Here is a 72089-nt window from a genome sequence, read left to right as displayed (position 1 = left end):
TAGAAAATTAATGTTCTCTCTTTCTACAATAGTGTATTTAATCATTTTTACAAAAGAGACTCAGTTTGACCATATGTCAACCGAACCAAGCTCATATTTGTTAATGGATATCAGATACCAGCGAAAATCCAAGTATTTGTTAATGTATGGACAATTAGCATAGACCCCGAAAATTGGACTGATCCGGAAAGGTTTGTTCCAGAACAGTTCAATTTATTACAATGGGATTCATTTTCATTATGCACCATTTGGTGCTGGAAGGAGAATATGTTAGGGCATGTCGTTCGGGAAAGCTAATATTGAGCTTCCACTTGCAAATTTATTGTATCACTTTGATTGGAAACTTTCTGAGGGAGAGAAACAAGAAGATCTTGCCGTGACTGAGGTTAAGGCTGCAAGTTGGGCAGGTCCAACCCAGCTTGGTCCCAACCCAACCTCAATAGGTAACATTCATCAATTTGTCGAATCTCTACCCCATCACTGCCTAAGAGATTTGGCCATGAAATATGGACCTCTGACGCACCTACGACTCGGACAACTTCCTATTGTTGTGATTACTTCAGCAGAATTTGCCAAAGTGGTGATGAAAACACATGACATCATCTTTGCTAGCAGACCTTTTATTTTTGCTATGAATATCATATCTGGGAATGACATTGCCTTCACGCCTTATGGGGATCACTGGAGATAACTTCGAAAAGTTTGCATACTGGTGCTTTTAAGTGCCAAGCGTGTCCAATCAGTCCGACCCATTAGAGAAGAAGAGGCCTCAAATTTGATCAAATCTATTTCGACCCATAAATATAGCTGGATCTCTCATCAATCTCACTGAAAAGCTTTTCTCTATGACATACAACATTGTTTCTAAGGTGGTCGTTGGTAAGAAATTCCATGGGAAAGAAGAATTCTTATCACTTATCAAGGATACTATGGAGGTAGCAGGAGGTTTCAATGTTGCTGATCTCTTTCCTTCAGTTAAAATACTTGCTTTGATAAGTGGGCTGAGGCCTAGAGCTAAGAAGATTCATCGAAAAATTGATGAGATATTTACTAACATTGTTGATGAACATAAAGCTAGAAATGGTGCAGCTGATTGCAAAGACCAGATAGATGTACTTTTAAATGTTTAGGAAAAGGGTAACCTTAATATCCCCTTAACCATGACAATACTCAAGTCAGTTCTCATGGTTAGTACATTTACTTTCTGCTAATTCTATCAATGAATTAACTTCCAAAAATATTTACTTTTACAGTATTCTCTACTCTTAATTCTAACTCAATTTCAATGCTCTTGAGGGATTGTGACATAATCCTCAATTTCAATTTCAACGCTAGTCTCTTTGAGAATTTTCACTTTCAGGCGATGTGAAGAGAAAGAGAACAAGTATACTCTTCTGTGAGTTCAGTATTGCCTTAATTAAAAGGACTTTAACAGTGAATAATTATAGTAACAATTTGAGAATAGAAAGGAGAGAAAAGATAAATATAGAAAGTGATAGGGAAAAGAGATAGAGAGATATATAGAGAGAGAGATAGAACGAGACTGAAATAAAGAGGAAGAGAGATAGAAATAGCAAGGATGCTACATGGGGAAGGAGCTTGAGAAAGTAACAATAAAAATAAAAGATTTTGAGGGTGCTGGACCTCTAACACAGCATGCCTCTACAATTATTTATAGAATAATACATAGAAACAAACTTCTATATGCAAGTATTTTGGTGAGTAGATATACGTTTACCAATAATAATCGACACTTGCAATAGCATAAATCATTGTAAAATAGGGCTATCGTAAGGGTAAGTTGAACCACAGGGATTGCTGGTTTATGGCAACCAAAGTTGTCAAATCACTTTGTTTTTGATGAAAAGGTGTATAAGGTTTGATTTGTTTGTCACTTAGAACTAGGAATTAAAATTTGCATAAAACAGTAATGGAATGAATTTAAGGTGAATTAAACTTATGTAGAGAGAGCTAGGGAAATGAATCCACCACAAACCATATAAACATGCTTGCTTGCAATTAACTTGGAGAACAACTATATATGTGACCATGATATGTAGAAATACATGATTACTATATTATCTTCAAGAAGTTCATACAACCAAGAGCTAAGTATAAACCATCTATGGTTCGCAAGGTTCATCTACCTAAACTAGGTTGTAGCATGAGCCTTCTTCCCTAGGAATGGCCTATCAAATCTCTTACATTGCATGGTAAATGCATATGTAGTCAAAGATTAAGCATAATCCATCTACGGTTGGTAAGAACCATCTACCTAACTACATTACACTAGGGATGTAGTATAGTTCATCTTTCCTAGGAATGGACTATTAAAACCTTTACAAAATATGCAAAGAAAACCATTTTATAATCTCATCTCCATTCTCACTATGAAGATGTAAGTAGTATAATTATGAGAAAATACAATCAAAGACAAGATAAGAAGTTTAACACAATCATTTATTGAAATGAAGAACCATTACAACTTGTGTAAATATCTAGACTATGAAACTATCATATACATACTTCATTCCCCAAACTAAAATACAACTAGAGCATATTTACGAGGAAGGGCTTCATCATCTCCCTAGGAAGGGAGTTAGTTACCCATAGCAGCAAGGAAGGAAGAGGGTGAAGAACTCAGCCCCTCCATTTCCGAAGCTGGTCCAGTAAAATGCAACCAAAAAGCTCTCCAAAGCTCAATAATTCTCTCTCTAGAATTATCCTCCCACAACTCAATAATGTTTTACAATGATCACCCTTTTCTTAAAATAGTCAAAATGTCTACCAAACCTCCTCAATTTTGAGGTCAATGTCCCCTAAAAGTAACTTACCAATAACCATAATTAAGAAGCGAATCAAATTAAAAGGTTCAAAATGCCAATTGGGTCTACATTATTTGGACGAGTGCTTGTCCAATGAAGGGATGAGCGCTCGTAATTAGCCTTCTACTCACTGGCCCGGATTAGATCTGTGCTGCACAGACGAGCGCTTGGTGCTAATGGTTGCCGAACGAGCGTTAGGATGGCCTTTGGATTAGCGTTTGATTCACGGACAAGCGCTCAATTCTTTGGCAAGCCTCAGTTCTTTGGCGCCCGGCTGATGGACAAACGCTCGGTTCTATACAAGCGCTCGATTCTTTGACAAATGCTCGGTTCTTGATAAGCCTCGGTTCGGTTCTGGATAAGCGTCAGCACAAGCGCTCGGTTCTATATAAGCGCTCGGCTTTGGGCAAGCCTCGACTTCGAACAAGCGCTCGGCTTCGGACAAGCGCCCAGCTTACGCCTTATTTTTCTTAGAAATCATATGATGCTAAGGCCTGGAATAACTTGATCTTCAAAAAGCCTTTAAGACTTCCATTCTATTTCTTTTTGGGAAACAAACCTGAAAATACACAAAAACACGAAACTAAAGATAATCTATATAAAATGATCAAATAATGGACTTAACTAATGCAATCAAGGGCACTTGAATATGTAATATTCGGCGCTTATCATATTTTACTTGCATTACAACACTATAACACTACTAAATGTAATTTCAAAATATACTATTCTTATAGATAAACATAATATTTAACTAAAACCAACTAAAAGATAAATACAAGTACTATGATCCTTATCTATTAGTTAATTCAAAAGCTTCTATCATCTCTACCTTTACATGCAATATTAAACCACGTAACATTACTACCCAGTTTACTTCAAACCAATTGCCACGTCACTACCCAATTTACTTCCATCCAATTGCCACATCATTGCCCAATTTACCAAAAAGGGTGTCAATAATGCTTCCTTATTTTAAATGTCTTATCAGATGTCGGCCGCCCAAGCCGGTAAGATATTTGAAATTTAAAGTACAGTGGAAGGAAATTTTGAACAAAGGTTGAGCTAGTCACTTGGAATAAGATTACAAATCAACGAGCTCCAAAGGTTTATTTCTTCTGAATCACCCTTAATATGATTTTTATTTTATATAAGCCAAAGCTACCAATTCAGGCTTCTTCCTAAATTCTCAGACAGTTAACCGATATCGCCAGCCCAGAAACCCAGGAAGGACTTGCCCCCTTTGCGTATTCTAACTCCGCTAGCAAATCATGATTATAATCGACAGGAATTAAATTATTATAAAGTGTCATTCTAGCCAAACTGCCTATTATCTCTACCAGATGAATAACATTATGCCAGTAAGGAGTTTTCTTAGCTGGTTTCCTTTCAGTCGATTTCATATCAACCGAATGTCTTTTAGTAGATTTTGCCTCAGTCGATTTTGCATTCAGCTCAATCGGTAGGACTGCATCATGGACAAAATTCCATTGATTGGTAAGCATGACCCCACTATAATCGGCAAGCTGAAGTGAAGGGTATGAATCAACTAACTTTTGTTGGGGGTTAACGATCGCATGCCCCCTAGCAGCCGCTAGTAGTGCTGGTGGACATTGCTGAGCTACTTCAACCTAGATTTGGGCTAAAATCTGAGCCACCATTGCTTTAATCTCCTAATTAAATTCCCTCATTTTGGAAAGTACCTCATTAAATTCTCCTATTTGGAGATTTATTTGGGATCTTGTTTATCCCATTTGTTGATTTACCACCTGCCAAGAATCGACTGCTGGTGACTAGTTTGCCACCTGCCGATAATTAGCTGCTAATAATTTTCATTCTAACCATACAAATGATTGGCCATCGGCTGGCCCCCGTGTACCGGAGGGTACTGTGGTGCAGGAGCAAAATGTTGATAGTCCATCTGCCAATAATCGATTGTTGGCATCTACCAATAATCGATTGTTGGCCTTTGTCAATAATCAACAACTGTTGGTGTCTGCCAATAATCCGCGACCTGGTTGCTGATAATTGTCTAGGCAACCATATGGCAGATTAGAATACTAATACATTGGCTGATATAACTTATCAGAATATTTATATGTCGGTTAAGAAGCCGATTGCATAAATCACCCACCTAGTGGGTCCCAACGGGCATGCCAAGAATGTTAACGCTAAAGCAGATTTTAAATTGATCTATTACGGGCGTGCTAAAACCAACAACGTTGTTCGAGTGTGTTTAGTCAACGATAGTCTCTTTGAGAACTTTGACTTTCAGGCGATGCAAAGAGAAACAGAACAAATATACTCCTCTGTGAGTTCAAGATTGCCTTAATTAAAAAGACTTTTATCAGTGAATAAATATAGTAACAATTTGAGAATAGAAAGGGGAGAAAATATAGATATAGAAGGTGATAGGGAGAAGAGATAGAGAAAGAGATATATAAAGAGAGTGAGAGATAGAACGAGACTGAAATAGAGAGGGAGATAGATAGAAATAGCAAAGATACTATATGGGGAAGGAGCTTGAGAAAGCAACAATAATAATAAAAGACTCTGAAGGTGCTGGACCTCTAACACAACATGCCTCTATTTATAGAATAATACATAGAAACAAACTCTTATATGCAAGTATTTTACTTGCATTACAACTCTATCACATAACTAAATATAATTTCAAAATATACTAATCATATAGATAAACATAATATTTAACTAAAACCAACTAAAAGATAAATAATAGTACTATGATCCTTATCCATTAGTTAATTCAAAAGCTTCTATCATCTCCACCTTTGCATGCAATATTAAACCACATAACATTACTGCCCAGTTTACTTCAAACCAATTGCCATGTCACTGCCCAATTTACTTCCATCCAATTGCCACGTCACTGCCCAATTTACCAAAAATGGTGCCAACAGTTATCAAAGAAACTCTGAGATTACACCCTCCTAGCCCTCTATTAATTTCGAGAGAGTGCAGAGAGAGATATGAAATTAATGGATATGAGATACCTGCGAAAACTAAAGTCATTGTGAATGTATGGGCAATTTGTAGAGATCCTAAAAATTGGAGTGATCCAGAGAGCTTTCTTCTAGAGAGATTCATTGACAGTTCAGTTAATTACAAAGGGACTTATTTCTAATTTACACCATTTGGTGCTTACAGGAGAATATGTCCTGGCATATCATTTAGGATAGCTAATGTTGAGCTTCCACTTTCTAATTTATTGTATCACTTTGACTGAAAACTTCCTGAAGGACAGAAACCAGAAGATCTAGACATGACTGAGATATTTGGTTCAGCAATTAGCAGGGAAAGGGATTTATGTGTGATTCATGTTGCTTATCATCCTTTAACTCGTGAGTAAGATATTAAGATAAGAAAGTAGAAAGAATTGGATGGTCACTATTGAATTTCCAGTTTCAGTGTGAGACTCTATATATAACAATATGGATGAAAGGTAAAATAAGAACTGGTGTTATATGGACTTCCATAGATAATTGAATAAAGAGTATTCTTCCTTTCTTAGGTGTTTTACTGTAAAGTTTTACAATTGTGAGATTTCAAAAGCTTAGCTCTTTGATAAGTTCAATAAACCTCTAAAATAGTTTTTTTTTTTTTTTTTTGAAAGGCCAAGGTTAAAAAGCCATTAGCTTTCCTTATTAATTTTTGGATTGAAAAATATTTAGAGTATTATAAATGTAAACAAGTTTAGAAAAATCTTATTATAACGGGTAGCATATTTCACGGTCCGACCTAAAAAGTTAAATTATTAGATGGGGTTAATACCCAATCCATTTATACGTACCCATTACATTTCTCATCCGAATCCAATGTGGGACAAATTCCACTTGTAACATTCTCCCTCGTACGAACTCGTAAAGCCCACATTTTTATTTAATAGAAATAACCTCCCTTTTTTATTTTTTTCGTCTTATTAGAAGAGATAATTTTTTTCAAATCCTCCTTTTTCTTTTTCATTTTTGATTTGACAAAAGAGATACTTTTTTCAATAAAGATTTTTTTTTTTGGGGGGGGGTTTCTCCCATCAAAAGAGATAATTTATTCATTAGAGATATTTTTTATTAGATATATATATATATTGGCCCTTTAAAAAAAATAACTAAGATACATATATATATATATATATATATTGGTCCTCTAAAAAAAATAACTAAGAGATAGATAGATATATATATATATATATATATATATTGTCTTGTCAAAAGAGACCTAAAATATTTAAGATTAGAGTTAAAGAGTGGAATTTGAAAGGGCAATTGTGTCATTTGAAAAAGTTATTGTCACTTACTTGTAAAATTAGGATTAGAATTGTCATTTCTTCTAAGAATAGAGTGCAAATATATAAAACTAAACTGTGAATATTATATCTCGTACAGAAATTATCAATATCTTATTTCAATTGCAATCTAAAATATAAGTGCAAGCTATTAAAAAGGTGCTCTCTTTAGTATACTATCTTATTTCAACGGTAATTTAAAATAAATATAAGTGGAAGCTGTAAACGAATGTGAAAAGGGACTTTAGTTTCCTATTACATTAAAGGAAAAAAACATTAAAAGAGAAAGAAAGATCTTAATCGTTTCTCTCCCTTTCACATATTCATTTATCTTTATCATTCTTCTTTCTTATTATAAAATTTTCTCTTGCTTCTAATTTTTTTCTCTATCTTTTGTTTTCTCTATAAAATGTAAACACTTACTCAAAATCTCATTTTTTTTTATTCCATTGTGGAAGGTACAAATTTTTCTTAACTAAATATCCTATCCTATAAAAGATATTGTTGCTAGCATGACATCAAACCGCACCCATTTCCCTAATAATTAAAATTGGTATCCGACCTCACCACTTTCCCAAATAATTAAAATTGAAACATGTTTTACCAAAATAAGGCAACATAATTACAATTGGTATCAAACCTCACCCCTTTCCCTAATAATTAAAATTGAAATATGTTTGACCAAAATAAGGCAACAGACATGAGGGGAGCTCTTTATGGATTTAAATATTAAAGTTACACCCTCTCGCTTAAACTCTTAGAATAGATGGTTTTTAATAATATATATCCATAAGTGATCTCAAGAAAGTAAATGTTATGTCACCAAAGGTAAACTTACATAATCTAGCATGTTAGTGGGTGCCCACTGAATTTATTTTTTTTAAGTATATATAGTAGTGATTTTTTCTTTTTTTGAATTTTATATCTATGAAATTTTAATATTGCCCCACAAAATAAATAAATAAATAAAAATTCTCCTATTGCAAAACCTTCGGATGCATGAGTGATGAGCACTGAAAAGTGTGCATTTAAACCCCTAAGCGAGGGTATTTTAGTCCATTCATCTATCTTTATTTACTCGTTTTAGTACTTATTTGTGTTTTTGTCTATTTCAAATCAATAATGTTAAAACGGGCTAAAAATGGTTTCTTAAGGCCTTTTTAGAGTCAAACTAAGTCTAAGAATCTGCAGCAAAAGGAGGCTGATCTGGAGCAATAAAAGGTTGATGCTGAAAACTGCCTAGTGAGATCGATCAGAGATCTATCGGAAATTGATCAAACCAACTCTGATTGATCGAAGAAAAGTGAAATCGATCGAACCTAGATTGATCGAAGAAAAGTTGGATTGATCGAATATGTGCTGGCAGTGAGTTGTCTTATTCCCGCTCGTCCGAACTCCACCTACAACATAGTTGCGAGATTAGATATTTTTGGGGCTATATTTCTGACTTAATGACTAAGAAAATGACCTTGTATTTAAAGGGAATTAAACCATTTTGTAAAGAGCTTTTTATCATTTTACTTTTACATTGTAATTTTATTTTCTCTCTCTAGAAAGTTAGAAATTAGGGTTAAAAGAAAAGAGAAGAATGGAGGCACCAAGAACATATCTCTAGATCTACACACTCTCTCTCTAAAGCTTCAAAGAAGAGGAAGAAGAATATGGAGCCATGTTTGGAGCTTGCCCTTGAGGGTACCAAGATCACATCTACCTCCTCCATGATTGGCTAGACTTCTCCTTGGGGCTTAGATGAGCCCCAAGTTTGTAATCTAAACTTCTAACTTTTTCATACTTTTTGGGGAATAATATCTTGTGATTAATGTTCTAGCCTTGTGAATTTAATGAATCTTGGTATATTTCTATGATTTCTATGGTTTAATTCTTCCTATTAATTCTCTAGTTTATTTACATGTCTATGTGTGATTAAATTGGAAATTATGTCTCACATAATTCATATGGTTTAATTCTTCCTGTTGATTCTCTTTGTGATTACATGTTGTCTTATGTGTGATTATTTGGGAATTGATCTCTACACTAGTTTTTCTATATTAATTGCGTGTCTATGTGTGGTTAATTGAGAATCTAGTGATACCTAGACATGGGTTTTATTAAATGGGTTTGTCAATTAATTTGATGGATTATTCTTATGCTTGATGGGTTGTTCTAAAATTTAATTCATGTTTTTAGGTAGGTAGACAATCTATACTTGAGTTGATATTCCATGGCTTATTGTTGCAAATTCCATGATTCTCTAGATTGATGTGTGCTACAATTGTGACAAGTTTGATGGGTCATGCTTAGAATTGATGGGTTGTTCTACACTTAGTTTATTTGTTGGTAAGGTAGACAATACATTAATGAATTTGATGGTCCATGCTTAATATTGCAATTGGTAGTCGTATTTTGTTCACAAGATGTTTTTCCCAAATTAGTTGAAAATGTGTGGTTTGGTGAACAAGCTTGGTGGCAATTCCAATAGACTCCAAGACCTCACTTCTCATCTCTTAAATCCCTAACTCAACTTAGTTTATTTTAATTGCATTTTAATTTTCTTGCTTCTTAGTTTAATCAATCAATCTCTCTCTTTGCAATCAATTGGTACATTAGAGTCGAAATTAAATTCCAACACGTTTAATCTCTACGGACGATCCCTACTCGCTATACTTCATTAGTTGTAGTAGTGGTTTTTATAAATGTAAATTTGACTAGAAAGGCTTCTGAAACCACATTCATATTTTGACCTTGCGAAGCGACCTCTCGCATTAAAAAGTCCATTTTCTATACACATAGGAAGGGGCTCGTCAAATTTTGGCGCCTTTGCCGGGGATTGACGGTTTTGTTGGAATTAAACTAGATAATAATGTTCATGTGATTGCTTTTATTTTTATTTTATTTTCCATTGTATATTCTTTTCTTACTCTTGATATTATTTGTTCAATTAGGTACTTGACTATAAGGAAGGCAATCTTTTGAACTTGAAGTAATCATTGGAGATTAAAGCTAGGATTGGAGTTGAAGTTGTTTAAGGACCTTTGTGAACATTTCTTGAAAATCTCATAGTTTATTTGTTACACTTCTTTGTATGCTTGTGATAGCCCTTATTGAGGCTCATTATATTGCTTAAATCTTTGTCCAAGCATCGGCCCGTGTGGAGGCCATTATTTGTTGCATTTGGATTTTGAATGTGGATGGAGCCATTGTTTAATCCAAGTTTAGGGAAAAATTACTTCCCCTCATCTTATGTCCCTCCACCATATTTTGATCCTTATGAGGTTGAGTCTAATTCATTTCAATATGCATCATTTTATCATGGACTTAATCACTCTTTTAATCCTTCTTATGACTATTATCCTCCCCCACCATTTTATGAAGAACCAAATTCACCACCTTCTAGGTACTCACCCGGATTTGAAGAAAAAGTGTTAACTTTACTTGATGTGCATATTTTAAAAACTCCACTTATTAATTCTCATTCTCAAATTTTAACCAAGCTTGAAGCTCAAGTTGAGCAAATTGCAAGTACTCTTTCTCATCAAGAAAAGGAAGAAGAGGCAAATGAAAAAATGGCAAGAACTTCAATTTATATAGATGGGGATGATGAGAGTGAAGAGGAGGATGAGACAAGTGAGCTAATGCCTAGCACTTTATCTTGTATAGAGGAGGAAGTGACAAATAAGTTAGTAGCTAATCCAATAGAGCATAATATGATTAATGAGGACTTTCCTTGTTTTGATCATGATTTTATCTCGACCATTGCTACTTTAGAGAGTGAGGAGATGTTGACTACTATAGAGGTAGGAGAGGAGGAGGAGGAATATGCTAAAGAGTGCATTCCTTCTATTATCTCCAATGACCTTCTTGAGACATGCCTTTTTGAAATGTATAAAAATTGTGGTTTTAACCTTGAAAGCTCCAAAAATGAAGTGAACTCTCTAATGGACTCCTTAGTTAACTTGGAAGGTGAGGAGATGGTGATTTTTGAAGAAGAGGAAAAGGACGAAGAGAAGGTGTTTCTTGATATTCCAAACGAGTCTTTGAAAGATAATGCCTCACCAATTATCAAAGTGAATGATCCTTTAAATATGTTTCAAGAACATAACAAAGAGACAAGACCAACCATGATTGATTTTGTTTTCAAGACCGTGGATGAAAGGAACAATAACATCTCTTTCATTTCTTTTCAAATCATTCTTTTGGAGGATGATTTCATTGTTATAAGAAAGGCATCAAATAAGAAAATGGAAAAGAGGATCAATAAGGATGTTTCATATCCGGTTTTTGATTCTTTTTATTAATGAGTTGACCCAATGTCTTGCTAGAGATGTTAAACACTAGTATTCGTAGAGTTTCAAAACTCTATTCCTCCCTCATTTCTTTTTTATTTTTCGTTCTTGTGTACATTCTTCCATCCATTTTTCAATCTCCATTCTTGTTACCATCATTGGGGCTTACCATAGGATTTTCTGCACTTTCATCTCAAAATTAGGCATTTGGTGCCAGTTCGATCGATCACAAGTGTCCCTTCGATCGATCGAACCTCTCTGCAGTTAATTCTCCGTAGAAATTAGATATCTGTGTATCGTGCGAACCTTCTTCTAGATCGATCCAATTATTTCTTAATCGATCCAGTTATCCCTTCCATCGATCTCAGTTCTATACTTAGAAAATTTTTGAATCTCTGCATATTTCAGATCTCTGTGTATCGTTCAAAGTTGTCTATAGGTTTTCACATCTTGGATCGATTGATCGATCATCCTTAGATTGATCACAGCTTTGCTCCTTTGACTTTTTGACTTTTTCCTCTTTCTATTTTTACTTTGTTTTATTTTTCATTTTATTTTACTTTTGTCATTTTCGTTTATTTTATTTAGTTACTTTTCTCTTTTGAAAAAAATAAATAAATAAAAATTATTTCTTTGCATTCTTTATTTCCTTACATTTTTACTTTTTGCATTTTTATTTACTTGCCATTTTATCTATGTTTGTGTACATATTTACTTTCTCTAAAAAAATAAGTAAAAAAAATATATATATATATATATATATATATATACATTTTCAAAGTAGTATTCCGTCTTACTAGAAACGTTAAATTTAGCACCCACATGACACATTGTGTCTTTTATCTCTTGTATCATACATGTTCATGTTCATTCTTATTTCTTTATTTTTCTTGCATTTTGTTTCATTGTACATACTTTCATAAAAAATAAAAAAATTTGCATTCTTTATTTCATTGCATTTTCATTTATTGCATTTTTATTTCTTTGCATTTTATTATGTGTGTGTATATACTTGTTATGTCATAAAAATAATAATAATAATAATAATACAAAAATAAAAAATAAAAAAGAGAGTTTTTATTTTTTATTTTTCATTATTTTGTTCTTGCATCCTTTCTTAGTTTTTGTTTTTCATTTCTTGCATTGTACATATTCTTTCATTGCATTTTGCCTTCTTTATTTTTCTTTTTGCATTTTGTTCATGCATTTTATTCTTCGTTTTTCTTACATTTTGTATATACTTGCTTTCATAAAAAGAAAAATATAAAAAAAATTCACCGTTGTGCCTTTATGTGTAGTCATGCTACTTTCATGCTTTAGTTAGGGCTTGATCTCATATCTCTGTTTTATCTTGTGTTATATTGCCTTAGAATGCATGATTTGATTATTCTTATCCCATTTGATAGTTGATGTGAGTTTGCTAGTGTGGTTATTCAAATAGGTTATTGATTCCAAGTTTGGGGGAGACCCTTCTCATATTGGATCATTGACGGACTTCATGTTTTCGCCACTATAGTATACTCTTTCCATCTTTTCCATTGTTCTCATTGCACATTGAGGACAATGTGCAGTTTAAGTTTGGGGGTAAAGTGTCTTTGTTGCATTCTACTTAAAGTTGGATTTTAAATGCATGATTAAGATTTGAGATTGATGTTAGCGATGATTTTGATCTTTTGAGGATTATATTGTTTAAAATTTAAAAATTGCTTGACTTGAAAGTCCAATACTCCTTGTATGCCTTGTGGATGCCATTTAGGAATAATTTTTTCAAAAAATTGATATCTTGCTTGCATTTGTGGTCCACATCATCCTGATTTTGTGATTGTTTTGAGATTCACTCTAGGATTCTACACTAGCACAGGCGCACACTAGCATTCATTTATGGGGTACATGTTTTGTTGATTATTGAATTGGTTATATCTCAATTGGGCTAGTAGTGCATTGAAAACTTTCATCTTGACAAAAGTGGATAGCAAACCCTTTTCATTAAGTAGCCGGGATTCAAGGCTCATTAAGCATTGAATTTCTCACACCAATAGGTAGAGGGCCCAAACTCTAGGTTAATAATTGAATGTTGAAAAAAAAAAAAAAAAAAAAAAAAAGTTGCAAAAGCAAATAAAAAAGTGAGGACTTCTTCCAAAATGTGAGAAGTGGGAAATGATTAGATGGAGGTTGTTTTGATTTGTAGCTTAATTGATTTGAACTTGTAAGTCCTTAAGGGTGTTTGAACACCTAGTGCCCTAAAGCCGTCTGGTTTGGGAGTCATTGACCTAACGCTCGACCTCATGGATCGCTAGAAAGCTTAATAGATCAACACATTGCACTATACTTCCATCTTTGATTATTAGGATAGAGAGGAAAAAAAAAATCGAATGAAAAGAATAAGCGCACCTAGATGAATAAAATATAAAAGGTCCATTCTTTGTCTTGATGATCGATACTAGATTTGTGTGCTAGTTTGAGGATAAGGATGTGATAATTTTTTTAGTTGGCTTAGATATCAACATATTTGATGTCGGTCCACTCAAAAAGGATTCTAGAGTTGTTTTGATTTGCATGATCATTTTCTAGACGTATGGAGGACCATACTTGTTTGCTTGATGTTGAGATTTTGGGAGATTTCTTGGAAATGGTTGAAAAATTGCATACTTGAGGTAGTTTTCTCCGAATGCTTGTTTGCAATATTGGTGCCTCTTTTGTGATAATGAGCTTAATGTTTATGGGTATCATTTCTGAAAACCCTCACGAGACTTCACTCATCCACTAGGGGTAACCTAGGGGTTTAAAAGGCTTGTTGCATATGCTAAATGCAATCGTGTTCCCTACGAAAGTGGCGTTATCCATTTATTGCTTTCTAGTTCATAGTTGTATAATTGTTCATTTCATTCATTTACCTTGTAGTCCATTGCTAGGGACTAGCAATATTTAAGTTTGGGGATGTGATGAGCGCTAAAAAATGTAAATTTAAACCCCCTAAGCGAGGGTATTTTAGTCCATTCATCTATGTTTATTTACTCGTTTTAGTACTTATTTGTATTTTTGTCTATTTCAGGTCAATAATGTTAAAACGGGCTAAAAATGGTTTCTTAAGGCCTTTTTGGAGTCAAACTAAGTCTTAGTAAGAATCTGGAGCAAAACGAGGTTGATCTGGAGCAAAAAGAGGCTGATACTGAAAAACTGCCAAGTGAGATCGATCAGAGATCAATCGGAGATCGATCGAACTAACTCTGATCGATCGAAAAAAAGTGAGATCAATCGAACCCAAATTGATCGAAGAAAAGTTGGATCGATCGAAAATGTGCTAGCAGTGAGCTGTCTTATTCTCGCGGGCCCTAACTCCACCTACCACATAGTAGCGGGATTCGATTTTTTTGGGGCTATATTTCTGACTTAATGATTAAGAAAAGGACCTTGTATTTAAAGAGAATTGAACCATTTTGTAAAGATCTTTTTATCATTTTACTTTTATATTGTAATTTTATTTTCTCTCTCTAGAAAGTTAGAAATTAAGGTTAGAAGAAAAGAAAAGAATGGAGGCACCAAGAACACATCTCTAGATCTACACTCTCTCTCTCTAGAGCTTCAAAGAAGAGGAAGAAGAATATGGAGCCATGTTTGGAGCTTGCCCTTGAGGGTTCCAAGATTATATCTACCTCCTTCATGATTGGCTAGACTTCTCCTTGGGGCTTGGACGAGCCCCAAGTTTGTAATCTAAACTTCTAACTTTTTCATACTTTTTGGGGAATAATATCTTGTGATTAATATTCTAGCCTTGTGAATTTAATGAATCTTGGTACATTTCTATGATTTCTATGGTTTAATACTTCCTATTAATTCTCTAGTTTATTTACATGTCTATATGTGATTAAATTGGAAATTATATCTCACATAATTCATATGGTTTAATTCTTCCTGTTAATTCTCTTTGTGATTACATGTTGTCTTATGTGTGATTATTTGGGAATTGATCTCTACACTAGTTTTTCGATATTAATTGCATGTCTATGTGTCGTTGATTGAGAATTTAGTGATGGCTAGACATGGGTTTTATTAGATGGGTTTGTCAATTAATTTGATGGATTATTCTTATGCTTGATGGGTTGTTCTAAAATTTAATTCATGTTTGTAGGTAGGTAGACAATCTATACTTGAGTTGATATTCCATTGCTTATTATTGCAAATTCCATGATTCTCTAGATTGATATGTGCTACAATTGTAACTAGTTTGATAGGTCATGCTTAGGATTGATGGGTTGTTCACTACTTAGTTTATTTGTTAGTTAGGTAGACAATACATTATTAAATTTGATGGTCCATGCTTAATATTTCAATTGGTAGTCGCATTTTGTTCACAAGAATGTTTTCCCCAAATTAGTTGAAAATGTGTGGTTTGGTAAACAAACTTGGTGGCAATTCCAATAGACCCCAAAACCTCACTTCTCATCTCTTAAATCCCTCTCTCTCACTAGTTTATTTTAATTGCATTTTAATTTGTTTGCATCTTAGTGTAATCAAACAAACAACCCTCATTTGCAATCTCTTGATACGCTAGAGTCGAAGTTAAATTCCAACACGTATAATCCTTGCGGATGATCCCTACTCGCTATACTTCATTAATTGTAGTAGTGGTTGTTATAAATGTAAATTTGACTAGAAAGGCTTCTAAAATCACATTCATATTTTGGCCTTGCGAAGCGACCTCTCGCATTAAAAAGTCCATTTTCTAAACACATAGGAAGGGGATTGTCAATGAGGCCACCACCATTGTGGCATTTGGGATGGTCAAATGTACGCGGTTAGCCTTATCTTCACGTATAGAGTGATTGTTTCCCATTTTAAACTAAGGATCTTTTCAGTTCACAATAAAACAAAAAAACTTGAGTTCATTAAACTTCTTAGATTTAAAAGTTTAATGCATTTAGTTAGATAAAAATTACATTCACACAATCATAGTAGTTTGAATAATGTGATCTTATGGTAATCTCTTTTTTGTATATTCCAAGCTCTACACGATACTGATTCAACCAAAAAGTTTCTAACTTAATGGTATAATCTTTTCATTTTCAAAGAAGAGGGAAAGAGTTTGAGCTCGTGCATGAAAAAAAGTATGTGTTAATACTTATCAGACTAAAAATATATATATATATAACTCGAGAAGTTGAGACATACCACCTTAATATTATATTCAAGGCAAAAATACAAAAAATCCCTTTGAACTATCAAGAAAGTAAAAAATAACTCTTTGGACTATCTTGGGTTGCAAATCAAACCCTCAACTATATTAGTTAGATAAAAATTACATTCACATAATGATAGTAGTTTGAATAATGTGATCTTACAGTAATGTCTTTTTTGTATATTCCAAGCTCTACGCGATACTAATTCAACCAAAGAATATCTAACTCAATGGTATAATCTCTCCATCTTCAAAATATAAGGCAGGAGTTTGAGCTCGTGCATGAAAAAAAGTATGTGTTAATACTTATCAGACTAGAAAATATCTACGAAGCACCGACACAGCTCTAAGGGTCGAAGTACCGGTGTCGGACACGTGTCTGACATGGACACGCGTATCCCAGACTTGGACACGTGTCCTCTATTTTTTAATATATTTGATGGAGTCGGACACTGAACGGACACGGCTGGACACCGATCAAACATGCATTGATCTGAACGGACACGGCCTTCTCATCTCAGGACTGAGCTATTTCACCATGCCTCTTTTGCCTGAAGTAGTGAAGGAAGAGGATGAAGAGAGCCAGAGAGGAAGAAGTTAAGAAGGGAGCCAAACCAGTGTAACATGGTATCATATATATATATATATATATATATATATATATAACTGAAATCGAAATTAGTTTGATGTATCTATAATTAAGAGAATGATCGGAAACCATGGGGGAAGACGACAGCGTAATATTGATTGCTTTTGTGTTTATAGATCTGAGATCATGAAGATAGAGGTAAGGTAGGAGCAGAGACATGGGTGACCAGTGCTCTCTCTATATTTGTATTTTTTTTTTTTTTTTAATAGAATATGTGCTATTGACTTTATGTTTTTGAAAAAAAAAAAGATGATTGGCCTAATTTAAATGAGTTGTATTTATTAATATATATAAGAAATTACGTAAAAGTAAATATTTTTTATATATATAATAAAAATTATATTATTATTTTATTACCGTATCCATGCCGTGTCCATGTTCTGTTTTTTTTAAAAATTTACGTATCGCCATATCCGTGTCATATCATACCTGTGTCTATGTCCGTGCTTCATAGGAATATATATATATATAACTTGTGGACTATCTCGGGTTACAAATCAAACCTTAACCTATACAAAAGGTTGCAAATTGCAAATAAGACCCTCCCGATCACCGGAGTACATTTATCGGAATCTGTTGAGTCAAAATTACCAAAATAACACCACTTATTACATTACATAAAAAAGATTAAAAAAAATCCTAAATGTCAAATACTATATTTAACCCCAAAGTCTTAAGTTGCCCAAAATCCTACTATGCATATAAAAAAAATATTTAGCAAAAAAAAAAAAATTTCCATAGAAAGTGGTATAACGGATTAAAAATAAAACTAACAAAAAAATAATTTACCATGAATGTGGTATAACGGATTAAAAAAAAATTAACAAAAAACTAATTTCCCATGAATGTGGTATAACAGATTTAAAAAAAAAAAAATTCCTTATACATGTGGTTAACAGATTAAAAAAATTAACCAAAAAAAAAAAAAAAAAAATCCCATCAATATGGTATAACAGATAAAAAAAAAAAAAAAAAAAAAAAAAAAAAATTCCCATTAACGTTGTATAATGATTTTTTTTTTTTTTTTATAAAAAAAATTCCCATGAATGAGGTATAAAGGATTTAAGCAAAAAAAAAAAAAAAAAAAAAAAAAAAAAAAAAAAAAAAAAAAAATCCCATGAATGTGGTATAACATATTTATTTTAAAAAATCCGATGAATGTGGTATAATAGATCTAAAAAATTAAAAAAAAAATTTTAAAGAAACCATATCCCATAAATGCGATATAATAGATTAAACTAATAATAATAACAATTTTTTTTTTCCCATGAATGTGGTATAACAGATTATAAAAAAAAAATTCCAATGAATGTGGTATAACGGATTAAAAAAAATTAACATAAAAAAAATTCTCATGAATGTGTTATAACAAATTTAAATAATAATAAAAAAAATCCCATGAATGTGTTATAACAGATTTTAAAAAAAAAAAAAAAAATCCCATAAATGTGGTATAACAGATTAAAAAAAAAAGGTAAAGTGCAAATAACTCCTTCTGAACTATTGCCCTTTTGCAAATAACTCCATGAACTAAAGATTGCCCTCTAAACTATTAATTTGTTGCAATTAAGGACGAAGTCATCACAAAAGACTATTTTACCCTTTCTTATTAATTTTTTTTATTTTTTTATTATATTTTCTTTGATTAAAATATTAATTATACCATTTACCTTAATTTCATAATTAGTATCAATTTATCATAAAAATAAAAAAATAAATAGATTTGTAGCTACCATTTTCTAAAATGATTAACTTATTATAATAATACTTATTATACTCATTTTATAAACATTTAGTGCAAAAAAATAACTTCTTTTTCATAAAATATTCATGTAAAATCAATAAATTACGTAAATAAAAGATATATTTTTTATGCAATATATTAATTAAAAATTAATAAATTATTTAAATTGTTTCAAAATTTTCTAATTAAGATTTTTATTTAAATAATTAATTAAAAAATTAAATGTAAACTTATGCAAATTTAATAGAGAATATTCCATCAAATTAGTATGAATTTTTATAATTTATTTAATGAAGAAAAATAAATCAAGGGTAATTCAATAAGAAAGGGTAATATGGTCATTTAAAGAAAAGTAGTCAAGGTAATGGGGCATTTTGCAACTAAATGTGATAGTTTAAGGGGTTTTCTGCCCAAAAAATACTTCAGGAGGTTATTTGCAAATTTAGACTTTGTTTAGGGGGTTTTCTTGCACTTTACCTAAAATAAAATAAAAATAAAAAAATAAAAAATAAAAAAGAGGAAAGTGAAAAATATATCAAGAAAGTGAAAAATAACCCTGGACTATCTTGAAAAGGGATAACTTGGACATTTCTTAAATATACACAGGCGCGAGGCGCCTGAATCAACATACCTCAGTAAATGTGATCAGGTGATTGCAGTGGTCTTATTTGCAACATTTTGTATAGTTGAGAGTTTGATTTGCAACCCGAAATAATCCTAGAGATTATTTTTCACTTTCTTGATATTTTAGGGCCTATTTGCTCCTTTGCCATTATATAATCCAATAATGAATCCTATCCAATTCTCTCTTTATGACAAAGAATAGGGATCTCTAAGAAGGTACAATATATATATATATATATATATATATATATATATATACTCACACACACATTTTTTTATATACTTTTCTTGTGACGGCCCAAGTTTTATAAACCCGGTCAGTGCGACAGTGATGACCAAAAGATGACCCGAAATAGATCTAAAATGCGGAAGCGAAAGATGATCAAAACAAAAGAAAAGAAAGGTTCTGAGGTATGGACGAGCACTTATCCAAAGCCAAAGCACCAAACGCTTCTTCGACACTCATCCAAGGTTAAACGTTTTGACCTACATGGTCAGGCGTTCTAACAAAAGGTTCAAGCGTTCTTCCAAAAAAGTTCTGACCTACATAGTCAGGCATTCTTCCCGAAGGTTCAAGCGTTCTTCCAAAAGGTTTTGACCTACATGATCAGGCGTTCTTCCAAAAGATTCAAGCATTCCTCCAAAAGGTTCTAGCGTTCTTCCAAAAGGATTCTGACCTACATGGTCAGGCGTTCTTCCAGAAGGTTCAAGCATTCTTCCAAAAGGTTCTGACCTACATGGTCAGGCGTTCTTCCAAAAGGTTCAAGCGTTCTTCCAAAAGGTTCTTGCATTCTTCCAAAATGTTCAAGCGTTCTTCCAAAAAGGTTCTGACCTACATGGTTAGGCATTCTTCCAGAAGGTTCAAGCGTTTTTCCAAAAAGTTCTGACCTACATGGTCAGGCGTTCTTCCAAAAGGTTCAAGCATTCTTCCAGAAGGTTCTGACCTACATGGTCAGGCGTTCTTCCAAAAGGTTCAAGCATTCTTCCAGAAGGTTCTGACCTACATGGTCAGGCGTTCTGCGGTTCTGACGTTTTGACTTCCGAACGACGGAAAAGAAGGCAAACATTTACCGAACGACAAAACTGAAATAAGAAATAACAGTAAGCAAGTTTAAGGAAACCTTGAAGCTATACATGCCTTCCAAATGATCTAAAACAAGCTTAAAAAGATACTTGTATGAACTTTAAAATTAATGGCCCTTGGCCTCATGTTATACATACAAAATAGGCATCTTCAGGTGTTCTTAGATACATATTACACATCAAGGAAGCCATCTTAGCTTCTAAAATACCATACATCCTTGGTATGCAAAATATATCATCCAAAAGTAAAGCATGCTAAACAAGTGCATGTTCTATATAACAAAATTTCTCCACGTAGTCAAGCAAGCCTAAGAGTGTTGTGTATCCCAAAATAATGCTTCTTTACTTGAAAAACAACCCGATAACTTTAGGGTGAGTAAACAAGTTTACTCGTAGGAAATGAGCATATATAGGCTTATCTTTATACAAAGTTTGCAATTCAATATAATTTAATCCATGCTATTTAAATGACATCAAAACTTTCAACAAGGCACAATGAGATGAAATTTCACAAGGTTATCAACTTAGAATTTAAAGTATGAAATCAAACCAAAGTGGATACTTGGATATCGCCCGGACTAAAACCGTACTCTTAGGATCACTTTAGGGCTATTGACCCATGGGTACCTTCCCCTAGTGCGCACTATAGTGTAGGGAGCTCTCTATCTCCGGTACTAGAACCAAGTCCTAGCCAAGTCAAGTTCTTGATGATATCCCAAGTTTCCAAAATCAATAAGTTGATCAATAAGTCATGATATGTGATAAAAACACAATAAAAGCTCTATGAATTGCATGACTAAATCATTAGGTCAATAAAATAGAAATTAAGTAGACTAACTAATCAATTTCTCTAGATTTCAAGAGTTGTCCAAATGATTCCAATTTAATATATAACATGGAGTAAGTCATGGCCATGCCATATATCAAGTCTAAAATTAGTTATATGCAAGCTACAATTAATCATTAATTTCCCAAATTGGTATAAGACATGTATATAACTTATACATCACTATAAAGACAATTAATTCACTTAGATAATAAACTAGAACACCCCCTACCTCAATAGAGAATTGTATCTCTATAATCCAAGGCAACCAAGCTTAAAAATGGAAAACCAAACAAGGGTTTTGTAGAGGAGAGTGAGAGGAAGCAAAAGTATTCCAAGCTTAAGAGTCTATGGTGAGTTGAATGAGGCCAAAATGAAGTCAAAAGCCCTAAGCCAAGCTTTTCCTTCAATAAAGGCTAGGTTCGGATGAGAGTAAAGGGAATGAAGATGTGATAAAATGAAAAAGGGTGGGTAGAGGATCTAGTATTCCTCCACTCACTAGGTATTCTTACACTACCTCTCACACACACACAATGCAAGACTCAAATTGGTGCCTACATTTGTCACCAATCATTCGCTCCTTCCTAGGTTTAATCCTAAGCCTATACATGTCAACCATCCAAGCCAACAAGTGCACCAATCCTAAGCCAACAGGTGGGTGAATCTCCACCCTCCACATGTCACAAGATAATACTTCCAAGTGACTCCACCCCAATGCCAACAAGTGGCTCCATGGGAGAGTGACACTTGTCACACTTTTCAAAAATTACAAAAAGGTCATTTTCCAAAATATCTTCCAAATAAAATTACAAAATGGTCCCTAAGATGAAAAATAATTATTTTACATAACTACAATAAAACCCCAAAAACCAAGAATATTTCCAAGAAATTATACATCCTTGCCCTTTATAAGAAAAGTAAACATCTAGCATGCTTTTCTACTAAAGTAAAAATACAATTATGTTGGAAATTAAATAACATGAATGCATGTAAGGCTGGAATCAAATCTGAGCACAAAATGTGAGGTTATGCAAGGAAAAATAAAAATGAGAAAAGGACAAAAAAGGGAAAAAGACAAAAAAAGAAAATTACCGAAAAAGGAAAGGAATGAAAATGATCGGGTCATTACAACCTACCCTGCTTAAAAGGATTTTGTCTCCGAAATCGAGTCGTACCTGAAAGAGAGAACAAATGGGGATACCAGGAGCGAACGTCCTGCTCGAGCTCCTAGGTAGCCTCCCCAATGCCATGGTGTCTCCACAAGACCTTAACCAATGGAATGGTCTTGGTCCGCAAAACCTGTTCCCGTGAATCAAGAATCTGGACTAGACCTTCTTCGTAAGTCACGTCCTCATCAACAACCACATTAGTCCACCGCAAAATATGCGATGGGTCTGGCTCATACTTCCTTAGTATAGAGACATGAAAGACATCATGAACCCTACCCAGGTCTGGCGGCAACGCCAAACGATAAGCAACCTCACCGACGCACTCCAAAACCTTAAATGGTCCAATGAACCTAGGAGACAACTTGCCAGTCTATCGGAATCTCAGAAGTCTCTTGTATGGAGAAATCTTAAGAAAGACATGGTCTCCTACCTCAAAAGACAAGGATTGTTTCCTCCTCTCTGCGTAACTCTTCTGTCTGCTCTGTGCAGTAGCCAACCGCTGCCGAATCAAATTGATTTTCTCTGTAGTCTCAATGACAATGTTAGGACCTAAGGCAACGGTATCACCGACCTCAGTCCAACAAACTAGAGATCTGCAAGGTCTACCATACAACGCCTCAAAAAGTGCCATGCCAATACTGGTCTGGTAACTGTTATTGTAGGCAAACTCAACCAAAGGTAAGTAGTCCTCCCAACTACCCCCGAAATCCAAGATGCAAGCCAGTAACATATCCTCCAATATCTGAATGGTAACTTCCAACTGACCATCAGTCTGAGGATGGAATGCCGTGCTGAAATGAAGCCCCGTATCAAGAGCCTCCTGAAAACTCTGCCAAAAGTGAGATATAAACCGCGGATCCCTATCCGAAGCAACGGATATAGGAACTCCATATGATGAGCGCTGAAAAGTGCGCATTTAAACCCCTTAAGCATAAGTATTCTAGAACATTTATCTATCTTATTTTCCCGCTTTAGATTGATTTTGTATTATTTTCATTTTCAGGTACTTATCCCGAAAATAAGCTAACTCAACTAAATAAAAGCATAATTGAAGCAATCTTGAGATAAATCAAAGAAAAGAGCAAAGTGGGAGCAAAAGGAAGCAAGTGGTGGAAATTCAGCAAGTTCGATCAATCTCAGAAAATATTCGATCTATCGAAAGTTCATCGATCTAGACATTTCAAGATGGATCCAAGCACTTTTGTCCTTATCCAAAGATCGCACAAAGTTCGATCGATCCAACTTTCTTCCGATCAATCGAAAAGATTCCATCTTATCCAGTTTTACCACCATACCTACCACTTTTGTCTCGTTCCCCAAAATATCTCAGATTTGTCTTTATCCAAAAAGGCACCGCCATAAAGGATCGATCCAGCTTAAGTTTGATAAATCTCAGCTATGTTTGATCGATCTCACCACAAGTTCGATCGATCGAACTTCCCCAAGTGCAAGAAAATCCAATTTTCAGTTCATTAAAAGTTGTCTCATATCTAATCATTGGGGGAAATATTGGTGTATAAGCCCAGCTCATTGGGGGTGATATTTAACCTACCTATATAAGGAATATGAGCCAATATATTGAGAGGGAGACATACATACAGTAGAGACAATTTCCATATTCTTAGAAAGGAAGAAAAGAAGAGAGGAGGCTAGAGACACAAGCTTGGAGTTCTTCCATCCACCAAGAAGAGGAGCAATCTCTACCATGGAGTTACCCCTTGAGGGTTGGAGGACACTATCCATGAGTGGCTAGACATCCTCCTAGGGTTAGAGTTAGCGCTAAGCATGCTTTCTATATCTTGATTTATGTATTTTTGAGGGGATTTCTATTGTGATACATGTTTTGATATATTTATATACATAGATCTTGTTTATTCACTGATTTGTGTGGTTTAATGCTTCCAATTGATCATTGCATTCTATCCATATGTCTATGTATGCTAGAATAGATGTTCATGTGTTTGTCTCTAGATTTTGTGTTATTGATGCATGACTATGTGTATTGATGCTATAGATCTAGAGAATGTCAATACATAGTGCTTAATAGAATGCTCTTGTGGTTTATTTGATGGTTCATACTCATTTCTTGATGGATTGTGCCTCTCCCTTAGTTTAATTAGTTTAATTTCATGTCATTAGCTTAATTGTAGTATAGTTGTAGTTTAGATGTTAAATGGGAGGACAATCCATGTTTGTTGTTTGATGTTCCATACTTATGAAAACAAGTAGCATATGTATCTAACCTTGTGATATGTTTGGATTGTGAGCTTAAAGAAAGGATTAATGGCTTAGTTTGATATATTGTGCTATCCACCATGTTGCTTAGACAATATATACTTAATTGGTCATCCATGCTTGTTAAAACAACCACATACCCACACTATTATTGCAATACATGTTTACCCCCTCATTAATATTCATTAAGGGTGTAGAAAAGCTATGCTTAGTGGTGATCTATAAATCCCAAGATCTCTCTCTCTTATTTTCTCTCCATTACATTTAATTATTTACTTTAGTTTAAATTGCATCTTAGTATAATTCAATCACCAACCAATCTTTTGATCACTCGACCTACTAACCCTAATCTCGATTCCACAACCTAATACGACCCACCAATTCCTTGGGACGATCCCTACTCGCCCTAACTATATTTTTAGTGAAAGGTAGTAGTGGCAAATTATAAATGTAAAACTTGGCCACACTCATCTTAGACCAACAAACATCTCTCTTTACAAACTTTTGGTGCATAGGTACGGCAAACACCAAGTTTTTGGTGCCGTTGCTGGGGATTAATTGAAGGCAACGTCGTATTTGTGGAATCAATTAGGAATTAGTACTCTTTTGATCGTGTCTTTACTTTATTTTTATTTTGGTTACTTATTGTGTTGGTTCTTGTTTGACTAGGTGTATTGAGCTAAAAGGTGAGCAAAGGATCATTTTAAGCAAGGAGCTAAGCAAAAGCAAGGAAAAAGCTAAAATCTAAAAAAAATTTGCAAGGCTAAAATTGAAAATTGAATTGAAGTACTAAAGCTTTGTGAGCTCTTTCTTAACTCAATCTCTAGTTAAATCGTCAGCCCGCGTGGAGACTTGTATTTCAATTCTTAGATAAATTGTGAGCTCACGTGGAGGCAATTTTATTATTCTTTGCATATTGTTGATAGTATGGGAGTATGGGATCATTGTATGTGGAGGAAGTTTGTTGATTGTTGAATTATTGTAAAGGTGAAGTGATTGTTCATTGCTTGTTACTTATTTGTGTTTTGTTGTGCATGCATGGTCATTGATCATTGAAACTTACTCTTATCCCTCTTAATTTTCATCTTGAATCCGTTGTATGAAACCCTAGGGGAAGAGGAAGTTCTAGTCCATCCATTTCACCAATGGAAGTACATGAGGACCATGTGGAGGACCTTGGTCACATAGACCAACAAGGTATCTTCCACCCCAATGTGTATCATGATAACATGCAAGTACCATTAGGCATGCCAAGGCCATTCATTCACCCACCACAACAACAAGGCCAAGTTCCATTGGGAATGCCAAGGCCAATGTATGCTTCACAACCTCCCATAGTTCAAGGCAATCAAAGTGCCCATGTTGCACCTCCGATTGCTAATCCTCCCTTTGCTTTAAGAGATCACTATGTGCCTAATGAATACAATGCACCCACATGCATTCAATTGCCACCATTTAGGGCACACCACTATGAGATCAAACCACAAACCATCCAAATGCTTCCTAATTATCATGGACTTCCGAGTGAAGAGCCTTATAAGCATTTGGATGAGTTTCTTGAAATATGTTCCACCGTGAGATACACGGACATGCCGGAAGAGGTCTTAAGGCTTAAACTTTTTCCATTCACCCTCAAAGACAAGGCAAAGTACTGGTTTAACAATCTTAGGCCTTTTTCAGTAATTTCTTGGGCAGAAATGCAACAAGAGTTCTTGAAAAAGTATTATCTGATCTCTAAGACCAATGCCATGAGAACCTCAATTCGAGAGTTTTCACACGGGGATGGGAAAACGATTCATGAGGCATGGGAAAGATTCAATGAATTGCTTAGGAAGTGTCCACATCATGACATGCCCAAATAAAAATTAGTTCAATATTTCTTTGAGAGTTTATCCGATAATTACAAGGGCATGGTTGATACTTCCATGGGTGGCTCTTACATAGATAGGAATGAGGATGAAGTGTAGTGTCTTTATGAGAGCATGAGTGAAAATTCTTTGCATCAAACTTTATCTTCTAAGAATAGTAGGAATTCAAGTGGAAGGAAGAGTGTTGGCTTACATCAAGTTGACCATTCCAATGAAATAGCCGCCGAGATGAAATCATTATCTCAAAGGTTTGATCAATTCTTGATCAACCAAAACTCAGCAAATTAAGTATCTTCCGTCCCTAACCATTCCCATCATGCATCCAATGAGACATGTATGACTTGTTCAAGTGTTTTACATTCTACTTCCAATTGTCTCCATGGACATGTGCAAAATGAGCATCATGAACAAGTTAATGCAGCTTTTGTTAATCAAGGAAACAATCCTTATGGCAATCATTATAATTCTAGTTGGAGTAATCACCCGAATTTCTCTTGGAGAAACCAATGGGAAGGCTCAAACCCTCCCCAAGGTGGTTTTCAAGGGAAGTATGTTCCACCTTCGATGCAAAGCCAAAGTTCCCAAGGTTTTAGATTATCATTTCAATCATAAGGAAATTAATTTACTAATTCTCATTTTCCTAATCAACCATCATATTCTCAAGGAAATTCTAGGAGTCCTGCTTTTGAAGAGAAAGTTTTGACCGCTCTAGGCACTCTAGAGGCGAACACTTAATTGCTTCATTCTCATTCTAAATCCATTGCTAAGCTAGAAACCCAAGAGGGCAAATAACTAGTACTTTAAATGCTAGAGAGAAAGGGAAAATGCCTTTGAATGCCCCACCAAAGCAACAATGTGTTATGGAGACTCATTCCTCATCGGAAGGTCACACAATAGAGCATGTCAATGCAGTGACTACCTTGAGAAGTGGGAAGATTGTGGACAACCAAGTGGGTATGTCCAATGAAAAGAGTGAACCGGTGCAACCCAAAGTTGACACCCGTCCCGTTTCACATCCTATTCCTCCTTCATTGCACATGCATGATCTTTCAAATAAGAATATCTCAAAAAGTGATTTGAAAAGTGATCTTGAAAAGAAAAATTTGCAAAATGATTTGAAAACTTCTTATGTTGAAGGAACTTCAAAGAAAATTTCTGAAAAGGTTTTTGAACCAAAAACTGCATTTCCGGATGCCTTAAAAAGATCCATTTCAATTGACAAGCAAAAGGCCAAGACAAATGAAATTATGGATGTGTTTAGGCAAATAAAAGTCAATCTTCCACTTTTGGATGCAATCAAGCAAATTCTGGCTTATGCAAAGTTTTTGAAAGACTTATGCACCCAAAAGAGGAAGAACAAAAGCCAAGCACCTAGGAAAGTGGTCTTTTGCAACATAACACTCTTCCAAAGTTCAAGGACCCGGTTCACCTACCACTTAATGCATCATTGGAGATCATATCATTAATCGGGCTCTCCTAGACTTAGGAGCAAGTATTAATCTTTTTCCATATTCAGTTTATGTCAAATTAGGCTTAGGAGACTTGAAACTGACGTCGGTGGTTTTACAACTTGCCGACCGATCCATAAAAAAGCCTAGGGGTATCATTGAGGACGTATTGATTAAAATTGATAAATTTTTCTTCCCCATTGATTTCGTTGTCATTGACACGGAACCGGTCCCGAATCTTAAGAGCCAAATTCCCGTTATTCTTGGCCGTCCTTTCTTGGCAACCGCGAATGCCAACATTAATTGTAGGACGGGAATAATGAAGATCTCATTTGGCCACATGAAGATGAAGTTGAATATCTTCAATTCGACCCCCAATTCATTTGACAAGCATGAAGAAGTGAATATTTTAGAGAAATATCATAACCATAAATGTGAAAGAATAGAGTCTTTGTGTGAAACCAAAATTTCAAAAAGTTCATCTTCAATCCTGAATTCCAAGAAAGTTGTTTCAAAATCTTGTTTTAAAAAGGCATGGAAGCCTAAAGATCATTTTGACCAAGGACCAAAAATTTCTTTTGAGCCTAATCCAACAAGTTCTCTAGAGAACCATTTGTTGGGTAGAGTTCAAAGCACTTATTGTGATACCCCCTAATTTCGGAACACAGGTTGATCAAGTCCACGCACAAAACTAGTGAATATCAAAACAATTAAAGTATTTCAAACAAGCACAGAGTACAAAATGAAATAAAAATAAATAAATAATTTGCTAAAGGAAAATCTATTAAATAAAAATTTCATTAATAATTCTCCAAAATTTACAACTCTGGAATCCCGTAAATCAAGGACCCCTGATAACATAATCCAATAATCCATTGATCTCTAAATAAAATCTATCATCTAAAAATAAGAAAATATCCTACACTGAAATAAGAAGAAAGAATGGATAAATCCTATAGTTGCGGATCCTCAACCTTGAGACTTGAACTTCTAATAACCTGAAAAATAAATCGTGAGTTAAACCCTACAAGCAAGTTCTCTCTACCAGACCTCTGAAAACCAATAAATAGATTATCTCTGATCAAAACTAAACCTAATAAAGTTTTAAGTTTAATAAATAATGATACACATATGTATAAATAGTTATATACAGTATAACCTTCACATCCCTTAATAGTTTCATTAATTTTCAAAACCATTAAATCATGATTAAAACATAATCATACCGAAACCAATTCAAAACTCCTTCTCTTTTAAAGAGAAACCCCTTCAACCTTAACTCCATTTTAAATAATTATTTAATCATTTAAATAATAAAATATAATTCAAGAAAAATTATATTTAATCCAAAAGCCAATAATGAATTTAATTATTTAAACTATATAGCCAATACCTAAGCTTTGACAAATCATCCATGTCTCTACCAATATTATTTTATTAATATATATAAAATAATACACTAACATGTCACTACTAGATTATTCTAATTTAAGAATATCTAATCCTAATCCAACTTATACATACAGTATCCATTGATGAATTTTAATCATCTAATACACATAGCAATTTAATTATGCTTTAGCAATTCAACCATGCCATTATGAATTTATTTATATATTGGCAACTCAATCATACCTTCTCAAGTATATATATTTATACTTTGGCAATTCAACCATGCCTCTATAAGTATATTTATTTATACATTGGCAATTCAACCATGCCTTCACAAGTATATATCTTATACTTTTAAATTAACAACTCATTCATGTTTCCTATGTATGTATTTTATTACAAATACTTAGGCGTTATATTTACGCCTATGACAACTCATCCATGCCTACTACTTAACTATGTATCAACTTTAAACTTAATAGTAAGCTAATTCATACGTAAACATCTCCTGCAGATTATAAGCATATTACAAATTTGCTAACCAGCCTCTCCAGATATATCAAATAAGAATAATAATAATAATCATCTTAATTGATATATATATACATACACATATATTATATAATATCTAAATATGTATAATACCATCCATAAAAATCTTTGATTATTTAAATCATATATATACATATATATTAATATATATATATATACACATTCTTCCATACTTGTCCTAAACAATTAAACAATATATACACATATATAAATAATTATATATATATATACATACACATACACACTTCCTTCCATAACAATATATTAATTTAATTATATTTATGCTATTTAAATGATACAAAATATCGTCAGAAATAGTTTCCCATAAAAACTCCATCTCGGTAAATAATTTTCTGATACTGTCTCACTAAAACGTAAATACCTCCTAGTATGATGGGAATCTGATAAAGAAATTAGTACCATTGGAAATAGGATGAAAAATCCTTGAATTTGAGCTCAAGAATGACCCAATTTCGATTTAAAATGACTGAGTTATGACCGTTTTAATGTTGTGTCACAAAAGGAATCAGCACGCTTGCCCACATGCTTTTCACGCACTTACACGCACCGGTTCCAAGTCTCCATGTGTACTGCGCGTTCTGATTGGCTGGAGTTTTCAGTTGCTATGAGCTCACCCACACCAGATTATTCCTATGTTGACTTGACCACATCTACAGTTCAGATGCACATACATACCTTTTTCCATACGCCGCAATGCACCGAATCATTCTACTTATATTAAATTAATCCAATGACCTAGATTAGGGTGTGTAACATTTTATTATGTGCCGCAACGCACCGGATTATTCCACCTAAGATTAAATAATCTAATGGTCCAGATCAGCATGTGTACCACCATTCCATGCGCTGCAATGCACCATATCAATCCACATAAATTCAACTAATCTAATGGCCCTGATTGGCCGGTACACCATCTTCCCATGCACACGCCCACACCGAATCACATCCCTATTGAGGCACTGTTTCATAGACGGTGGTGTATCTATGTATAAATAATATATATGAATTTCCAATAAATATAGAAAAACAAAGTCTAATAAATTCCCAAAAATAGCAGAAAAATCTCAAAAAATTCCAGAAAATTTAAGAAAAATTCCAAAAATTCCGAAAACCATAAATAACCGTCTTGGGTCATAAATCAACCTATCAATTGATTTAAAATATAGACAACACCAATATATTACAATTAAACCTTAAAACTCTAAAAATATTAAATAATAATAATTCATGATTTTAACTATTCCGATTAAATCTTGATTTAATCAAATAAAATTAACTTAATGTATTTGATTAATCCGTTCTAACCATGATTTAAATCAATAAATTTAAATCTAAAGCCTTGATACTCAAGGTGAAAAACTTATGAATTCTAAGAGAAAAAATAGAGAAAACTTGCCTGAAGGTTTCGAAACGAAATCGAAGCTTTAAGCTTTGATTGTCTCTTCCAACTTCCTCCTTCTCAGATTCGGTCTCCTCTTTGTCGTCCTTCTCCTTTTCTCTCTCTCTCTCTCTCTATGTCTCTCTCATTTTTCTAACGTATAAACTTTTAACCTAAAGCCTTATGTGTATATTTATACACATAAAAATCTAAATCATATTCCTATTCCAACTAGGACTTTCAAATAAAATAATAACCTTTAAATAATATATATTTATAAACATATTATATATATATATATATATATATATATATATATACACCTTCCATAATTAACCCATTGATTAATTAAATCATATAGACCTATATATATCCATAAATATATATCTCTATATATATCTTTCCATAACAATTATTAATTCATTATACTTATATATAATTTTAAATATTTATAATTAATACAAAAATGATCATTTAAATAATTAAATAACCATGGGCCTTTATTAATTAACCCAATAAGGCTTCGTACAAGCCCAAGACTACATCTTTTGGTCCAACTTCCCTTAAGCCCAAATCCACTTAATTTAAATAAATCAAATAATTAAATAAACACTTAAATAAAATAAAAAAAATAAAAACTAATTACACTAAGCACATAAACAAAATAATAAATTACAACCAAGTCACACCATACCAATAAAATCAACATGCTAATAATTCAATCAATATAGTTAAGCATACACAGAACAATCATCATATCAATAATTTACGAAATATAAATAAAATAAAACAATTAATCGAAGCACTTAATAAAATAAATCAATTAAAAATTAAAATAAATGCAATTAATTCAAATTAAATCAAATAAATTATTTAAAAATAAAATAAAAGTAATTAATTTCAATTAATAAATCTTTTAAAATATCGGGATATTACACTTATCATCCCATTAAGGAGGGGATGCACTACAAGATATTTGATCCGGACTAAAAGAGCCTAACGTCTTACTAGAGACGTTAAAGACTAGTACATTTCGTAGGGTGTCACAACCCTATTCCTCCCTTATTTCTATTTTAAATTTCATTTCTTGCGAAGTCTAGATATTTGCTTTAGGTTCATATGCATTGCTAGGAACTGTGATTAGAATTGCATGCACTTCCAGGTTGAAAATGAGTATTTTGCATCAGTTCGATCGATCTCTAAGAAGGTTCAATCGATCGAACTCCATACCTGCATCCAACTTGCATCTAATCACCTCTTTGTCCCATCGTTCGAACTTGTTACTAGATCGATCTTTAGATCTTCAATCGATCCAACTTCATCTTGGATCGATCTATATTCTCAACACTTAGAAAAATTTTGAACCTGCATCCACCCTCTGCTAAAGGCCTCTCTGTCCCATCGATCGAATGTGTCTACAGGTTTTTGCATGTTCGATCGATCGGAGTTCTTCTGAGATCGATCTTGGAGAGATCGATCTCTGTTCTTTGATTTACTGTTTTGATTTAAGTTTTATTTTTGTTTTGAATTTTAAATTTAAAAAAATAATAATAATAATAATAATTTATTTTATATTATTTTATTTTATATTCCAAAAATATTTTATTTTATATTATTTTTGTCTATTTTTATTTTTATTTTTATTTACTCTTATTTTTTTCAAAAATCCAAAAAAAAAAAAATATATATATATATATATATATATATATATATTTTAATTTTTAATTTTTGATTTTTAATTTTCAAGTATTCAAAAACTTTAAAACAAAAACAATTTTGTCTTTTAGTGAGGAGAGATCGATTGAAGTTCGATCGATCAGAGAATTCAGTTCGATCAACTGAACTGGTAACGGAATGTTTTTAAAAATCAAACCAAGGGTTATTAGATCGATACCATAGATCGATCTAACACCCTCATCTTCATCCCTCGCCGCTGCAACTCACTTCCCCACCTCCGGCGAACCCTCCGATGACTCCATCTCACCTCGAATCTCTCTCCCTCATCTCGGATCTCAGATTTCATCTCCCTCTCATCTCATCTCTCGGTTTTGGGTAAGATCCGAAACCCCTCTTTTGATTCAAGCTTTATTTTCATGAATCCATGCTTTATATGTTAGATCTAAGGTGATTTGATGATGAATCTTGCCATTGATGAAGCTTTGAAGCTATGTAGATATGTGTATATATATGTATATATATCATTTTATATATATTTTTTTATTTTAATTCTTAATTTTGGGGGTCACAGGCCAAGGAAAGCGACCAAATATGTTGATTTGTTGTGTAGAGGGGCCCACAAGCTTGTTTGTGAGACCCTCGTGCCATCCACGTCACAGATCTGTGACTTTTTGAATTTCGCCTCACAGTTTGATCGATCGAACTTTTTCTCAGATCGATCTGTAACAGATCGATCTCACTTATTCAAGATCGATCGAACTTGCATCGATCTCACATTTTTGTGATCGATCGAACTTCACAGATTTGCTTCACACACTTCCCATACCATCTCTTGTGTTTCATGCTATCTCATACATGCCCAATGCCTGTGTTTTCCACATTGGATGCATTCCATACTTATACTATCTAGCATGCTTCACATCATATCACTTATTCTTTGTTACTAGTATAGATTCATGTTCCTTATCTATTTTGTCTATCTCATTTGACATATATGATTCTATAAACTGTACTATAATTCTTTATACCGGCACTGAGTTCCTTTTTGAGTTTTCTTTTATTTTGTGGGCCATGGCTAGGGTCAAGACTGTTGCTCGTGGACATTATCACCGCAGAGCCAGGCGGAGATTAGATGACCAGGCAGGTCTATCTCACGTCTAGGACCCCATTCCCGAGCCAGAGCCAGAGTAGATTCAGGAGGAGCCAGCAGAGCCTACTCCACCTCAATCTCCATCCGCTGACAGTAGACTATAGTCTTCGGCTGAGGCATTTTCTTCACAGGCTGATGCTGAGGATGAGCACATACCATCTCCATCACCACCACTAGCTCAACCACCCAGGACTTAGACCGGCCATTGCCGAGATACTCACGCCTTTAGGTGGCGCATGAGTCAGTCTTTGATATAGACTTCTTCTCCCGTTCTGTTCTTACCAGAGTAGCATATGACGACATAGACCAGAGGGGCATCTCAGCCATATAGCCCCTGTCACATACCCAGTGTACCCAAGGTTGGTCCGGATGTTCTTCCAGAACCTTCGACCTGCCCCGAGTAACCTGGCGGAGCTGCAGACTACCATTGACGGCTACCCCATCAGTATTACTATAGACACTCTATCCAGATCATGCCAATGTCCACATGTCTGCCCTCCCGATCTCCAGGATACCTATCTTACTCTATGGAGGCCTTCTTATGCATACATGGCCGTGGCACTCACAGGTCACTATGCAGGTGGCGAGACTTTTGCCACTCGTACTTTTCTGCCAGACGACCTTTGGTTCTTTGATTCGGTGCTATACCGAAATGTTTTTATGGCTGGCCACAAGATACAGAGGTGCGACAATTATCTGATAGCTCTATACGCCTTCTATACAGGTCATTGGCTATCCATTCCTGCGTTCTTCTGGAGCGTTATAATGAAGCTATATGTTGATCACATTAGCAAGGCCAAGCCCAAAAGTGCTAAGTATCTCCCATTTGGCTATCTCATCACACAGATTTTGAGAGACCAGCGCTATCCCTTTTAGCCACGGGAGCGTACTAAGGCTGGGGCCTGCTCGTTCTAGAAGAAGGGCTGGAATAAGAGCTACAAGGCTCTTATCAAGAGTGTACAAGACGACGCTATAGAGGCAGCTGAGGACTAGAGAGAAAGGAGATAGAACAGGTAGCAGCTGCAGCAGCAGAGCAGGCGGTAGACGATGTACCAGTCGATCCAGCTGCCATGCATATGGATATTAATTTGAAGCAGCCCGCAGAGGACCTAGAGCATCACTCTCTGGTTGGGTCACCCGTTCATGATGAGGAGCAGGCTCAGGATCATCATTCTCCCGATCCAACAGCACCTGAGGCTCCAGTTCAGATACCCAGTTTCGGAAAACGTCTTCAGACTCTAGAGGATGGCATGGTTTCCATCCGGGCTAATATTGCTTAACTCCATACGGATGTCATAGCCGCATTACGAGATCTATCCAGAGACATTCGCGGAGCACGCCCTGCCCATCCTACCTCCTCTTCATGATTTTTATATATCTCCTTCTCATTTTATATATGTGATTTGACTGTTATATTTCTGATACTGTTATATTTTTACGGCCAGTCTGTCGGCCATTTACTATGATGTACCATATACTGTTCTTATTTTATACATGCTTATTTGTTTTTGGATGTCATATATGCTTATTGATATATTTGTCTGTGATTAATTCCATCAGGTGCATCCCAATGACTTCAGTGAGAGAGAGTACTGCCCGAATTTTTCAGGACCACCCTTTTTCCTCTCTCCTTACTTCAATTTCTTATCCCATTTACACTTACATGTCCACTATCCACATCATCCTGATTTTGTGATTGTTTTGAGATTCACTCTAGGATTCTACACTAGCACAGGCGCACACTGGAATTCATTTATGGGGTACATGTTTTGTTGATTATTGAATTGGTTATATCCCAATTGGGCTTGTAGTGCATTGAAAGTTTTCATTTTGATAAAGGTGGATAACAAACCCTTTTTCACTAAGTAGCCGGGATTCTAGCCTCATCAAGTACTGAATTTCTCGCGCCGAAAGGTGGAGGGCCCAAACTCTAAGTTAATAAATTGAACTTGAAAAAAAAAAAAAAAAAAAAAAAAAAAAAAAAAAAAAAAAAAAATGAAGTTGCAAAAGTAATAAAAAAGTGAGGACTTCTCCCAAAAGGTGAGAAGTAGAAAATGATTAGATGGAGGTTGTCTTGATTTGTAGCCTAATTAATTTAAGCTTATAAGTCCTTAGGGGTGTTTGAACACCTAGCGCCTTAAAGCCATCTGGTTTGGGAGTCATTGACCTAACGCTCGACCTCATGGATCGCTAGAAAGCTTAATAGATCAACACATTACACTATGCTTCCATCTTTGATCCTTAGGATTTAAAAAAAAAAAAAAAACTAGTGAAAAGAATAAGCGCACCTAGAACAATAAAGCTTTAATAAAAGGTCCACTCTTTGTTTTGATGATCGGTACTAGATTTGTATGCTAGTTTGAGGGAAAGGATGTGATCATTTCTTTAGTTGGCTTATATAGCAACATATTTGATGCCAGTCCACTCAAAAAGGATTCTAGTGTTATTTTGTTGAGATTTTGGGAGTTTGCTTGGAAATGTTTGAAACATTGCGTACTTGAAGTAGTTTTCTCCCAATGTTTATTTGCAATATTGGTACTACTTTTGTGATATTGAGCTTAATGTTTGCGGGTATCATTCCTAAAAACCCTCACGAGACTTCACTCGTCCACTAGAGATAACCTAGGGGTTTAAAAGGCTTGTTGCATATGCTAAATGTAATCGTGTTCCTTACAAAAGTGGCGTTATCCATTTATTGCTTTCTAGTTCATAGTTGTATAGTTGTTCATTTCATTTCCTTACTTTCTAATTTATTGCTATGGACTAGCAATATTTAAGTTTGGGGGTGTGACGAGCGCTGAAAAGTGCGCATTTAAACCCCTTAAGCTTAGGTATTCTAGAACCTTTCTTTATCTTATTTTCCCATTTTAGATTGATTTTGTATTATTTCCATTTTCAGGTACTTATCCCCAAAATAAGTTAACTCAACTAAATAAGAGCATAATTAAAGCAATCTTAAGATGAATCAAAGAAAGGAGCAAGTGGGAGCAAAAGGAAGCAAGTGGTGGAAATTCAGCAAGTTCGATCAATCTCAGAAAATATTCGATCGATCAAAAGTTCATCGATCTAGACATTTCAAGATGGATCCAAGCTCTTTTGTCCTTATCCAAAGATCCCACAAAATTCGATCGATCTAACTTTTTTCCGATCGATCGAAAAGATTCCATCTTATCCAGTTATACCACCACACCTACCACTTTTGTCTCGTTCGCCAAAATATCTCAAATTTATCTTTATCCAAAAAGGCGCCGCCATAAAGGATCGATCCAGCTTAAGTTCGATAAATCTCAGCCATGTTCGATTGATCTCACCACAAGTTTGATCGATCGAACTTCCACAAGTGCAAGAAAATCCAATTTCCCGCTCATTAAAAGTTATTTCATATCCAATCATTAGGGGGAATATTAGTGTACGAGCCCAGCTTATTGGGGGTGATATTTAACCTACTTATATCAGGAATATGAGCTAATATATTGAAAGGGAGACATACATACACTAGAGACAATTTCCATATTCTTAGAGAGGAAGAAAAGAAGAGATGAGGCTAGAGACACAAGCTTGGAGTTCTTCCATCCACCAAGAAGAGGAGTAATCTCTACCATGGAGTTAGCCCTTGAGGGTTGGAGGACACCATCCATAAGTGGCTAGACATCCTCTTGGGCCTAGAGTTAGCCCTAAGCATGCTTTCTACATCTTGATTTATGTATTTTTGAGGGGATTTGTATTGTGATACATGTTTTGACCTATTTATATACATAGATCTTGTTTATTCAATTATTTATGTGGTTTAATGCTTCCAATTGATCATTGCATTCTATCCATGTGTCTATGTATGATAGAATAGATGTTCATGTGCTTGTCTCTAGATTGTGTTATTGATGCATGTTTATGTGTATTGATGTTATAGATCTAGAGATTGTCAAGACATAGTGCTTAATAGAATGCTCTTGTGGTTTATTTGATGGTTCATACTCATTTCTTGATGGATTGTGCCTCTCCCTTAGTTTAATTAGTTTAATTTCATGTCACTAGCTTAATTGTAGTGTAGTTGTAGTTTATATGTTAAATGGGTGGACAAACCATGCTTGTTGTTTGATACTCCATACTTATGAAAATAAGTAGCGTACGTATCTAACCTTGTGATGTGTTTGGATTTTGAGCTTAAAGAAAGGATTAATGGCTTAGTTTGATATATTGTGCTATCCACCATGTTGCTTAGACAATATATACTTAATTGGTCATCCATGTTTGTTGAAACAACCACACACACACTATTGTTGCAATATATGTTTACCCCCTCATTAATCATTCATTAAGGGTTTAGAAAATCTATGCTTAGTGGTGATCTCTAAATCCCAAGATCTTTCTCTCTTATTTTCTCTCCATTATATTTAATTATTTACTTTAGTTTAAATTGCATCTTAGTATAATTCAATCACCAACCAATCTTTTGATCACTCGACCTACTAACTAATCTCGATTCCATAACCTAATACGACCCACCAATCCCTTGGGACGATCCCTACTCGCCATAACTATATTTTTAGTGAAAGGTAGTAGTGGCAAATTATAAATGTAAAACTTGGCCACACTCATCTTAGACCAACAAACATCTTTCTTTGCAAACTTTTTGAGCATAGGTACGGTAAACACCACCATGAAGCCTGACAATCTGCCTCACATACAGTCCACTTAGTCTCTCTGTACTATCTGTCACTACCATGGGCAAGAAGTAAGTCGTTTTAGTCAACCTGTCAACTATGACCCAAACAGCATCATTTCCACTCAACTACTGGTAATGGTTGCAATAATCTTATCGGTCGCCAATGTTTTGCCTTCACTTGCTGATAAGTAAGGTATCGGGCCGCTAACTGTGAAACATCCATTTTCATGCCCTGCCACCAAAACTGTCACCGTAGATTGTGATACATCTTCATACCACCAGGATGAACTGCGAGTCGATAATGGTAAAAATCCCAAAGAACATCATCACGATAAGACAAAGGAGCAAACATCATCCCCTTGTACCTGAGACCACCGTCTGAATGTAAGGTCCAACCCTCTACATCCTTACCGCCTGAAATCCAAACATGGATGGCCTTCATCTCCCCATCCTCCAACTGTGCCTCAATAACTCTGTTAACAAGATCCAGTTGAGCCAAAAGGCTAAAAAAAATAGCCAGTGAAACATCCTCATAAGACTGTAAACTAAGATTTGCAAGCTCTTCTAGCATTTTCCATATGTGAACGGAAATGCTAGTAAGAGTTCCCCGTGACTTCCTACTCAATGCATTGGCCACCACATTGGCCTTACCCGAATAGTACTGTAACTTAAAGTCATAATCCTCCATGAACTCAACCCATCTGTGCTGTCTCAAGTTCAAATCCTTCTAAAAGAAGAGATACTTGAGACTCTTGTAATCGAAGAAAACCTCAAACTTCTCCCTGTACAAATAGTGTCTCTACCCCTTTGGGGCAAAGATAACTGCTGCCAACTCCAAATCATATGTCAGATAGTTCAACTCATGAGTCTTCAACTATCGAGACCCATAAGCAACCACCCGCTCTGTCTGCATCAAGACACAACCCAAACCTTCTAGCAAAGCATTACAAAAGATCACATAACCTAAACTACGTTCAGGAATGATCAAAACTGGAGCCGATGTCAACCTGACCTTCAACTCCTGAAAAGCAAACTCACAGGCCTCATTCCATACGAACTTGACCCCCTTGCGGGTAATTCGAGTCATAGGTGCCGCTAGACGAGAAAAATTCAGAACAAATCTCCGGTAGTAGCCAACTAAGCCAAGGAAACTCCAAATCTCAAACATTATCTTCGGACACTCCCAATCCATCACCAATTCAATCTTCGATAGATCCACTGCAACATCACCCCTTGACACAACATGTCCAAGGAACTTCACTTCAGGTAACCAAAATTCACATTTCTCGAACTTGGCGTACAACTGATTATCCCTAAAGATCTGTAACACTGTCCTCAAGTGATACTCATGCTCATCCACTGATGCTGAGTATACGAGAATATCGTCAACAAAAGCCACAACGAACTGATCAAGATGGTCGCTAAATACACGGTTCATTAAGTCTATAAAAGCTGCTGGAGCATTAGTCAAACCAAATGGCATCACCAGAAACTCATAATGGCCATACCGTGTGCGGAAAGCGGTCTTGGATATATCTTCATCCTTAACCCTCAACTATCTCAAATCAATCTTCAAAATATAAGTGGCTCCCTTTAACTGATCAAACAAGTTATCAATCCTAGGCAAATGATACCTATTCTTGATCGTAACATGGTTCAGCTTGCGATAATCGATGCAAAGTCTTAACGACCCATCCTTCTTCTTCGCAAAAAAGACTGGTGCCCCCCATGGTGAAGCATTGAGACAAATAAAGCCCTTAGCTTTCAAATAATCTAACTGATTTTTCAGCTCATCAAGCTCTACCGGTGCCATAGAGATGGGTGCTGTACCAGGAATGACATAAATGGCAAAAATAACTTCCCTTAAAGGAGGTAACTCTATCAGTTTCTCTAGGAAAACATCAACAAAATCCTCAACAATTGCCGGAAGAACACGGCCCAAACTGCTATCCGCGTTAACTAGCAAACTAGCCAAGTAGGATCTGTGGCGACTCCAGTCACCAATGCTGAAAACCATCACCGGGTGGGAATTGCTTTGATCTCCCATAAAATGGAAACAATCTCCCTTAGGAGTGCAAACGGACACCTTCCCACGGAAGCAATCGATTGTAGCCCGAAAGAATGATAACCAATCCATCCCGAGAATGACGTCAAAGCCCATCATGTCGAGAACAATGAAATCGAACTCTAAGGTCTACCCAGCTATCTCGATAGCACAATCGACAAACACGATCCAAAGACACTGGACCCCCAACTGGTGTGTCAACACAAAGGAAACTATCCCACTGCGTGACCTCTAGACCCAAAGAATGTGCAAATGATGCAGATATGAATGAATGTGATGCACCTGTGTCAACAAGAACTCTAGCCTAAGAACTGAAGACTAGAAAGATACCTCGAACTATAGAAATCGCAGCAAAGGTATTGGCCTATGGTAGTGCGTAAGCTCGTCCCTAAGCCCCAGACTGCTGTGGCCCGACTGATGTCCAGAAGCAGTAGGCATAGAACCTCTACCCGAATAAGAACCAACTGGCGGCGCCACTAGTTGTGGTGCCTGAGGCACCCTAAAACCTGACTATACAATTGATGACTGTGCCAGTGTGGCCTATGAACCTGCGTCACTCTGTGCCCTGCTCCGTGGATGGGGGCAATCCTTCCTCATGTGACCGGGCTGCTTGTAATAGTTGCAAGTCCCCTGAAACCCCTTCGTCGAGGCTATAGGCTTACTAGCCTAAGACTGACTGGCTTATGGCTGAAGCTGTGGACAGCGAGGCTTGATATACCTCGGTTGCTAAAAATGGTGGCAAATCACTCCCCGAGCTGACCCCGAAGATACTAGAACAGCAGGTACTGACGGAGCCTACTGTGACTGTCTCTGAGTACGTGGATTGTTCCCAGCCTTAGCCTCCTTCCAAGAGCCCCCTATAGATACTGATGAAGCCTTTCCACGAGACTGCTTATATGAACCCTTGATTCTAAGCTGATCTCGGTCCTCTACCTCAACCAACATAGCCTTCTGCACTACCTCCCCGTAGGTCCTCAAATCCAACACTAAAATCCATGGCCTATTATCAAGATGTAACCCATCCTAAAACTTCCTTGCCCTGAGCTCATCGGTAGTTACCATCTCCGGTGCATGGCGAGAAAGAGAAGTGAAGTGTGTCTCAAACTCAATGACACCCATCATGCCCTAATAGAGACCTGTGAACTACACTCTCATGTCCTGCCTCATAGCCCTCGGAAAGAAGCGGTCAAAGAACAATGTCCTAAACTCCTCCCAAGTCATCACCTTCACATCATGGATATTGGTCATGGACCTCCACCAAATATCGGCATCTCCCATGAACATAGAAGTAGTCAAGTAGATCCTCAATCGGTCTGTAGGTACTGCCATGCTATCGAGCTTGCGTACCATAAGATCAAACCATGTCTCTGAAGCAAGCGGATCCATACTCCTTATAAATTGGTTGATCTTAACTCACGGTAACTTCATGAAGTAATCCAATGCCTCATTAGCAATTGGTGCCGATGTTGGTGTCGGTACCGGAATCTGCATCCCTACAATATGTTGACGAAACATCTGCTGAATGGACTCTGACATCCCCAGAGCCACTCCTTGTGCGATATGCTCCTCATATGTCAGGGCTCGTGGTGGATTAGGATCCATGCCATGAGGTCGAGTCTTGGGCCTCCCTGGACCCCGTGTGAGCCCGGTATCTGTAACCTACTCCCCCGTAACATGTGCTCGAGATGGATTACCATCCACACCTCGAGCTAGAGCCTTGATCCTACCAATAAAATCCTTGACAAGTTCTGTGTCCTCAATCTACTCACTCGCTCCTTCGTGGCGAGAAGACTCTCCGCAAGTCAAAATCATAACGCTAAATGAACGAAAGGAAGGAGGTCAACAATAACATAAGTTGTTATGACCAAATGCAACTCACACTATGAATGCACGAAACAAGAAGCATGTTAATGTATATATCATACAATTATGCTAAAGCAGATAAGTATATACAACATCCTAAACGGATACTGAGAACTTCCAGGTACTTAGGCACGTAAGCATATAGACATGTTATCAAACTAAGCACGTAAGCATGTTATAATACCAAAACAGGTTAACAAGTAGCATATAAACATATCAAAGTAAGTCAACAAAAGCATGATATGCACCCAAAACCCGTTGTCCTAAGGTTTTCGAACCTAGGAGCTTTGATACCACCTGTGACGGCCCAAGTTTTATAAACCCAGCGCGACAGTGATGACCAAAAGATGACCTGAAATAGATCCAAAATGCGGAAGCAAAAGATGATCAAAACAAAAGAAAAGAAATGTTCTGAGGTATAGATGAGTGCTTATCCAAAGCTAAAGCACCGAGTGCTCGTTCGGCACTCATCCAAGGTCAGACATTCTGACCTATATGGTCTGGCGTTCTGATAAAAGGTTCAAGCGTTCTTCTAAAAAGGTTCTAACCTACACGGTCAGGCGTTCTTCCAAAAGGTTCTAACCTACATGGTCAGGCGTCTTCCAAAAGGTTCAAGCGTTATTCCAAAAGGTTCTAGCGTTCTTCCAAAAGGGTTCTGACCTACAGGGTCAGGCGTTCTTCCAAAAAGTTCTGATCTACATGGTCAGGTGTTCTTCCAAAACGTTCAACATTCTTCCAAAAGGTCCTAGCATTCTTCCGAAAGGTCCTAGCATTCTTCCAAAAGGTTCAAGCGTTCTTTCAAAAAAATTCTAACCTACATGGTCAGGCATTCTTCCAAAAGGTTCAAGCATTCTTCCAAAAGGTTTTGACCTACATGGTCAGGCGTTCTTCCAAAAGATTCAAGCATTCTTCCAGAAGGTTCTAACCTACATGGTCAGGCGTTCTGCCGTTCTGACGTTCTGACTTCCGAATAACGAAAAAGAAGGCAACCATTTACCGAACGACAAAATAGAAACAAGAAATTAGCCAAATAACAAAACAGAAATAAGAAATCAGCCGAACGACAAAACAGTAAGCAAGTTTAAGGCAACCTTGAAGCTATACATGCCTTCCAAATGATCTAAAACAAGCTTAAAAACATACTTATGTGAACTTCAAAATTAATGGCCCTTAGCCTCATGTTATACATACAAAATAGGCATCTTCAGGTGTTCTTAGATACACATTACACATCAAGAAAGCCATCTTAGCTTCTAAAATACCATACATCCATGGTATGCAAAATATATCGTCCAAAAGTAAAGCATGTTAAACAAGTGCATGTTTTATATAACAAAATTTCTCTAAGTAGTCAAGCAAGCCTAAGAGTGTTGTGCATCCCATAATAATGCTTCTTTACCTGAAAAACAACCCGGTAACTTTGGGGTGAGTAAACAAGTTTACTCGTAGGGAATAAGCATACATACGCTTCTCTTTGTACAAAGTTTGCAATTCAATATAATTTAATCCATGCTATTTAAATGACATCAAAACTTTCAACAAGGCACAATGAGATGAAATTTCATAAGGTTATTAACTTAGAATTTAAAGTATGAAATCAAACCAAAGTGGATACTTGGATATCGCCCGGACTAAAATTGTACTCTTGGGATCACTTTAGGGCTATTGACCCATAGGTACCTTCCCCTAGTGCGCACTATAGTGTAGGGAGCTCTCTATCTCCCGTACTAGAACCAAGTCCTAGCCAACTCAAGTTCTTGATGATATCCCAAGTATCCAAAATTAACAAGTTGAGCAACAAGTCATGATATATGATAAAAACACAATAAAATCTCAATGAATTGCATGACTAAATCATTAGATCAATAAAATAGAAATTAAGTAGACTAACTAATCAATTTCTCTAGATTTTAAGAGTTGTCCAAATGATTCCAATTTAATATATAACATGGAGTAAGTCATGGCCATGCCATATATCAAGTCTAAAATGAGTGATATGTAAGCAACAATTAATCATTAATTTCCCAAATTGGTACAAGACATGCATATAACTTATATATCACTATAAAGACAATTAATTCACTTAGATAATAAACTAGAACACCCCCTACCTCAATAGAGAATTGTATCTCTATAATCCAAGGCAACCAAGCTTAAAAATGGAAAACCTAACAAGGGTTTTGTAGAGGAGAGTGAGAGAAAGCAAAAGTATTCCAAACTTAAGAGTCTATGGTGAGTGGAAGGAGGCCAAAATGAAGTCAAAAGGCCTAAGCCAAGGTTTTCCTTCAATGGAGGCTAGGTTCGGATGAGAGCAAAGGGAATGAAGATGTGATAAAATGAAAAGTGGTGGGTGGAGGTGATGAGAGCTGAAAAATGCGCATTTAAACCACTTAAGCGAGGGTATTTTAGTCCATTCATCTATCTTTATTTACCCGTTTTAGTATTTATTTGTGTTTTTGTCTATTTCTGGTCAATAATGTTAAAACGAGCTAAAAATGGCTTCTTAAGGCCTTTTTGGAGTCAAAATAAGTCTTGGTGAGAATCTGAAGCAAAAAGAGGCTGATACTGAAAAACTGCCAAGTTGGATCGATCGAAAGTTAGATTGATTGAACCAAGATCGATCGAAGAAAAATGAGATCGATCGAACTTTTCTCTAATCGATCGAACTGTTCGCGAAAGTTATTAAAAAGTAGATCTGAATCTCATTTCGAACCAACTCGGGCAGAGTTTCAAAGAAGAGATTCTAGGGCTGAGTTCTTACATTTTTAGGCTCTCAAAGCCTTGTATATATGAGGGATTGCACTATTTTTGTAGGGATTTTCATATTTTTACATTGTAATTCCTATATTTTCTTTAGTTTCTCTCTCTAGAAAGTTAAAGATTAGGATTAGAAGAAAAGAGGAAAGTGGAGGCATATCTCAAGAACCCATCTCTAAATCCACACACACTCTCTCTCTCTAGAGCTTCAAAGAAGAAGAAGAGGAAGAAGAAGATGGAGGCATGTTTGGAGCTTGCCCTAGAGGGTTTCTTGACCACATCCACCTCCTCCATGATTGGCTATATCTACATTTAGGGCTTGGATGAGCCCTAAGTCTTGTGTAATCTAAACCCTTGTATTTCTATTTTTGGGGATTTATATATATATTGTTGTGATTAGTGCATAGCCTTGTGATTGTTGATTTAATTCTTCCTAGTGATTCTCTATTTTAATTACATGTTGTCTTATGTGTGATTATTTGAAAATTGATCTCTACACTAGATTCTCTATGTCGATTGCATGTCTATGTGTGATTAATTAAGGATTTAGTGATGGCTAAGCATAGGTTTTCATTGAATGGGTTTGTCAATTAATTTGATGGATTATTCTTATGCTTGATAGATTGTTCTACAATTTAATTCATGCTTGTAGGTAAGTAGACAATCTATACTTGATTTGATATTCCATGGCTTATTATTGTAAATTCCATGATTCTCTAGATTGATGTGTGCTACAATTGTGACTAGTTTGATGGGTCATGTTTAGAATTGGTGGGTTGCTCTACACTTAGTTTATTTGTTGGTTAGGTAGACAATACATTATTGAATTTGATGGTCTATGCTTAATATTGTAATTGGTAGTAGCATTTTGTTCACAAGAATGTTTTCCCCAAATTAGTTGAAAGTGTGTAGTTTGGTGAACAAGCTTGGTGGGAATTCCAATAGACCTCAAGACCTCACTTCTCATCTCTTAAATCCCTATCTCAACTTAGTTTTATTTTACTTGCATTTTAATTAATTATTTTCTAGAGTAATCAACCAATCTCTCCTTGCAATCAATTGATACGTTAGAGTCAAAGTTAAATTCCAACACGTATAATCCCTTGGGACGATCCCTACTCACTCTTGCTACATTAGTAGTAGTGGTGGTAATGGTTTTTATAAATTTAAACTTGACCAAAAAGGCTTTTCTTGAACCGCACATTCACTACATTATTTTGGCGTATACAAGCGGCCTCGTCAAATTTTGGTGCTGTTGCCGGGGATTAACGGTTTTGTTGGAATTAGACTAGACAATAGTGTTCATTCGATTGCTTATATTTTTATTTTATTTTCCATTGTATATTCTTTTCTTATTTTTGATATTATTTGTTCAATTAGGTACTTGACTATAAGGAAGGCAAACATTGGATCTTAAAGTAATCATTGGAGCTTAAAGCTAAGATTGGAGTTGAAGTTGCTTAAGGACCTTTACGAGCATTTCTTGAAAATATCGTAATTTAATTGTTTCACTTCTTTGCATGCTTGTGATAGCCCTTGTTGAGGCTCATTATATTGCTTAAATTTTTGTCCAAGCATCAGCCCGTGTGGAGGCCAAAATTTTTTCTTGCATTTGGATTTTGAATGTGGATGGAGCCATTGTTTGATCCAAGTCTGGGGGAAAATTACTTCCCCTCATCTTATGTCCCTCCACCATATTTTGATCCTTATGAGGTTGAGTCCAATTCATTTCAACATGCATCATCTTATAATGGACTTGACTATTCTCATTATCCTCCTTGTGACTATTATCCTCCCCCACCATTTTATGATAAACCAACCCCACCACCTTCTAGGTACTCACCCGGATTTGAAGAAAAGTTTTAGCTTTACTTGATGTGCATATTTCACAAGCTCCACTTATTAATTCTCATTCTCAAATGTTAGCCAAGCTTGAAGCTCAAGTTAAGCAAATTGCAAGTACTCTTTCTCGTCAAGAGGAGGAGGAAGAGGCAAATAAAAAAATGGCAAGAACTTTAATTTATATAAATGAGGATGATGAGAGTGAAGAAGAAGAAGTAGCAAGTGAGCTAATACCTAGCACTCTATCTTGTATAAAGAAAGAAGTGGCAAGTGAGTTGGTGGCTAATCTAATAGAGCATAATATGATTAATGAGGACTTTCCTTATTTTGATTATAATTTTATCTCCACCATTTCCACTTTAGAGAATAAGGAGATATTGACCACTATAGAGGTAGGAGAGGAGGAGGAGGAACTTGTTGAAGAGGGCCTTCCTTCTATTATCTCCAATGAACCTCTTAAGACATGCCTTTTTGAAATGTATAAAAATTATGGTTTTGACCTTGAAAGCTCCAAAAACGAAGTGAACTCTCTAATGGACTCCTTAGCTAACTTAGAAGGTGAGGATATGGTGATTTTTGAGGAAGAGGAAAATGATGAAGAAAAGTTTCTTGATATTCCAAATGAGTCTTTGAAAGACAATGCCTCACCAATTATCAAAGTGAATGATCATTTGAATGTGATTCAAGAACACAACACAGAGGCAAGGCCAACAATGATTGATTTTGTTTTCAAGGCCGTGAATGAAAGGAACGAAATCATCTCTTTCATTTCTTTTCAAGTCATTTTTTTAAAGGATGATTTCATTGTTGTAAGTGGGACATTAAATGAGAAAAGTGAAAAGAGGATCAATAAGGATGTTTCATATTCGGTTTTTGATTCTTTTGATTAGTAAGTTGACTCAACGTCTTGCTAGAGACATTAAACACTAGCATTCGTAGAGTTTTTAACTCTATTCCTCTCCCATTTCTTTTTATCTTTCACTTTTTGCGGTGTCTGGATATATTCCATTAAGCTTCATTGAAGATTTCATACATGTTAGGCATAAACACTAGTATTCGTAGAGTTTGAAACTCTATTCCTCCCTCATTTCTTTTTATTTTTTAGTTCTTATGTACGTTCTTCCATCCATATTTTTCAATCTCCATTCTTGTTACCATCATTTGGGGCTTAGCATAGGATTTTCTGTACTTTCATCTCAAAATAAGGCATTTGGTGCCAGTTCGATCGATCACAAGAGATATTCGATCGATCGAACACCATCTCTGCATATTCTTATCTCCCGGTTCCATCGTTCAAAAATTCTCTGCATATTTCAGGTCTCTGTGTATCGTTCGAACTTATTGTTCGATCGATCTGAGTATCATTCGATCGATCTGGATAACCCTGTGATCGATTTCACTTCCATACTTAGAAAAATTTTTGAGCTCTGCAAATTTCATGCCTTTGTCCTATCGTGCTAGCATAGAGATCGATCATAGCTTTACCCCTTTGACTTTTTGACTTTTTTCTCTTTCTATTTTTATTTTATTTTATATTTCATTTTCTTTTATTTAATTTGGTTACTTTTCTCTTGATTAAAAAAATAATAAAAAATATATATATTTTTTTATTTTTTATTTTTTTGTATTCTTTATTTTCTTAGATTTTTACTTCTTGCATTTTTATTTACTTGTCTTTTTATCTTTGTTTGTGTAAATATTTATTTTCTCTAGAAAATATATTAATAATAAAAAAAAAAGAAAAAAAAAATAATTTTTCAAAGTAGTATTCCGTCTTGCTAGAGACGTTAAACTTAGCACCCACATGACACATTGTGTCTTTTATCTCTTGTATAGTTCATGTTCATTTGCAGTTTTATTTCCTTATTTTTCTTGCATATTGTTTCATTGTACATACTTTCATAAAATATAAAATAATAAATAATAAAAAAATTGTAGCATTCTTTATTTTCTTGCATTTTCATTCCCTGCATGTTTATTTGTTTTTTTTTTTTTTTTTGTGTAAGTTTTTATTTTTCATTTTTTATTATTTTATTCTTGCATCATTTCTTACTTTTTGTTTTTCATTTCTTGCATTGTATATATTCTTTCATTACATGTTACCTTCTTTATTTTTCTTTTTATATTTTGTTTATGCATTTAATTCCTTGATTTTCTTGCATTTTGTATATACTTGCTTTCATAAAATAAAAAATACAAAAATTTGTTTCAACATTGTGCCCTTATGTGTAGTCATGCATACTTTCATACTTTAGCTAGGGCTTGATCTCATATCTCTCTTTCATATTGTGCTATATTGTCATAGAATGCATGATTTGGTTATCTTTATCCCATTTGATATTTGATGTGAGTTTGCTAGTGTAGTTATTCAAATAGATTGTTAATTTCCAGTTTGGGGGTACACTCTTTCCCAATAGATCACTACCAGGCTTCAAGTCTTTGCCACCACGGTATACTCTTTCCATCTTTTCCATTGTTCTTATTGCATATTGAGGACAATGTGCGGTTTAAGTTTGGGGGTAAGATGTCTTTGTTGCATTCTACTTAAGTTTGAGACTTAATTGCATAATTGAGATTTGGGATCCATGTTAGCTATGACTTTGAATTTTTGAGGATTATATTGCTTAAAATTTAAAAATTGCTTGACTTGAGAGTCTAATACTCCTTGTATGCCTTGTGGATACCATTTAGGAGTAAATTTTTCGAAAGATTAATATCTTGCTTGCACTTGTGGTCCACATCATCCTGATTTTATGATTGTTTTGATATTCACTTTAGGATTCTACAATAGCACAGGCACACACTAGCATTCATTTGTGGGGTACATGCTTTGTTGATTATTGAATTGGTTATATCCCAATTGGGCTAATAGTGCATTAAAAGCTTTCATTTTGACAAAAGTGGATAACAATCCCTTTTCATTGAGTAGCCGGGATTCTAGCCTCATAAGCACTGAATTTCTCGCGCCGAAAGGTGGAGGGCCCAAACTCTAGGTTAATAATTGAATGCTAAATAAAAAAAAAAAAAAAAAAAAAAAAAAAAAAAAAAGAAGAGTTGTAAAAGCAAAAAAAAAAATGAGGACTTCTCCCAAAAGGTGAGAAGTGGGAAATGATTAGATGGAGGTTATTTTAATTTGTACCCTAGTTGATTTGAGCTTGTAAGTCCTTAGGAGTGTTTTAACGCCTAATGCCCTAAAGCCGTTTGGTTTGGGAGTCATTGACCTAACGCTCGACCTCATGGATCGCTAGAAAGCTTAATAGATCAACACATTGCACCATGCTTCCATCTTTAATCCTTAGGATAGTAAAAAAATAAAAAATAATAAAATAATAATAAAATACATGAGTGAAAAGAATAAGTGCACCTAGAACAATAAAGCTTTAATAAAAGGTCCACTCGTTGTTTTGATGATCGGGACTAGATTTGAGGGTAAGGATGTGATCATTTCTTTAGTTGGCTTAGATAGCAAAGGATGTGATCATTTTTTTAGTTGGCTTAGATAGCAACATATTTGATGTCAGTCCACTCAAAAAGGATTCTAGAGTTGTTTTGATTTGCATGATCATTTTCTTAATGTGTGAAGGACCATACTTGTTTGCTTGATGTTGAAATTTTGGGAGATTGCTTGGAAATGATTGAAAAATTGCATACTTGAGGTAGTTTTCTCCCAATGCTTGTTTGCAATATTGGTGCCTCTTTTGTGAGAATGAGCTTAATGTTTGTGGGTATCATTTCTGGAAACCCTCACAAGACTTCACTCGTCTACTAGGGGTAACCTAGGGGTTTAAAAGGCTTGTTGCATATGCTAAATGCAATCGTGTTCCCTACGAAAGTGGCGTTATCCATTTATTGCTTTCTAGTTCATAGTTATATAGTTGTTCATTTCATTCCTTTACTTTGTAGTTTATTGCTAGGGACTAATAATATTTAAGTTTGGGGGTATGATGAGCGCTGAAAAGTGCATATTTAAACCCCTTAGGCGAGGGTGTTTTAGTCTATTCACCAATCTTTATTTACCCGTTTTAGTACTTATTTGTGTTTTTGTCTATTTTAGGTCAATTATGTTAAAACGAGCTAAAAATGGCTTCTTAAGGCCTTTTTGGAGTCAAAATAAGTCTTGGTGAGAATCTGGAACAAAAAGAGGCTGATGCTGAAAAACTGCCAAGTTGGATCGATCGAACCCAAATTGATCGAAAGTTGGATCGATCGAACCAAGATCGATCGAAGAAAAGTGAGATCGATCAAACTCTGATCGATCGAACTTTTCTCTGATCGATCGAACTATTCGCGAAAGTTATTAAAAAGCAGATCTAAATCTTATTTCGAACCAACTCGGGCAGAGCTTCAAATAAGAGATTCTAGGACCGAGTTCTCACATTTTTGGGCTCTCAAAGCCTTGTATGTATGAGGGATTGAACCATTTTTGTAGGGATTTTCATATTTTTACATTGTAATTCCTATATTTTATTTAGTTTCTCTCTCTAGAAAGTTAGAGATTAGGGTTAGAAGAAAAGAGGGAAGTGGAGGAAAATCTCAAGAACCCATCTCTAGATCCACTCTCTCTCTCTCTCTCTCTAGAGCTTTAAAGAAGAAGAAGGGGAAGAAGAAGATGGAGCCATGTTTGGAGCTTACCCTTGAAGGTTTCATGACCACATCCACCTTCTCCATGATTGGCTAAATCTACACTTAAGGCTTGGATGAGCCCTAAGTTTTCTGTAATCTAAACCCTTGTATTTCTATTTTTGGGGATTTATATATATATATTATTGTGATTAGTGCTTAGCCTTGTGATTGTTGATTTAATTCTTCCTAATGATTCTCTATTTTAATGACATGTTGTCTTATGTGTGATTATTTGGGAATTGATTTCTACACTAGATTCTTTATGCTGGTTGCATGTCTATGTGTAATTAATTAAGGATTTGGTGATGGTTAAGTATGGGTTTTCATTGAATGGGTTTGTCAATTAATTTGATGGATTATTCTTATGCTTGATGGATTGTTCTACAATTTAATTCATGCTTGTGGGTAAGTAGACAATCTATACTTGATTTGATATTCCATGGCTTATTATTACAAATTCTATAATTCTCTAGATGTGTGCTATAATTGTGACTAGTTTGATGGGTCATGCTTAGAATTGATGGGTTGTTCTACACTTAGTTTATTTGTTGGTTAGGTAGACAATACATTATTAAATTTGATGGTCCATGCTTAATATTGCAATTGGTAGTAGCATTTTGTTCACAAGAATGTTTTCCCCAAATTAGTTGAAAGTGTGTGGTTTGGTGAACAAGCTTGGTGGCAATTCCAATAAACCTCACGACCTCACTTCTCATCTCTTAAATCCCTATCTCAACTTAGTTTTATTTTACTTGCATTTTAATTAATTGCTTTCTAGAGTAATCAACCAATCTCTCCTTGCAATCAATTGATACATTAGAGTCAAAGTTAAATTCCAACATATATAATCCCTTGGGACAATCCCTACTCACTCTTGCTACATTAGTAGTAGTGGTGGTAGTGGTTTTTATAAATTTAAACTTGAACAAAAAGGCTTTTCTTGAACCGCACATTCACTACATTATTTTAGCATATACAAGCGGCCTCGTCAGGAGGATCTAGTATTCATTCACTCACTAGGGGTTCTTACACTACCTCTCACACGCATATAATGCAAAACTGAATTTGGTGTCTACATTTGTCACCAATCTATGGCTCCTTCCTAGGCTTAATCCTAAGCCTGGACTTGTCACCATTCAAGTCAACAAGTGCACCAATCCTAGGCCAACAAGTGGGTGAATCTCCACCCTATACATGTCACAAGATAATGCTTCCAAGTGATTCCACCCTAATGCCGACAAGTGGCTCCATTGGAGTGTGACACTTGTCACACTTTTTAAAAATTACAAAAAGGTCATTTTTCAAAATATCTTCCAAATTAAATTACAAAATGGTCCCTAAGATGAAAAATAATTACTTTACATAATTATACTAAAACCCCAAAAGCCAAGAATTTTTTCAAGAAATTATGCATCCATACCCTTTACAAGAAAAGTAAACATCTAGCATGCTTTTCTACTAAAGTAAAAATACAATTATGTTGGAAATTAAATATCATGAACGCATGTAAAGCCGAAATCAAATCCGAGCACAAGATGTGAGGTTATGCAAGGAAAAATGATAAGTTAGACAAGGACGAAAAATGAAAAAAGACGAAAAAAGAAAATTACCGAAAAAAGAAAGAAAGGAAAATGACCGAGTCATTGCATTTCTTTTATTGATACATAAATACACAAGGAAATAGTGAAGATGAATATTGTAAAAAAATCTTATATATTTTGTTTAATCTAATTATGACTTTTTTTTTATTTAAAGTATTTAACTGAAAGTTTTTTGTATTACAAAGATAAGTTTCATTCATTTATTTTTATTTGGTGCCAGTCAAGACTTTGTAAGTAAATAAGCCTACCTTCTTTGACTTATTGAAAAATTCTTAATAATATTCAAGGAGAGAATGGATGATACACCAGAATATATATTTACATCAATATATATTTGTTTTGTTTTGCAATTTTATTTTTTTTATTTTATTTTATTTTTAGTTTATTATTATTATTATTTTTTTTTTTTTGGCACCAAACAAACAAAATATCATATAGTAGAAAGCGAAATACAATCAGGAAGAAGAAACTGCAACAGCTACAAAAGCCTTCTTGCTCAGTAAATGAGCTACACCATTACCACACTACAATAGTTATGCCTTTCACCAGCGCTCAAAAACGCTGGTGAAAGTCTAAAAAAATGCTGGTAATTCAATTACCAGCATTTTCCCAGCATTCATTGATGGCCGCTGGTGATTCCTGGGTCACTAGGCCCTTACCAGTGCTCTTTTAATGAACGATATTAAGTCTTTACCAACGCTCTTTTGATAAGCATTAGTATTAAGCCTTTACTAGCGCTCATATAATGAATGTTGTTTACCAGCGCTCATTTAATGTGATTACCCAGTTTTTTTTTTTTTTTCCTAAAAAAACCCATTTATAAAACTGTCTATATATAAAACAATTACCATCCAAATTAGGGGTGCACAAAAGAACCGTGGAACCAGAACCGTGAGAACTGGAACCGAAATTCCAGTTCTCGAAATTCCAATTCTCACGATTCCGGTTCCTAAAATGAGGAACCATTGAGTTTCAGTTCAGTTCCGGTTCCAATCTCTCGGTTCCGGTTCTAGAACCAAACCATAATATATATATATATATATATATTTGATTATATTATTAATAATTCTGAAGTCTAAACCTAAAAAAAAAAAAAAAAAAATTATATTTTGGGCAAATCATTTCAGTGGCTCAGCCTCCCCAATCGTCTCCATCTCTATTCTCTCAACTCTGAACTTGCCCTCTCTCTCTGCAACTGTAAACTACAAAATCTACAAGAATCAGAAGTTTAAAACCCATATATTTCAGATCTGTCTGCAAGAATCAAAAGTTTAAAACCCATATCGGCATATCATTTCAGATTGTTTAAAAAATCAAAACCCATATCTTTTAGTTTCCATTGCCCGCTGTTTTAGTTCAGGTTCACAAGCTTCAGCCACTGTCTCTTAACTCTCATGCTTGCCCCTCTCTCTCTCTGCAACTGCTAAACTTGCCCTCTCTCTCTGTAACTATAAACTACAAAATCTACAAGAATCAGAAGTTCAAAACCCATATATTTCAGATCTATCTGCAAGAATCAAAAGCTCAAAACCCATATCGGCTTATCATTTCAGATTGTTCAAAAAATCAAAACCCATATCTTTCAGTTTCCATCACCCGCTGCTCTAGTTCGGGTTCGCAAGCTTCAACCGCTGTCTCTCAACTCATGGTTAACAGTTCTCATGGAACCGAACCGGTTCTAATAACCGTTGTGAACGGTTCCGGTTCTGACCGGAACCGTAAGGAACCGAATCGTGTGCACCCCTAATCCAAATGTCTACTAATAGATTTAGGCAACCACAAGTTAACCTGCCAATATAAAAATACCATCCAAATTGTCTACTAATAGATAAAGCTATAGTGAACACCAAGTTTTTACAAAAGAAGTATCCACAATAGAAAACTATTTTTCACAAAAGTAGTGAACACAACCATAAGTTTCCTCAAATGAACCCATCAAAATGTACTAGTAGTTTTCACATCGGCTAAGGAAATTCGGAAAGCACAACCATGACCCCAGCTTCAAACTTTCTTTTTTCTATCTTTATCTTCAACTTCAATTTCAACAACTCCTGCCCATTTGATTTGAATTACCTTACATTTTTTATAAATTCATTAAGCGCACATTATAATAAATGAAATTTTAACATAAAAGAAATTAGAGGTATTATAATAAAATATAATGAAAATTTAACATATAAGAAATTAAAGTCATAACCTTAACAGAATTCATCAAGAAGTTAGCCTCAATGAAATTCTTCTTTTTTATTTATTTTATTTTTTATATATTTTAACTCCTGCAACATTTTGATGTCATGTACATACAAGTGAGGGAACTAAAGAAATATGTTATGCTAGAGCATCATCTTCTGTCACAATTCATTATTATATACAAATCTCACCTACCAAAACAACATGTCATATTAGAACCAACTTATATCAACTCTTACTTACATCTAACTGGTGCTGCCTTTAATGATTTGTAATTTTGCTGCTTCTAATATTGTCACAATGTGTTACTATATTATTTTACTAATAAATATAAGCAAAAGAAAACAAACTTACTACCTTTTATACATCTTATATTTGTAGTATACAATTTATATATATCCGTTCAACAGACAAGATTCCGTTGTTGTTCCAGTGTAGCTTAGTCTCTCAACCGATCTACGTATCTGCCTCAATGGAAAGGGGAAACCACTTGACTTTGTAAAGCTTTCCAACCCTACGGCACTTATACTAAAGAATTACCATACTACTGAAAGGTGTTTCAAGTTTCAATAAAAGACCAAGAAATGAACACGTATAGGGCCATGATGGACGTCCCTCCGGACCAGATAAGACAAGTCCAATCCAACTCTCTGTCTGGGCGGCGCCCTTTGACTTGTTCATCGTAAACCTTTCCCAAAGATTCCACCTTTTAGTTGTCAAATCGTGTCAGCAGGTCTTACTGACCGATACCAGATGAATGTCCAATGAGAGGTGATCCTCAAAGTCAAGGTCAAGTGGTCCTTCTTTATTCTTCAGATGACTCAACTCACGTAGAAAGATTGGAAGGAGTTACTTCCGCCTCAGCTATAGCTTCGTATGCCCCAAAAGCAATTCAAGAGCGTCAGCAGTTAGCAATCCTGTTACGGGTGGTGGTGTCTCTCAATCACGTGATTCGGGATCCACTTTGTGCGACTCTCATCCTCTTCTCCGGCTATAAGTCAAATCTCCTCCATTTGTGCTTGCCATGGGATCTTGATCTACATCAAATTTTATTTTCCTTACCAAACAAAAAACTTTGAAATTAAGTATGCACCTATAGCGAATAATTAAATTTAGTTAAATGTTAACAACACATTTAAAAAGAAACTACAATCACATTGGAGTTGGGAGAGAATTATTAGAGTTTTGTTTGTTAATGGGCTTTAACGTAACCAACTGAGTGGGCCTTACAAAAATTACAATAAAAAAGGCCTATTTGTATTTTCATAAGAAATCTCTACTCAAGGCAGCAACGTCTCACCAAATGTCTAAATTTGTACTTTGTTGTATAGTTTCCTAAATATATAGTTTTTGTTATATATATGTTTGTTGGGGAAACATATTTTGAATAACAAAGCAGCTTGTTGAAGAAGCTGCTTGTTGCCCACGTTTTTGGAGGCTATAAATTGATACCATATCTATACAATTTAGATGTGAAAAAGGAGAAATAAAAAGCAATCTCTCTCTTTCATCTTTTACAGCTTTCTCTCTCTTATGTTTTCTCTCTTAATATGTTGAAAACTCTTTTGTTTTCTCTCACTTAATATTACTATATATATATATATATATATATATATATATATATATATATATTCATATATTCATAAGATGATATCAGCGTGAGTTCTAACCATCTTAGGTTTAAACAAGAAGTTTTCTCTCCCTCTTTCTATCTCAACTATATATCTATTTTGTGATATTAGTTTTGATAAATTGTTGGGTTTGTTTGCTTTATTGAAGAAAATTATATTCCTGACTCCAAAGGGTAAGAAAATTTTAATTATTGATTATTTTTCATGAAATAAATTTGTTCACTTAAGTGATATATATATGTGCTCACACTATAGTCGGTTCTACCGCCTTTATTATTTAATGATGGTTGGTTCTACCGTCTCTATTATCTACAAATTATGGTCGGTTTTACCGCCTTTATTATTTAATTATTTATGGCCAGTTTTACCGCCTTTATCGTTTAATAATTTATTCACTATGGCTGGTTTTACCGCCTTTGTTGTTTAAATAGTTCATATTATGTTATTGTTTCACTTAATGCCATTTTATTTATTTATATACTATGCTAAATTGTATTTTTATATTGTTGTCACTTCTAGTTGTTCTGAAAATGTCAAACTTGACAAAGCTGGAATTCGTGGCCTTGGACATTTCGGGCAAAAATTATTTATCTTGGATTCTGGACGCTCAGATCCATTTAAATGCCATGGGCCTTGGAAACACAATTAAAGAAGAGAATGATGCATCATTACAAGATAAAGCGAAGGGCATGATTTTCCTTTGTCACTATATTAGTGAGGAGCTAAAAACTGAATACCTCACTGAAAGAAATCCACTGAGTTTGTGAATTTTTTTGAAAGAAAGATATGATCATCAAAAAATAGTTATCCTCCCAAAAGCTCGAGCTGATTGGCAGCAACTGCAGTTGCAAGATTTTAAAACTGTGGCTGAATACAACTTTACCCTATTTAAACTCAGCTCTACACTAAAATTGTGTGGTGATACCATCACTAACGAAATTTTGTTCGAATGTACTCTTACAACAACAATATCGAAAACGTAGATTTGAAAAATGTTCAGAGCTGATATCATGTTTACTTGTGGCAGAGCAAAATAACGAGTTTTTCTTAAGAAACCACCAGTCTCGTCCAACTGGATCGATACTGATCCCTGACACATATGTTGCCTCATCCCATGGACGTGGACGTGGACATGGACGTGGACGTGGACGTGGACGTGGTAATAAACATGATTGTGGTGGTAAAAATGGCTATAATAATGAATACAGTCGTGGTAAAAATAACTACCACAATAATAAATATGGTCATGGTAGAAATCACTCCTATTACCAAGAAGGATATCAATCATCAAATTTTTGCAATTAGAGATCCACACCATATCCCCAAATGAGAGATTATAATGAAATGAAACAAGTAAAAGGGAAAGATGTGGCTTAACCTCCCAAGGCACATGATAATACTTGTTATCGGTGTGGAATAACAAGGAATTGGCAAAGCATTTGTCGTACACCTAAGCATCTGACTGAACTTTACCAAGCCTCAATGAAAGAAAAGGGGAAACGGAAAAAAAATGAATTTCATTGATCATGATGAGCCAGTTGACATCACAAATTTGGATGTATCAGATTTTTTTGAAGACCGTAATGGAAAGTTAGACCATTTGATTAGTGATGGAAATATCCACACCAATTAATCATATTTTTATTTCATGTTCTTTCTACTATATTATCTTCAACAAGTTTTTGTTTTCCTTATGTTGGGGTTAAAATTCGCCGCAGCCTGGTACGACATCGTTTCCTGCAAAACAAAGACGGCTAAGTCAAACACCGGTATGGTGTCGGCCGTAGACCCCCGACGATCAAGTTAGTGAGGGTTTCTAGAGAAAGAATTTTTATCATAATAGTTCAAGTATGATTTTTTGTGTATCCCTTATTCTAGAGTCGTCTCATATTTATGGTCTCTTATTTATATAGTCGGTTGAGTTTATTAAAGATTGGATTTATCTTTAATAACATTTTCCTTTATCTTTGTTAACGAAATATCGTCGTCCTTATTGTAGACTCTGTCACCGTTCGAAAGTTGAAGGGGTCTGGCGGCTGGTCAACACTTTGTTGCCTCTATCATTAGGTCAAGGTAGGTTTATTTTTCCCTATCAGTTGCCCCCTATTTTCGGGTACGTTTCAGACCAAGAAAATATTGATTAATATGTATATATACTTTCTTATATTTTATTTATTTCATTTTTACTACAAATCCCCTTCCAAATTTTAGTAGGACTCTTTCAGGAGAATTTCATTGTTACCCAAAAAGAATTTCCTTATAATTAAAATAAATAAATATTTATTTATTTATTTACCTTCCTTCTTTTTTCTTTTTTTGTTGTCTAAATTCTTTAAGTTAGATCTTGACTTTGAGTTTCTTGTGGATCGTTATAATTATTATTGTTTTACCTTGATTCTTCCAAACCTCAATTTGCGAGATACGTAGTTGAGTCTAGTCGTCTCTGTCGGGTTGTTGGTGTAATTCCAGAGTGGTTTCGCTGTTTTCACGATATCCACAATCTCATCATGTCTGTGCATGAAGATAATTTGAATGTTGAATCCCAATCTCAAGACTCAAATTCTGAAAGTGTTGAAGAACTTAATCCTGATTATGCTAACGAATCTGGTGTTGATTACCCCTCAAGACCAATGACTGCTTTTTCCAAGCAACCCCCGCGTGAAGGAGAATCCTTAATTAAGGATGAGAATTCACATAAATTTAGATTTAATATTCCATTCTTTCATCTATTCACCTTCACAAACCCAAACCAGAGTATAGATGTTCTTCTGTTCGTTTAGGTGAGGTATGCTTTTTCGAGTCGACTTTTACTGTTAGTTTGCATTTTCCAATTCATCCATTTATAGAAGATTTACTTTCCCATCTGAAGATAGCTCCTTCTCAAATTGGCCCTAATTCATGGAGAATTATTATAGGCTATGTGATTATTTGGGGAAGATATGGCAATGGTTGCCTAACAGTAAATCAATTCTTGCATTTTTATTATCCTAAGAAAAAGGATAACTTTTGGTACTTCCAGTGTAGATCGAAGAAGATATTCCTCATTGTTGCAGCTCTTGAAAACAATAAAGGCTATAAGAGATTTCTTTTTTATTTCCAGTACGTACGGGAAATTTTCAAGTAATTCAGATCCTGGAGGTAAATATTTTTATATATTTTTTAACCCTTGGGTAGCGTTGCAAATTTTTTTTTTTTTTTTTTTTTTTTTTTTTTAACGCTTGGCATAATTCCCGAGGGAACAGTGCCACGAGTACTATTCCTAGAACAGTAAAAATTTTAAACTTTTTTTTTTAACCCTTCGCACTACTCGAGAACAGTGCCGCGGGTATTGTTCACTGGAATAATAATTTTTTTATATTTTTTTTTTAAGCTTGAGGGAAATTTAATTAATTTATTTATTTAGAGAATTGCAACTTACAATTCTTTTTCCAGACTTCAAGGACGAACCAGTTCTCTCAGCCCAAGATAAGAAATATGTAGGTAATGCCTTTGCTTACCCAGTGAAGACCTTTAGTGCTCTTATGACTAATGAAGCTTTACAATTGTATGTACAAACTACCAGCTCAATTGAAATTCTTATCCCTTTAGAGAAAGGTAAGAAAAATGAAGGTACCCATACCTATACTTAATGGTTTTAGTTAATTTTTCAATAATTTTTTTTTTATTGTTACTTTTTATGTAGGCAAGAAACTTAGTGAAAGACTTCTAGCCCAAGTCCGGTCAAGTAATCTTCCCTCTACTCCTGTTCCAAAAAATTACGAAGGGTAGGAGAGGAACATCAAGGTAGATCTTCAAGCTCTGGAGTGTTATGAGGACCGACTTCTATATCTTTAGGTTTCGGTAAATTTGGTGGGGTTCTTATGGGATTCGAGAGTTTTGGTTCGAATCTTAATAACGCTAGTGTCGCGTATGATAGGTTACATAAAATGGTGGTAAAAGATGACTCTGCCAGATTGCAAAACCTGCCGACAGCTAAGCTCTCACGAAAATTTCTTCACCTAATTAGCCAAGTGAGACTTTACTCTTATCATGTGCATCCCTTTCTTCTTTAACTATTTGTCATTATTTATTTATTTATTTATAAGACACTAAATACTCTGTTGTCATTGTAAAAGAATACAAGAAGCTTTCCTTAGAGATAGCTTCCCTCAAGGCTAAATACGAAGATGTTACTTCTACACTTAAAAATAAAGAAGATGACTTGGCTAATGCAAAATTAAGCTTTCAAGAGGAGAAAGTGAGACTTACCAAAGAATACTTTGATAAGCTTGAACTTGAGAAGCTAGCTGCAGTGGAGAGTTTTAAAAATTATGATGAGTTCAAGGTGCTCATAGGCAAGGCTTGCTGTGATGGTTTTAACCAGTTCAAAGCCCTTATCAGCAAATATCATCCAGATATAGATTTTTCTATGTATGATATTCAAGCTGAGAGCGAAGAGGAAGATTGAGTTCCATAGTAGTAGTTATATATATATATATATATATATATATATATATATTAAGTTTTCTGCTTTCTTAGCATGTCGCTCCCTTAAAAACTTTTCAGATTTTCTCTTAATTCAAAAAGTAGTTGTGTTGCTTTTGACATTTTGTCTTTCATGGTGTTACTCCATATTTATTATTTCTTTATGCATAATTACTTTTCTATTTATGCGGCTCCCCCCTTTGTGGTATTGAACACATCTTTCTTAAAGAAATATTCGAACACTTTTTCAGGCTTCACTCAGCCCATCCTTCTTTTAAAGGAATGTGTTTTTAAAAGCTTTACCCAGCTCGTCCCTTTAATAAGGGAATGTCAATTATTTCTTTTAATAAAGAAATAAACTTAACATTTTACAAGTCCTTTCATAACTTATTAAATTCAATAGTAATATCGTCAGCAGTAGAAAAATGTGAAAATTCAAGATGAATAATTGTTTTTTATTGAAAAACTTATCGAAAATAATATTCGATAGTCAATCATCAGCATTCATTAATACTGGTCCGCTTTATTGAAGCTAAAAATATACTATGACTTTAAAAGTCAGATCATATAAAAATAAATAAAAACCCATAGCCTGGCATAAGTACCTACTAGTAATATTTCCTCAAATGTTCTGCATTCCATGGGGGCGGGGAAATTGGCTTCCGCCAAGTGTCTCTAACCAATATGCCCCCGGTCTATTGCTCTGGGTTACTCAGTAAGGGCCCTCCCAATTGGGAGCTAACTTTCCCTCTCCTTTTTCCTTAGTAGTCGGGGTAACCTCGTGAAGCACCAGGTCTCCTGGCTCGAACCTCCTTAGCTTGACCCGAGCGTTATAGTACTTGGATACCATCCACTGGTAAGTTGTAACCTTAACTTGGGTCTGTTCTCTTTTTTCTTCTACCAAGTCCAAGTTTAACCGCAGTTCCATCTCGTTCTGTTGAGGTTCAAAATACTTGGTTCTGAAGGTGGCAACATTTGTCTCTACCGAAATCACCACTTCACTTCCAAAAGCTAACCCAAAGGGGGTCTCCCCAGTGGGAGTTCTCACGGTAGTGCGGTAGGCCCATAAGACTCTAGGTATTTGTTCAGGCCGCAAGCCCTTGGCCTTTTCTAGGTTTGTCTTGATAATCTTTAGTATCATTATATTCGTGACCTCAACTTGCCCATTGGCTTAGGGATAGGTAGAAGAAGATAAAGGAATTTTGATCCCAAGCTCATTACAAAAATCATTGAACTGCTCACTCTCAAACTGCTTCCCATTATCTATCACAATCACCCTTGGTGCTCCGAACTTACAGATTATTATCTTCCAAAAAAAAAAATTCTTTACTTCATTCACTTCAATATGAGCTAATGGCTCAGCTTCCACCCACTTGGTGAAATAGTTGATGGCCACAATTGCATATTTGGTTTGTCCCTTCCCTGGAGGTAAGGGGCCGATGAGGTCCGTTCCCCATTGGGCAAAAGGCCACGGCCCTGTAAGAGGGGTTAACTCTTCTGCGGGTCGTTTTGGGACATTGGCGAATCTCTAGCACTTGTCACATTTCCTCATAAAACCAAGCGCATCTTTCTGCATAGTAGGCCAAAAGTATCCTTATCAGAAAGCTTTATGCGCTAGTGATCTGCCCTCAGCATGGTTTCCACAAATGCCTTCATATTTATCCTTTAAAATGTAGTTTGCCTCATCAGTGGAGACACAACATAAGTAGGGTAGAAAAAATCCCTCCTTGTAGTGAACCCCATCAATGAGGGAATATTTTGCTGCACGCATCCTGACCTTTTGTGCTTCTATGCGATCTTAGGGTAGCTCTTCATTCTCTATGAACCTAATAATAGGTTCTGTCCATTCCATGCCTTGGATCACATGGTGTATTTTCTGTGGCCAATCTCGGACTGTGCTAGGCTTATCCAAATGTTCCATGGGTATGGCTTTATCTTCCTCTGCAGTTGTTAGTCGAGCTAAGGCGTCTGCCTGCTCATTATCTTCTCGGGGGATCCGAGGAATGGAAAACTTCTTAAAACAGCACTTGATATCTTCTATCTTATGCAGATAGGTCTTCATCTTCTCATCCTTTGCTTCATATTCCCCCTGGACTTGTCCAACTATTAGTTAAGAATCAGTGTACGCTATTAGTCGCTCGACTTCCAGGGCTTTAGCCATCCTGAGGCCAGCTAGGAGGGCCTCATATTCTGCTCATTGTTGGTTGCCTTAAGTCTAAACCTGAGTGCGTATTTGATGCGTTTCCCCTCTAGAGAGATAATTACTAACCATGCCCCACTTTCACAGGCATTGACTGACCCATCCACATATAATATCCAAGTAGATTTAGCTTTTTCTTGCTCATTTAAGCCATGCTTGTGCTCATCTTCTAGTATGAATTCTGCTATAACATCTGCCATGGCTTTAAAGCCGTTCTGGGTTTGTATTGGATATCGAACTCTCTAAGTTCTACCAACCACTTCATGAGTCGCCCCGAAATATCAGGTATGCGGAGGACCTGCCTAAGTGGTTGGTCTATCAGTACTATTATTGTATGCACTTGGAAGTAAGGCCTGAGTTTCCTTGTAGAGACAACTAGAGCAAATGCCAACTTTTCTATCCTTGGGTATTTCTCTTCTGCCCCCCTGAATACACGACTAGTATAATATACTGGTTTCTGGATTCCCTCCTCTTCGAGGACTAACGCTGAGCTTACTGCCAATAGAGAAATCACCAAGTACAAATATAGCTGCTCTCATTTCATCGCTCGTGATAGTAACGGTGATGAAGTGAGATACTCTTTCAGCTTTATAAAAACTTGCTCGTACTCAGGTGTCCATGAAAAAGCTTTCCTGAGCACACGAAAAAAAGGTAAACACCTATCAATTGCCCTAGAAATTAACTTATTTAAAACAGCGATTCTTCCCGTTAGTCTTTGAAGTTCCTTAGTCGATGCTGGAAACCGCATGTTGAGAATTGCCTGGATTTTCTCGGGGTTAGCCTTTATTACTCTCCTGCTTACCATGTAACCAAGGAATTTCCCAAATGAGACACCAAAGGCACATTTGCTTGGGTTGAGCTTCATTTGGCATTTTTTGAGGACTTGGAATATCTCTTGTAGATCAGCCAGGTGGTCTTGAGCTTTTAAGCTTTTTACGAGTATGTCATCCGCATATACTTCCATATTCCTTCCGATTTGGTTCTTGAACATCAAGTTGACTAGCCACTGGTATGTTGCACTAGCATTTTTTAGCCCAAAAAGCATCACCTTGTAGCAAAATAAACCTCTGTTCATGACAAAAGATGTCTTCTCTCTAACTGATGGATGCATTAAGATTTGGTTATACCCTAAATATGCATCCATGAAACTGAGCAATTTATGGAAGCCGTTCCTTCTACCAACATGTCAATTCTTGGCAAAGGGAAGCTATCTTTGGGGCACGCCTTATTTAAATCGGTAAAATTTAAGCACAACTTCCATTTTGCATTGGCCTTTTTTTACTAAAATAACATTGGCCAACCAGTCGGGGTAATTAACCTCTTAGATAAAATCAGCTTTCAGAAGCTTGTTTACCTCTTCTGATATAGCCATGTTCCTCTCTGCGGAAAATGTTCTTCATTTTTGCCTGATAAGCTTGAATGTGGGATCCGTGTTTAATCGATGCTCGATCGTGGCTAGATCAATACCAGACATGTCTTCATGTGACCATGTGAACACATCTGTCTAAGGAACTGTACAAGAGCACTCATGAGATCTGAGGGGAGTAGAGACCCTATACTCACCTTTTTTGTTACATCATTGTCATTTAGGCATATCTCCACCAGATCCTCAATTGGCTTGGCTCGGTCTCGCTCTTTTTCTTCAATTTCTTCAACAATCAAGGCCTTTTGTTGCTTCTTCTCTTTGAGAGATGCAACATAGCATTCTCTGGCAGTAGTCTGGTTTACTCTTAGTTCGCCTATGCCATGCTCTATAGGGAAGTGTATCAAGAGGTGATAAGTCGAAGTGATGGCCCTCATAGAGTTTAAAGTCGTCCTTCCTAGGATAATGTTGTAAGTAGATGGACAATCCACCACCAAGAAGTCTACCATGACAGTAACTTGTTTTGGGCTAGTTCCTGTAGTGACGGGATGAATAACCGATCCTAGAGGATAAACCTTGTCTCCCGAGAATCCCACCAATGGTGATCTAGTAAGTCTGAGTTTTTCCTTACCAATCTTCATTTTATAGAATGCATCAAGGAAAATAATATTAGCCGAACTTCCATTATAACCAAGATTCGCCAAATACTTTAGTTATCGATCATTATGGTGACAACGAGAGGGTCGTCATGGGGTTATTGCACGTCCTTAGTATCTTCATCTGAAAATGTGATAACATGACCACATAGACAAGATATTTTTTGATGTTGAATCTATACTCTAACTTCACACACCTCAGATGAGCTTCGCATTCTCTTGGCATGGGCCTTATAGGCTGAGCTTGATTCCCCACCTCCTACACATCCCCCAGCTATGACCCTGATTTCTCCCATTGGTTACTGATCAGGGGGCGGTTATCTCAGCCTACTCTTGGTGGATTAGTGTCGTTTCTGTCATTCCCCACAGTGAACCTTCGCACGTGTCCCCTTTGGATCAAATTTTCAATCTGATCCTTAAGGTCGAAGCACTGCTCTATGGTGTGCCCATGGTCTTTGTAGAATTTACAGTACTTATCACGAGGTCTTCACGTCGGATTTGACTTCAACTTTGGTGGCCACTTAAGATATGGTTCATCCTGAATCTGAAGGAAAACTTGATCTATTGGCATATTCAAAGGAGTATAATTGCATACCTCTCCGCGCTCTTATAACGAGACGTCCTTTGATTCTGGTTGACTATGGGTTTCTTATACTTGGTTTTCTTTTCATTTTTAGTTGTCAGGGCCGGCATTTTCTTGTCTGCCTTCTTATCATCGCCTTCTTTTCCCTTTTCTCGCAGTTATGGTATCTTTAGCATTCATGTGTTTTTGAGCTCGGATCAATAACTCGGCCATATTAGCAAGGGGTTCCTTTGATAAAGAGGAGAGGAATCTCAAGGTATGGAGTCTTCCCGTAAAGGTGATCAGGGCCACTTTGTCATCCGTTTCCTCCACCTGTAGCATCTTAGTGTTAAAACGACCAATGTAGTCTCGCAGTGACTCTTCCTTCTGCTGCTTCACCTTGAGAAGGTAAGCAGCCGGCCTTCTATGCCTCTGCCAGCAATGAAATAGCTTACAAAGTGTTTACTCAATTCTTCAAAGGTTTCGATGGTCCCTGGCTTCAGGTTGTTGAACTATACCCGTACTGATCCTTTGAGGGTCATTTGGAAAGCCCTGCACATGATCTCATCCGACATCGCATACAGATGCATAAGCACTTGAAAAGTCTCCAAGTGGTCGAGGGGATCTCTAGTTCCATCGAAACTCTCAATTGAGGGCATCCTAAATTTGCCTGGCAAGTGGCATTTCATAACCGAGGGGCTGAACGGTAAGTTGGTCTTCTGCACCAAACCATCTATGGCCGCAGTACCTTTCCCTTTCATGGCCTACATCATATCCTCCATCTTCTCCTTGAGATCCTGCATCTCTAAGTTAAAATAGGAAAACTCCTCCATCTTTTCAATGCCTAGTGTGTCTTCATGGGGTCGGGAACTCCGTGGAAGATATGGGTGGACCACCTCTCTATATCGGTTCCCCACCAGGCTTTGTTCTATTTCGGTCTCATTTTAAGGAGGATGATTATCCCACTCCTCAAGACTCCCATTACCACCATTTAGATTCGAGAGATCTTGTCGTGACAAGTTCTGTTGAACTGGTGGAAAAAGATATTGCAGGAGCACTGCACTTTGCTGGATCAATTGGTTCATACCCTGATTCAGAGTTTGGACCTGTAGTTCCAACGCTGCAAGCCGTTCCTGGTTGTTTGGGACGTCTAGGTGTTCACCTGACCTTTCCCCTTGACCAGATCCCTGCAACGATGTTCCTTCGGTAACCATACAGGACCACAAACGTATATACCCAACTAAACAATATTTAAGGAAATCGTCGTTCCCACAGACGGTGCCAACTGTTGGGGTTGAAATTCACCGCGGCTTGGTACGACACCGTTTCCTGCAAAACAAAGATGGCTAAGTCAAACACCGGTGTGGTGCCAGCCATCCTCCGACGATAAAGTTAGTGGGGGTTTCTAGAAAAAGAATTTTTATCGTAATAGTTTAAGTATGATTTTTTTTTGTATCCCTTATTCCAGAGTCATCTCATATTTATGGTCTCTTGTTGATATAGTCAGTTGAGTTTATTAAAGATTGGATTTATCTTTAATAACAACTTCCCTTATCATTGTTAACGGAATATCATCGCTCTTATTGTAGACTTTGTCACCATTCGAAAGTCGAAGAGGTCTGGCGGCTGGTCAACACTTAATTGCCTTTATCGTTAGGTCAAGGTAGGTTTATTTTTCCCTATCACCTTGTATTAAAGTTTTTGTTTTCTAGTTTGTATTAAAAGTTTCTTTTGTTATAAATGTTTCTTTTCTAATAAAATTTTTTGTATGAATAGGATTGGATCTGACTGGTTCCAAAATAAATAGTGAAGATATATGTCTTGCAGATAGTGAAACGACATACACAATCCTTCGAGATCAAAAATATTTTTCTCACTTAACTTTGACAGATGCTAGTATCAGTACAATATCAGGTCCCACCGACTTGATTGAAGGCTCTGAACAGCCAACATCATTTTATCACGTGGAACAAGATTACAAATCAATGATGCCTTATATTCTACAAGATCTCGGAGAAATTTGTTGAGTTTTAAAGACTTGCATCGTAATGGGTATCATATTGAGATTGCAAATGAGAGAAATATAGAATATCTCTGCATTACTTTCACTACCTCATGCAAGAAGCTGATATTAGAAAAACTTTATGTTTTCTCTTCTGGGTTATACTATACAACCATTAGAACAATTGAGTCAAATATTGTGATACATAAAAATTCTTGTGACCCAAAACTTTTTATGCTTTGGCATGATCGACTTGGTCACCCGGGGAGTACAATGATGCGTCAAATTATTAAAAATTCACTTAGACACCCACTAAAGGATCAAAAAATCATCTTACCAAAAAATCATCTATGCACCGCCTGCTCATAAGATAAGTTGATTATTAGACCATCCCCTTCAAACGTCATTGTTGAATCTTCTCCATTTTTACAACAAATTCACGGGGATATATGTAGACCAATTCATCCACCCTGTGGACCATTTCGCTATTTTGTGGTCTTAATTGATGCCTCAACATGATGGTCACATGTTTGTCTGATTTCTACTCGTAATGTTGCATTTGCTAGACTTCTTACTCAAATTATCAAATTACGGGCACACTTTCCTGATTATCCAATTAAGACAATTCATCTTGATAATTCTGCTGAATTTTCTTCTCAAGCTTTTGACGACTATTGCATGTCAGTTGGAATTAATGTTAAACATCCTGTTGTACACACTCATACTCAAAATGGTATGGCCGAATCTTTTTATTAAAAAACTTCAGTTAATTGGTCATCATTTGCTTATACGAACAAAATTACCTGTTTCTGCCTGGGGATATGCCATATTACATGCTGCATCATTAGTTCATATACGACCAACTACTTATCATAAGTACTCACCATTGTAACTTGTTTTTGGTCAACAACCAAATATCTTTCAAATACGAGTTTTTGGTTGTACTGTATATGTTCCAATTGCACTACCCCTACGTATTAAAATGGGTCCTCAGCCTAGACTTGGAATTTATGTTGGTTTTGATTCTCCATCTATTATTAGATATCTTGAACCCTTGATAGGTGGTGTCTTTAAAACATGATTTGTTGACTGTCATTTTGATGAGGCTATTTTTCCACCATTAGGGGGAGAAAAGGCACAGCAGCAACGTGATATTACTTGAAATGCCCTGGAATTGTCTCACTTTATCCTTGCACAAATCAATGTGAAAGCAAAGTTCAGAGGATCATTCACTTGTAAAATGTTGCAAATCAATTACCTGATGCATTTACTGATACAAAGAAAGTAATAAAATCACATATACTAGTTGCAAATATTCCAACACGAATTGATGTCCCTAAGGGACCTTCTGTCAGTAATGCAGCAAATGCATCTAAAATAAGCCTAAAGCGTGGCAGACCAGTCGGTGCAAAAGATACTGCTCCTCGTAAGAGGAAATCACAAAGAAAAATTGGCATTCCTGAAGAGGCCACAAAAAGAGCAACAGATATTATTGATCAATCTGAGATTATAGATTTTGATAAGGCAGAGGCTCTTGATGAGACCCAGATACCTAAAAATGAAGAAATAATAAATATTGAAGAGGCAAATGCAACAAATGATGATATGGCCCTTGATGAGGCATATGCCCTTGATAAGGCAAAGGTACTTGAAAATGATGATATCTCACTAAATTATGGAACGAGATGGAATAGAAATGAAATTGTTGTCGATAATATATTCTCATATGTCGTTGCTCTTGATATTGATAATGAGGATCCGGAACCTCAAAACGTCGAAGAGTGTCGACGAAGAAATAATTGGCTAAAATGGAAAGAAGCGATACAAGCACAACTAAATTCATTAGCTAAACGTGAAATATTTAAACCTGTAGTCCAAACACCTGAGGGTGTTAATCCTGTTGGGTACAAATGGGTATTTGTACGAAAATGTAATGAGAAAAATAAAATCATAAAATACAAATCCTGACTGGTAGCTCAAGGTTTCTCACAGAGACCTGGTATTGATTATGAGGAAACATACTCCCCTATAATTGATACACCCATATTTAAATTCATAATATATTTGGCAGTCACAGAAAGATTGCATATGCATCTAATAGACGTGGTTATAACATATTTATATAGATCACTAGATAGTGATATTTATATGAAAATTCGAGAAGGATTTAAAATGCCTGAAAAAAAACCACATAGTATATACTCGATAAAATTACAATGATCTTTATATGGATTGAAACAATCTGGACGAATGTGGTACAATCATCTTAGCGATTACTTACTCAAAGAAGGGTATGTGAACAATCATTTTTGTCCATATATTTTTATTAACAAATCAAAATCTGGTTTTGTTATTGTTGCAGTATATGTTGATGATCTGAATCTTGTGGGAATATTGGACGAAATCGAAAAAATGGTCACTTATTTAAAGAAAGAATTCGAAATAAAAGATCTCGGAAAGATAAACTTCTGCCTTGGGTTGCGGGTTGAATATTTTTCGAGCGGTATTCTAGTCCATCAATCAACATATACAAAAAAGGTTCTGAAACATTTTTATATGGATAAAGCCCATCCATTGAGCTTTCCAATGGTTATCCGATCACTTGACATCAAGAAAGATCATTTTCATCCTTGAGAGGATGATGAAGAACTCCTTGGTCCTGAAGTGCCCTATCTCAGTGCAATTGGTGCTCTTTTGTATCTTGCAAATTGCACAAGACCTGACATAATTTTTCTAGTCAATTTATTAGCAAGGTACAGTTCTGCACCAACCCGCAGACATTGGAATGGAATCAAACACATATTGTGATATCTTTGTGGTACAATTGATATGGGATTGTTTTATTCAAAAGCACCAAATTCTCAATTAATTGGATATGTAGATGCCGGCTATCTCTCTGACCCACATAAAGCTTATTCACAAACAGGATATGTGTTTACCTGTGGCGACACTCCTATATCATGACGATCTATGACACAGACAATGATTGCAACTTCTTTAAATCATTCTGAGATACTTGCAATTCATGAAGCAAGCAGGGAATGCATTTGGTTGAGGTTAATAATCTAACATATTCGAATAACATGTGGTCTCTTATCAATAAAAGATAGCCGAACAGTATTATATGAAGATAATGCGGCATGCATTGCATAGATGAAAGAACGGTATATTAAAAGTGATAGGACCAAGCACATCTCACCAAAA

This window comes from Cornus florida, unplaced genomic scaffold, assembly GCF_030987335.1.
Source record: "Cornus florida cultivar Cherokee Brave unplaced genomic scaffold, ASM3098733v1 CherokeeBrave_3.0.0_Hap2_Chr06, whole genome shotgun sequence".
Classification (NCBI taxonomy): Eukaryota; Viridiplantae; Streptophyta; class Magnoliopsida; order Cornales; family Cornaceae; genus Cornus; species Cornus florida.
This window is presented reverse-complemented; position numbering follows the sequence as displayed.